The 53,129-nt window shown below is 37.2% G+C and overlaps 1 protein-coding gene across 5 annotated transcripts; it reads left to right on the top strand.

The window, feature by feature from the left end:
* The first annotated feature begins 14,826 nt into the window (after positions 1 to 14,826).
* On the top strand, positions 14,827 to 24,113 carry LOC133797552 (membrane-bound O-acyltransferase gup1). 5 transcript variants are annotated; one of them, XM_062235490.1, is made up of 21 exons: positions 14,827 to 14,944; positions 15,250 to 15,365; positions 15,510 to 15,611; positions 15,703 to 15,761; positions 15,859 to 16,040; positions 16,136 to 16,184; positions 16,462 to 16,565; positions 16,672 to 16,736; positions 17,501 to 17,571; positions 17,803 to 17,862; positions 17,999 to 18,112; positions 18,636 to 18,760; positions 18,859 to 18,910; positions 19,033 to 19,095; positions 19,261 to 19,370; positions 19,454 to 19,546; positions 19,659 to 19,740; positions 20,841 to 20,918; positions 23,337 to 23,412; positions 23,504 to 23,553; positions 23,690 to 24,113. In XM_062235490.1, the coding sequence occupies exons 2-21, from the start codon at positions 15,275 to 15,277 to the stop codon at positions 23,729 to 23,731; spliced, it is 1,668 nt and encodes a 555-aa protein (XP_062091474.1). In that variant the 5' UTR covers positions 14,827 to 14,944; positions 15,250 to 15,274; the 3' UTR covers positions 23,732 to 24,113. The 5 variants fall into 5 exon arrangements, with proteins under 5 accessions (XP_062091474.1, XP_062091476.1, XP_062091473.1 ...); XM_062235492.1 differs by having other exon boundaries at positions 14,924 to 14,944; positions 15,250 to 15,385; XM_062235489.1 differs by lacking the exon at positions 14,827 to 14,944 and having other exon boundaries at positions 14,969 to 15,365.
* Positions 24,114 to 53,129: the final 29,016 nt, after the last annotated feature.

Raw genomic sequence — 53,129 nt, 5'->3', positions numbered from 1 at the left:
TCGCACGAGGACATGGTAGGAATTAGCTCGAGTGTCATCATGCACACGCTCCATCTGGATAAAAGCGTTCCCGCCAAGTCTCAGAAGCAAAGGCATTTAGGGACAACCCGAGCTGAAGCCCTAGAAGAAGAGGTAGCCCGACTCAAAAAATGTGGCTTTATCCGGGAAGCCAAATTTCCAATTTGGGTCGCTAATCCCGTGCTAGTTCCGAAGCCCAATGGGAAATGGCGGACCTGCATTGACTTCTCTGATCTGAATAAGGTCTGCCCCAAGGATTGTTTTCCATTGCCAAGGATCGACCAGCTGGTGGACGCCACGGCGGGGCACGAGCTCATGTCCCTTATGGACGCGTACTCAGACTACAATCAGATCGCGATGAATCCGGCGGATCAGGAACACACCAGCTTCATGACCCCGACTAATGTCTATTGCTACAAGGTCACGCCGTTCGGTCTGAAGAACACCGGCGCTACTTACCAAAGGCTAGTAAACAGAATGTTCTCGGACCAGATCGAAAAAAACATGGAAGTGTATGTCGATGACATGCTCGTCAAGTCAAAGACTGCCGACAACCATGTTTCCGACCTGGAAGAATGTTTTAAAATACTACGGGATTACGGCATGAGGCTCAATCCCCAGAAATGCACTTTTGGGGTCGCATCCGGGAAGTTCCTGGGGTTCATAGTTAATACTCGAGGAATCGAGGCAAACCCCGACAAGATCAGGTCACTGCTCGAGCTTCCTTCCCCCAGGTCGTAGAAAGATGTCCAAGGCCTCACAGGAAGAGTGGCAGCACTCAACCGGTTCATTTCCAAGTCAACCGATAAGTGTTTGCCCTTCTACAGCCTGCTCCGGGGAAACAAGAAGTTTGAGTGGACAGTAGAATGCGAAAGCGCATTCCTCGACTTGAAGGCACATCTGTCTGAACCGCCCGTGCTATCCAAGCCCAAGGCGGGAGAGCCTCTTTTCCTCTACCTGGCCGTCACTGAGGATGCGGCTAGCGCCGTACTAGTACGAGAAGAGGACCAAGTTCAGAAGCCAGTCTATTACATCAGCAAGAGACTCCTCGGGGCAGAATCACGATACCCACTGATGGAAAAACTGGCATTCTGCCTAATCACGGCCTCGCGAAAGCTCAGGCCGTACTTCCAGTCCCACTCGGTACACGTCATGACCGATCAGCCTCTAAGGCAGGTTTTGCAAAAACCTGAAGCATCAGGACGTTTGTTAAAGTGGGCGGTCGAACTCAGTCAGTTCGAGATTTTCTATACTCCACGAACTTCTATAAAAAGTCAGGCCTTGGCCGACTTCGTGGCAGAGTGCACGGGATTCCAGGAGGATCCATCAGAAGGTTCATCTCAGCTCACCTCGCCCGAATCGTTGTGGAAGATCTTTGTAGATGGTTCATCCAATGAGAATGGCTCCGAGGCCGGAATCATTCTGATATCCCTCGTGGGACATAGGTTCCACTCGGCGCTAAGGTTCGGGTTCAAGGCCTCCAACAACGAGGCGGAATACGAAGCTTTGTTAGCCGGGTTGAGGATGGCCAATGAGTTAAAGGCGAGCTCCATCCAGTGCTTTAGTGACTCCCAGCTCGTGGTAAACCAGGTTCTGGGCGAATATCAGGTGCGAGGACCCAAGATGGCCGCCTATCTGGCAAAGGTAAAAGATGAGTTGCCCGCATTTGAGCGAGGATCAATCGAACAGATTCCTCGAGAACAGAATACCATTGCAGATGCTCTTGCCAAACTCGCCACCTCGGGAGAGACGGAGACCCTGGGGTTGGTACCAATAGAATTCTTGGAAAAGCCAAGTATAGAAGGATATCGGGCGGAGGTCGAGATGGTCGACGCCAGGCCGACCTGGATGACCCCCATTCTTGAGTACCTCGTCGAGGGCAAGCTGCCTGAAGGACGTAACGACGCGCGGCGAGTCCTATATCAAGTCCCTAGATATACAATAGTTGATGGGTTATTGTACCGACGTGGGCACTCCCTACCTCTCCTTCGGTGCGTTCTTCCAGGAGATGCGAAAGCCATCCTGCAGGAAATTCACGAAGGATTCTGCGGAGACCACACTGGGGGGCAAAGCCTGGCCTTAAAGGTTCTCAGGCAAGGTTATTACTGGCCAACTCTGTCCAAAGACGCGATCTCATACGTGAAGAAGTGCGACAAATGCCAGCGATTCGCTGCAGTTGCCCGAGCTCCTCCAGTCGAGCTAAGGATGATCTCGGCCCCTTGGCCGTTTGCTGTCTGGGGAATAGACCTGGTGGGTGCCCTGCCCACTGGAAAGGGCGGAGTCCGTTATGCTATAGTAGCCATCGACTACTTTACCAAGTGGGCCGAGGCAGAACCATTGGCAACAATCACATCGAAGAAGGTACTCGACTTCGTGGTTAAAAGCATCATCTGTCGATTCGGCCTGCCGAAGAAAATCGTCTCCGATAACGGCACTCAGTTCGATAGCGACCTGTTCACCGAATTTTGTGAAAGGCACGAAATTGTGAAAAGCTTCTCCTCCGTGACCTATCCTCAGGCAAATGGCCAGGTCGAGGCTGTCAACAAGACTCTAAAGGCGAGCCTCAAGAAAAGATTAGATGAAGCAAAGGGAGTCTGGCCGGAACAGCTCCCCCAGGTCTTGTGGGCATACCGGACCTCGCATCGGACTCCTACGGGTCATACTCCTTTCTCCCTAACCTTCGGGAGTGAAGCAGTCCTCCCCGTGGAAGTTAAGGTTCTGTCGCATAGAGTTCAGACCTACGACCAAGATCGGAACCACGAGCTCCTATGTCATTCCCTAGACCTCGTTGATGAAAGGCGAGAGGATTCGCAACTCCAGCTCGCCAATTATCAGCAGAAGATCACTCGCTACTTTAACACCAAGGTCAGAAAACGCGCCTTTAGCGTTGGCGACTTGGTCCTAAGGAGAGTTTTCCTGGCCGGGAAAAATCCCAAAGATGGAGTCTTGGGACCGAGCTGGGAAGGACCTTACCAGGTCATCGAAGTCATCAGGGAGGGAACTTATAAGTTAGCTCGACTTGATGGAGGGGCCTTCCCACGGACTTGGAACGCCATCCACTTAAAGAAATATTATCAATGATCCACTTGTAAGGCCTGGAAGGCCACTTTTTATGTATTAATAAAAATCAGCTTTTTTCGCATATTTGCAAGTGTAATCTTAAAGTAACCACGAAAGACCCTTTCCCAGTTACTTGGGGGGCATATGGTACCTGGATATAACCAGGTCTCCTTAACGACTTAGATGTTGATTTTTATCTATGGATCGTTGCTCTTCCTAAAGAGCTCGAGACACGGATAAGGGTTAACGCCAACTAAGTCCTATCCTGGTTTTAACTGGGTCATAAAACTTGGAAGTTAACTTAAATTTATTGATCGTGGTTCTTCTTAAAGAACTCGAGATATGGATAAAAGTTAACACGAACTAAGTTTTCAAAATAAGTTCCTGGTTTTAACTAGGTCATAAAACTTGGAAGTTACTTAAATTTATTGATCGTGGTTCTTCTTAAAGAACTCGAGATATGGATAAAAGTTAACACGAACTAAGTTTTCAAAATAAGTTCCTGGTTTTAACTAGGTCATAAAACTTGGAAGTTAACTTAAATTTATTGATCGTGGTTCTTCTTAAAGAACTCGAGATATGGATAAAAGTTAACACGAACTAAGTTTTCAAAATAAGTTCCTGGTTTTAACTAGGTCATAAAACTTGGAGGTTAACTTAAATTTATTGATCGTGGTTCTTCTTAAAGAACTCGAGATATGGATAAAAGTTAACACGAACTAAGTTTTCAAAATAAGTTCCTGGTTTTAACTAGGTCATAAAACTTGGAAGTTAACTTAAATTTATTGATCGTGGTTCTTCTTAAAGAACTCGAGATATGGATAAAAGTTAACACGAACTAAGTTTTCAAAATAAGTTCCTGGTTTTAACTAGGTCATAAAACTTGGAGGTTAACTTAAATTTATTGATCGTGGTTCTTCTTAAAGAACTCGAGATATGGATAAAAGTTAGCACGAACTAAGTTTTAAAAAAAATATATATATAATGTAGCCAAAAGCATGAAAAAATCCTAAGTTAAAAAGTATGGATTAAAGGAAAAGCGTCTCGAGGTGAAAACACCTCATGCAAAGGTTACACAAAATACTTCAAAATATGTAAAGAGAAAAAGAGAAGAGTGCCCTAAGCTCCGTCATTCGGCCCTTTGGAGGTCGCCATTTCACCTTGCTCCGCCGCACCAGAGGCTTCCCCAGTCTCCGAAGGTGGCGCCTCTTTGTCGAGGCGAGCTTGGAACTTCACCAGCAAGCGCGCCCAGAGGCTCGGTGGCATGAAAGAGAAGTCAACCTCCGGGTTGTGGGCCCAGCAATGGTAGAACAGATCCTGCATGGATTGCTCCGAGGTGGTCCGTTCTGCTTCCAGGGCGGCCTGGGCCTCAGTCTTAGCTGCCTCGAGGTTTGTCCGCGAGGTGGCAAGGGAGGTCTCGAGCTCTTGAACCTTCGAGCGTGTCCTCTCCAACTCAGCCTTCGAGGTCGCCAACGCATCCTTTGCCGCCTGAGCCTCCTGGAGAGCGGCCTGGTGCTCGGTCCTCATTTCCTCGAGCTGAGCTCTGGCCCTGGTGATGCTCCGATGGATTGCAGCGACGCCCTACGAGAAATGAAGGATAAATTGGCTAAGTGGAAAAATAAGGCAATATGCAAAGGTAAAAGCTTTAAAAGAATGGGGCAGCTTACCGTTAGGGTCATGCCCATTGAAGACTCTATTACGTCAACCGGGCTCATTGTCTCAATAGCCCAGAGCTCCTTCTCCTTGAACTTGTAAAAATGGCTGACGGCGTAGTTCGCCGTTTCGTACACCGTTCCCTGGAAGGCCTCTGGGATCTTCTCCAGGTCCTGGAGATCGACCGGGATGCGTACCTCGGGGGCCACCACGGTCGGAGTCCCGATCTCCATTCCCACGTCCTGGGTGGCTGATGGAGATCGCTGGTGCGGTGGGAGCATTTGTCCTGCTCCGGTAGCTGGAAGGATCGCGCCCACGACCTGGGCTGGCGGGATTTTCTCCTTCTCCTTCGCAGGAGATTTAGTGGGGACCCCGGCAGAGCTCTTGGAACCCCGGAGCCTTTTCGCTCTTGGCCCGGCTGGGGGGTTCCCCCCGAAGACTATGCCCCGCAAGCTATCCTCGGGCTGAGACATCTCTTCTGTCAAACAAAAAACATGGTTATTACAAGTTAGCAATCATACAAAGATAAGGACAAAAGTTTAAAGATAAAAAGCATGTGAATACTGAGGGAGCCCTACCCCGCGAGCTGGAAGAACTTAAGACGATTATTTCGCGAACTGGCGCAGGTTCTAGCTCCGGTTCTGACTCAGGGCTAGACTCTTCTACATACTGCCTAAGCCCCGGAGCATAGATACCCCTCTGGAGTGATGGCCATGTGCGTAGGTTGGTCCCATACTCCTCGAATAAGATCGACCTAAAAGCTAGGGTGTTATCTACTACTACGGTACCCCTAGGCCGGCTCTCTTGGTGATCCAGCACGAGCCGGTCAACACAATGGAGCAGGAGTGTGTTCAGGTCCGGGTCCCTTCGGTGACGGTGGACGAGCTGCCTAGGATTGAACCTAACCAGCCGGGGGTCTGCAGTGGCCCTATCTACATGCTTAAATAAGTAAGGGTTACCTTGGCCGGAAGGACCTGCGGCTGCTTTGGATTGGATCCTCTCCTCCAAGGCCCTCTTCCTATTCCTCACGAGCGGAACTTCGGCCGCCTCGTCCTCCTCGTCTTCTTCTACCGCGACCTCCTCCACGATGATAGGTCTGTTGTCACGGGCTGGAGGCGGCCCCCGGGACCTCTTCAGGTTCAGGGTCTGATTTGGGAAAATCAGTTTGCAGAACACCATCGTCTCGTCCGTCACGAGCATGCGATAGTCCTTCTCACTGGGGGGCAAGCCCGCCAGTGTTTCATATTGGCCCCCGAGGGTCACAGACTTTTCGGTCCTCGCGTAGATGGCTGCAAGATTGGCTCGAATCAGAGTGGGATCCGGGAGAAGCTAAGATAAAATAAAACTCAAAAGGCGAGCTAAGATCGGAGGGTACTTACGAGGACGATTGAAGTAGTGGTGGTCGAAGTTCCGGAACCCAGTTGACATGAATAACTGATCCTTGAAGTCATTTGGGTGGCTGGGCAGCTCGATGACCGCCGCCGTATTGGGAAAACGGGTTAAATAGTAAAACCCGTCACCTCGACCCCTCTGATCCTGGCTGGTTTTGAGGCAAAAGAAAACACTTTAGAAAAGGTGACCCAAACAGGAGAAAGAAGTAATTATTATTTGCACGAGCTGAGGTAAGCCCAGCCCGTGGAGAGTGGAGCCACGCGATTCAGTGAACACGCGCGTATACTCCCAACGGATCCCAGATTACTTGGAATTCGCGTGTCAAGGGGTTCAGAATAGAATTTTCCTTGGGGGGGAAGTTTCAACAGGCGGAAAATTACAAAACCGCTTAAAGGCGTGTTCCCTAAGCTACCTGGTTTTACACCCAAAAATTCCCAAAACTCCTGCCCATAAATTTTTCCAGAAAAAGCATCCTGAAACCCATACTCTAAAGTGATTTCCTACAACAAATGTGCCCTAACCTAAAAAGGGTTGTCACCCCCCATATTCACACAACCCAGAAAACCCTTGCATGCGGCTACAGTGAAATTTTTTACCTAAGCTACAGTAGCATGTTTTCAAAGTGAACAGGGTCAGGAAACTTACAGTGTGTGGCTGGGAGGTGGATGAGGGCGTTGCGTTGGTAGGAGCTTCGTCAGTGTAGTAGCTTCCAAAGCTTCGGAGAAATCCGTGCGCCTCAGCTTCGTGAACGATGAAAATGGCAGCAACAGGGTTGAGGGTTTTGTTCTTCTGAAATATGGAGAGGGAAAAAGAAAGGAGATTTGGAAAATTTCGAATGAAAGGGTGGCCCGTGCGTAGGGTGGCCACCCCCTTTTTATATACGTGAAGGATCACGTGTAGAAGACTCTTGGATGACCCTGGTGAGGGATCCGAGGCCTTCCACTCGAAATACGAAACGACGGCGGGGCATAGGCTAGGCCATTAAATGCGGTTCTCGTAAGACGTACCGCCACCACCCACGACGCTCCACGTGTCAGACGCCTGCGTAAGGGTGGAATGCGAGGAGTCTATGGGGAAGTCTAAAAGCCCCTACTGTGGTCTTATATACGACGTCATGTACCACAAGAAGGAGCTTGGGGGGCAGATGTACGCCCTGATTTTCCCACGGGCTGATTAGCAGGCAGAGTTACTGACTAATCGTGATTAGTCAGTGAACATCCCCAAGACCGGAGCTCCCGCTTCGAGGTCGTACCTTATTAGCTCGAGCAATCCCTAAGGACACGCCAAGGTTGCCCAAGATTAGGGGAAAGAACCTGAAGGCCGAAGGTCGGGTCAGGGGAGAAGCTCGTGGTACGAGCTATATACGGAGCTCTGACCCTCTCTAAAGTCAACACACGCAAGATAAACGTGCACATATCTGACATCACGTGTCTGATATCTCCCTGACTTCTCGGACACGCAGCAGGAACGTGCATGTTCTGAAACCCACGGCTGGGTTGGGTCGTGCGGCCCATTATCTTCTTACCTATCGATTTGACCATACTTATGTGTCAGGTTTAAGAATTAATCATGAATGTCACAGAGTTGATATGACAAATAATAAGATCACGGGATGACCTCCTTACCAACTTTCAGGTGCCTTCTCCTATAAATATGGAGAACCTGGGAGTTGATAAGGGTTGGGAAAAATAGTCTCTGGATAGATATATGCTTTGTAACCAGATACCCAGAGTATATCAGTAATATTGACTAGTGGAGTAGAATGATTTTAACCTTTGAACCACTTAAAAAACGTGCCTTGAGTCACCTAGTTCGTTCTCTAAGATTTTATATCAGTGACGGTTCTATATTCAGCACTAATCCCTTTCTCTTCTTCTCTTAATTATCTGTTGGCGAAGAACCGCGTCAACAGATACTTTCGTTCTAAATTGAAATCTATGTCTATTGTCTAGAGCTATTCCAATTCTCACTTTTCAGATTTTGAATTAAAACCAATAATCATGCAACAGATGGCCAATCAATTACAAGCATTAAACATAAGAACAATAGATAACCATAAATTCAAAGATTCATAGAAATTGCATTAAAGACGAATAGAATATCCAGTGACTACATTAAAATAATCTAAATAAAAATTTAGTTCATAATATTAAACTTCATCACACAATCTAAAATTCAAAAGCATAAATAAACACAAACAAAATAAACGTGGATTCTTCTCTGTTTCTTTTCCTCTGCCGTCAGAATGCTTCTCCCTTTTCTGTCCCTCTCGATCTTCTTTTTATTCTTTTTACAAAAATCCAAAAACCTACGAATTTCCATGAAAATTTCCAAAAAATGCCCTTGTGCCGATATATCGCCTATGATGCTGCGATATATCGTCTGCTGAATGTTCTCGATAAAAACGCGAGTTTCTGATGTCGTTCTGCTTAAACCGAAATTTGGAATTCTACAAGCGGCAATATATCGCCCAAGACAGGCGATATATCGCCTGTACCATATTTCCAAATATTAGCCAATTTTCGGCTACTAAAACAAACATTTATCCAAATTCTCGAACAAATCAGAATTATAACGACAAGCTGCACAAGTTCACCAAACAAATTAAATATAAACTTTCTCTTGAGAAAAACAACCAAATCAATCTGAAAATGTTATAAATAAGCGTATATTTTGTACGCTTATCAATATATATGATGCAATTGTTAGGACAATCATGTATTTTTTCATATTATATGCCTAACGAACACAATATCTTTTTTGCCTCATAAAAACTCGAGGGCATCTCATTATCTTCGGGTAATAATTCACTTAAGAAATAAAGTAATTCTGAGAAAACCTTATCAGAAATACCATGTTTGGTCTTCAAATTATGCAACCTAACAAGGGTTGATAATTTAGTGAACTTTTACAGTTAGGGTATATAGGTTTATCAACATCTTCTAAGATGTTTTGAAATTTTTCTGGATCCACATAAGATTCATATTGTGCATCATCAATCATTTCTGCAATGTGATCATTTTCACAATCTAAATCAACATCCTTATCATTCTTAGAGGTTCCTTCCTCCCTAAATTATTTCTCCATGAAAAAATCAAACCTTATAACTATTGTCTATCTGTTCCTAAATAAGTGTTCATTCACTGTAATAAGCTTAATCTTCACTATGTTACTGCACTTAAAGACACAGACAAGGAGCAAAATCTAGATTTTCTAAATTTCTTGCACAAAACTGCAAGAAATACTCAACAACTTTCCTATATTTCACTGATAGCCTATCTGAAGATAGCAAATCTCTATCCAATGTCAATTTTCTAATAAACAAAACAAACAAGCCAAAAATTTTAAATTTTGCCAAAGACTAGATTTACTATATTAAAAAAAAAATAATTAGGGAGCATTTCCTCTAATTTTATATCATATCCAAAATTCATATATTACATATAGACATCACATATTAATACAAAAAAATCAAACAACCAATAGCAACATGCATAAGTATCAGTCAATATTTAACATGCATAACTATCAATGTTATTATCTTAAAAAAAATTGGGCAGCATTTCCCCTATTTCTACAACATTTCCCAGTTTCAAAAAGTACCAATACACAACGTATAATACACAAATATCAAACAATCAATCAACATGCATACTTTCAACCTTATATCATCGCAGCACAGAGTCCCATAACCTATTTTCAGTAACTTTTAATCCTAAATTCCACTAAATTTAATATAACTATATCTTTCAATATATATATATATATATAAACTATTAAAGTTTCATTGAATTATCTCGTCCAAGATAAATGCTTTGACGTTAAATGGGATCACCGCCAAATCCAATCAACCGCAAAAAAAAAGCGAAACCTAACCACAATTATAAATAATACATATTTATTTAAAAAAAAAATCAAACAAACTATAAATTTATCAATTCTCATAAATTAACCTAACTTTATTAAACAAAAAAATTAAATTGGCAATACATAATTTCTAATTTCTAAATTCTCAAAATTCCTAATTAACCTAACAATCATTTTCTAAATTTCATAATTTCACATCCCAATTCTCAATTTAATTCCAATTCTAAAAATAAACCTAACTCTATTAAAAAGAAATTTAATTTTTAAATTCTAATAGCTATAATTTAACCTAATTATCAATTTTATCAATATCAATATTCTCCAATTTAATTCAAATTCAATTTCTAAATTCTAATAACTATAATTTAAATCTAATTATCGAATTTATCAATTTAACCTAATTATATTAAAAAAAATTGAAAAATACTTAACTTAAAAATTGAAAAATAATTCAAAAACTAACCTATCGGTGGAGGGGCAGACTGGAGCTGTGGAGGCCGCGAGGGGCGGAGCCTCTCGAAGTTGTGGAGCTTCGGAGGCCGCGAGGGGCGATGAAAGGGGCGGAGAGAGGCTCGGGTACCCTAGTAGGGTGGAAACAAAGCTCTAATCAACGGGAGATGGGCTAGGGACTGGGTTCGAGGGGGGCATCGTCGCTGAAATCGCCTTTTAGTTCAGAGAGAAAAGAGAGAATGAGGGGGAAGGACGGGGATGAGGGTTATATTTTTGGTTTAGCGTCGGTTCATAATCGACGCGTTTTCCACCTTAGCGTCGGTTATGAACTGACGCTATACCCAATACAATCAAAATGTGCATTTTAATTAAAACTAATTAGTATCGGTTTAAATGTAAATGACGATTTAGTAACCGTCATTTTTTATTAATAGTAGTGTCGGTTCAGAACTGACGCTCCTGTCCTTAATAAAACAATTGCGTCGGTCAATTGTGTGGACCGACGCAAAGAAGCGACGCTGGAGCCCTCTTTTGGCATAGTGCCCATAAACTCAAAACCCAGCAAATCCATCAAATGCTGAAAAATAAAAACAAAAAAATCTCAAAATCTTATATGTTTAGATTTCTACACAAATGAACACACACTACAAAAATCATATCTCAAATTGCACACGAAACCTATAAATCTACCGAGTTCATCCTTCTTTGTAGCACCTTCAAACCTCCCTACTCTAACAATGGCAGCAAGGTGCTGGCCCCCGCGTGCATCTTGCCCAACGTCAGTGAATGGACGTTTCCATCTTCGTCGAACAGACCAGCATGGAGGGGGCTGCGAATGAACCAACAAACCTAAATCTGCCACCTCCCTTCATCCTTGTTCGGGGTCTAGCGTGATGGAAAGGATTTGGGCATGGTTGAGAGAGATAAAGAAATAGGATAAGTTGGTGCGTAATGGTGGTCATGAGATTTTCAGATTGAAAAAAATGGTGGCCATGGGATTTGGACGGAGCTGATGAGAAAGATGAAGATATAGATCCGATTGAAGAAGATAAACCCATATTTGGGTGGTCATGAGTTTTGTTTAAGATTTTTTTAATTTGTTAAACTAAGTTTAATTAATATATTAAATTCAATATAATATATATTATTTATTTTAAATGAATTTTGTTATAAAATAAAAATATATATGTTATTAAATCTGGACACGTTAGCGACACATAGACAAATAGGATGATGCCACTTGAGTCCTCGCTTACACTTAATAGCCCGAACTAATGGGTAAGAATAAGGGGTTTTGCCATAAAATATCTCTTATTATTATGTATATTTTTGCAAAATAAAATATTTAAAAATTTTTAAGATTGAAATCTAATTTAAGTGAAATCAATATATATTATATTATATTCTATATTCTATTTCAATTGTGTATTATGAAATTAATAAAACATCACAACAGTATATAAATAAAAGAGTAAAAGGCAACTAAAATATTTAATATTTTAAAATTCTGCACTCTTACACCTAATTTTTTTTACATTAAATATTCATAAAGTTACTAAAATATAGCATTTAAATATTCAATTTTTTTTAATGAAAAAATACCCAAAATTTCTAAAATGTAACATTTAAATTCTCAAACATTTAAAAAATAATTTTGTTTAATCATTTTTTCTATTTTTATTTTTTTTATCTATATGATTTTAACCGGATATTTAAAAGCTATATTTTAACAACTTTAGTAATTTTTCTAGTAAAAAATATATGTAGGTATTTGAATTCTATATTTTAATAAATTTAAGTATTTTTAGTATAAAAGTACATTGAAAAATATTATGTAATTTAGCAGACATTATATCAACAAAAATATCCAATATTTTTTTAAAAGTAGGGAACGATTACAACGCATTTTTTTTTTTTTTTGCAATACAAGTTTTTTTTTCTATTTCGGCACCTAGATAGATATAATCAAAAAAATTTTATATAGCGGTGTACATTGTAGGTATTTAGAATATCCTGTAAATTTTCAAGAAATTTTGAATAGTTTATGATAACTCTAAAAATTAGAGTTATTTTACCACTTTTTATGTGTTAATTGTTGCTTAGTTCTTGAGTTCTTAATTGATTTATTAAGTTTTTGAAGTAATTTTGAATTTATTAGGTTTATTTTAATTTTATAGATTTTTGTGTATTTTTATAGTTATATTATTGTAAAATGTTATAGTTTAAATTATTTAAAATTAATATTGTTAAGTTAGGAGTAAAAAGATATAATGTTAAGCTTAAATGTTAAATATAAATTAAGTTATAATTAATATTTTCAAATAATTAAATTGATTTATTTTATAGTTGAAAATATTGTATTATGATTTATTTTATATTTATTTTGTAGGGAATTTATGCTTTTGAAAAGCAAGGAAAATGATGAAAAGAAAGTGACATTTTTGTGAAAAATAGTAAAGAAATTTTGACATTTGAGCAAGGGCCCAAGCATCCCCTTCAAGCCCAGTTGCCTTGCCACCTTCGGCCCAGTCCAGCAGGCCCAACACCAAGGCACGGTTGCCTCCCAACTCCACCAGCACCCATCCATTTCAGCTTGGTTTCTCCAACTTCCCAGCACATAACACCTCAGCAGCAACATATCTCCACCAATGCCACCTCACGCATCACACCTGAAGCCCCAACGCCTCGCTCTTCATGCACTTCCTTTCTTCAACATATATCATCATCTCCACACATGCCAACCCTCATCAACAAAGCAGCCCAAATTGCTCAAGGCCCAATCTCACCCCAAGCCCACGGTTCCTTCCCAGCACCAACCGAAATCACACCAAATCAACCCAGCTGTTCCACTCCTTTGGCCCAAGTCAACTCCACAAGCCCAAACCGCCCCAAGACAGCCTAGATCAAGCTGCCAATAGCCACCAAAAGGCCAAAAAAAACCACATTTTTATTCTCAATATTTTTCACTCAAATATCAATTCCCTTTTCCCTATTTACATTCCTAATTCATTTTTTTTTACCCTAGCTTTTCACTAACATTTTACCCAATCAAACATTTCATCTTTCCAATACTCTTACACTTACTCTATTTATCCTACCACTTCCCAACACAATTAAACTAATCAATTTATTTATTTTAATTTGATTAATTTAATCTCCATATTTTGGCTATAAATAGAGTCTTGTAAGACCATTTGGGGAGCTCTTCTTCTTCATTTTTTTTCAACATCTTCTACACATTTTTCTCTCTTCTTTTCACTAGTTTCTCTCTACCATTTTCATCTTTTGAAGAGCATGTCAAGTATGTTATTTTGTAATTTTTATCTAGTTATGAGCTTCTAATCTTTTTCAAAGGTTATTAAGATGATGATGAAGCAAAATGTAACTAGATAGTATTTTTTATTGTATGTTGATTTCCCATTTGTGTAACATTGTTTATGGATTTTTCTATCAAAGATATGCATTTTTCATCTATTATTGAGTGTTAAAGCATATTACACCTAGTTCTTCATTATGCAAAAATATGATATTATTTGATTAAATATTTTTTATTAAATTGTTCACATCTAATTCTTAGAGCATAAGTATCATATTTTGCCTAAACATAATCTCTTTGATTTTTTTGTAGTTTCATTAGATTGTAATACAACTAATGCTTAGAAATTATATCTTATATAAGTGAAGAAAAATCCTACATTTTTGAAAGAGTAACTTGTGCTTGAATAGAAAATATATTTTGAAAAAAAATATATAGTGTGATTTATTTAAACTATATCTAAACTTGTGAATCAATATATTTATAAATACTATTGAACTTACATTTTGTGGATTCTAATATCTTAATAATCTTATTTTATATATCTCATTTGAAAACCATTTTTCTACTTAATCTTAAATCTTTTTATTATTTGTCTTTTATTTTTCTAAAACAAAATCTCATCAAATATTTGGAACTAGGTTAGAATATTCTTGCTTTGTTTGAAATAGTTTCTTTTGATGTTAGTCAACTCCCATGAGTTCGACCTCGTACTTACATGAACATTATATTCCGAAACGATTCGTGCACTTGCGAGTTTAAATATTAAAACACCCTCTTTTGGGAACATCAGTTTACGAAATTGAAAATAGAGTTTAAACTGTCAAATTTTATTCGTGCAGATAAAAAAACAGACACGAGTGCAATAGATAGTTTAAACCCTATTTTGGTACCATAATTTATTCAAAATTTTTTGAATAAAAATTTATAAAATATTCTAGATAGCTATAATATATAATATTATATAAAAAAATTTACTACTATGATTATTCAGACGCCGAAATCGAAATAGAAAAATGATGCAAAACTATTAAAAAATGCTTTGTTCCCTTAAAAAGTATGTTCCTTATATTTTATTTTGTATCACTTAATATATATATATATATATATATTTTTTGATATAACCTTCTACCTCTCCGTCGCTCGCCATCGCCGTGCCTTCCTCCGTCGTCTCCCTCGCCGTGGAAGGTATGTTATTTAAGTCTCAATGTTTTTTGATAGCTTGGGATTCGATAGAGCCATTTGACTCTTGTCGGACTGGGTTCGAACCGTATTTTGAGCATGGGTCGGGCTGGGATTCTAACAATCGAATGGGAAATGTATAAGGATACGATTGCAATTGTTAGCTTTGGTTACATTTCATATCATTTTATTATTCATATAAGTTAATTACATTATTAATAGTCCATTGGTATTATTTCATCAAGGTTTTGTTTATTCTTACACTAAATTGTCTTGAATAATGTTAACATTACCTGCTATAACTGGTCAAGCTTCAAATGAACTTAATGTCATGGGATGGGACGAGGGATTTGGGGTTCAATTTTAGTTTGTGAATTGGTGCTGCCGTTCTCTTCTCTCTCCAACCACAATTACAGCACTAAAATCGGTGATTCAGCGACACCTTTGGTTCGTCTTTTTGTTTTTGGCAATTTTATTTGGGTGTTTGTTTAGTTTTCAGATGAACTTCCTTCTTTCTTAATTCAATAAATAGTTTTTACTTGATTCGTTACCATTATTATCAACTCAAAAGGTCGCCTTGAGGATATGAAGTCGACAGAGTTGGGCTTTCTCCTTGCTTATGCTGTTGCTTTCTATGCCTTCATCATTCGTAGATCTCTTCAACTTTCTCGCGGTAAAACCCCCAAACCATTTCTCTTTCTTACACACACATATATTTATATGTATGTATTCATGTGTTCTAATGGTTCATATAAGCAGTGCAGATCACCACACCAAACTCTTTGGTTTGCGTCCTGGGTGGTTCATATCTCAACGCCTCAATGTATACACACCTTCTCTTTCTCTTTCTCTGTCTCGGTCTTTATCTTCTTGCACAGGCTTAGATAGATGATAACATTTTTTATGTTTTTGTAACTTAGGATGTCTCGGATGCTCAATGGAGGAATTTTCGTGCAAATTTACCTATTCTCACCATCGTTTTCACCATTTTTGCTCTTCTGGCCAATGTTTCGAGGACCTTTCTTCATTTTAAAGCAAAAGGGATGTCTCTAATTTGGCTCGTAATATCTTTGGCATACCTCATATATCTTCACGGCGCTTGGTATGTGTGATTCTTTTCTTAACAATAATTTTTATATGTAATTAAACATCTGCTGAGCTGAAACTGATATTTTATCTCATCTTTCTTTTTGCAAGCATTGTATTCATCATCTTGATCGCTTCCCTGAATTTTTTAGTGGTGAAGGTGCGTTTTGATGATATTATATTAGATAGAGCATCTTAAAATTTTGGTTTTTTGTTTTTGTTACTATTTGTAGGGTTTATTGATTTTTTATCAAAAAAAAAGAAATTGTTATGTATATTCATCCAATACATGCGCCGTCCTTTCTGATGTTCTTTGTTGTTGCTGTTTTTTTTTCCAAGTCATTGTGTGATAAAATTGAACACTAATATGGATTATTTATTATTCCATTAATCTTTGTAGTTATCTAGATAATGTTTCTTATTGTTGTCATATGCAGATATTTGCACGAACCAAGTACTTCTCTTTTGTATTTTGGGTTTTCAACCTTTTTTTCCTTATATGCAACCGTGTTTATGAAGGATATTCATTCTCCATATTTGGGTGAGTGTCATGAACTGGGTAGTTATCCTATGCTGTAGGTAGTAGAATAATGATCCAAGAAGTTTTCTATAGCTGCTTACCACTCGTGCTTGTTTATTTGGCATAGTCAACATTGGGCATTTTTGGACAACTTTCGAGGAACCTTCCGATGGCACATATGCTTCAACTTTGGTATCTCATATTCCTTGTTCATTTCTTTTCTTCCGATTTTTGTTTTCATTATTTTGTCGGACCTTTAATGGTGTGTTTGTGGTTTCTAAACATCATGTTTTATTTTATTGGAAAACCTCAAGCAGCTCAATGTAGTTCAGTCTTAGGAGACGAAGTTTTAGTAACACAAAATTTAATATGTTGCTATATGAGCTCCAAGGATTTTGGTAATTTCAGTTAAGAGCTTTGGGAGGGAATAATGGTGTAGCCTTATCTGGAAAGAATATATACTTTATTTCGAAGTTTCAAATATGCCATCATCTTTGCATCTTTGCTTAAGATTTTAATGGGTAGAGAATCATTAAGAGGTTGCCTACAATGATTGGTATTGGACGTGCAACAATTAAGTGAGATAATCTTCTGTTCCTTCATCGGCTTATTCCCTGGAAACCAAGATAATTGCTGGAAGCTTGTGAGTTATGCCTTGGTTGGTTTAAGCATGCTAAATAGTAGATAGTGGTAGGCCTTAGAGGATTAACGGTGACTGGATCTTTAATCTGAGTATCCCCTTTGAACTGTGATGTCCAGCATACACTCAATGTGTATTTTTTTTTATATATATTTAAATTAGATAATTAATTAGTTTATTTTCTTTATATTTTTAAGTAGATTTCTCTTTGAGCATAAAATTTTTTGTAAGCCCTTTGTTTTCTTTAGACATAATCTCACATTGAATGTAGAGATTCGAGCAAATGTCATATTCTTACACTTGTTGTGTCTGGCAGTTGTTTTACGCATGATAAGCTTCGGTTATGATTACCATTGGGCACATCAAGATTCTCGACCTAATTATAAGGTACATTTTACGCAAACTTTATCATTGCTCTTAATTTTAAAAATTAAAGTCTATTTTCTCCCTATTTCATCAGTTTTTGTATAACCAAAAGCTTTCTACCAAAATTAGTTTGTACTTACTTTCACTTGAGTGCATGTTTACTTGGAATTATTGTAGGTTTTATGTGTCTTGACTGTCAACTTTTTTATAGGAATCGGTCCTCTAAGCTCCTGTATTTTCTGTTGATTGCAGAAACATATTCAACATTGTCATATCTGTAAATCAGGGAAAATTTGCTACCAAATTTTGCAGGTTAGTTTTGTGTTTGTTAAGCAGTACTCCTTTCAAATGTTTATTTATTTAGTTTCTAAGCATAATTCTTGATATTCTTATAGTTAGTGAGTTATTGATACAGCTTTAATCAGAATGAATTTTTCCTAATGTCCAGGAGAGAAGCGTTTCAGATGACAAATTTTCCTTCAATATATACCTGTCTTATTTGCTATATGCACCTCTTTATCTCACTGGGCCAATTATAAACTTCAAAGCGTTTGCCTCACAGGTTAGTAGTCATTTTTTGTGCTGTTTATTCTTGATCCTGTTTCTTTATTGTAAGGTTGTGAAACTATTCATATGATAGTGTTGGCAATTCCTTTTCAGGTAGAAATAGATTCTTTGTTTCCTCCCTATTAAAAGCAAACTTGAATTGTTATGTTTTAGGATATGAAATTTAATACTTTGGTTTCTACTGGACCTTTCTTCCACCAGAACATTTAAAATAATATTGTTGTGGATATCCTATATGAAAATTTAAAAATCTACTGCGTGACCGAGTGCTTCCACTTTAAGCAACTCAGATGCACTCAACTGTTTTTTTTTTTCTTTTTTCTGAAACAACACCTCAAACATATTTCAACAAAAGAGAATTAATACAAGGAAAAATGAGCAAAAGACACCCACTAAACAGCATATGCACTCAACGATTTTTGTATATAAGGACCATCAATTAGATTGGATAATCCTAATGCTAAGGTTGGTGTCTTTTCAAATCTTATCATTTATTCTTTTTTGCTATATTCTTTCAGATAGATGTGCCTCAAAATCATTTTTCAGTCAGAAATGTGGCTTGGTATGGTGTTCGTTGGGTCTTCAGTCTACTCCTGATGGAAGTAATGACCCATCTATTTTATTACAATGCCTTTGCAATCAGGTGAATCTCTTACAAGTTTAAAGGTGTACCATATTTTAAATTTGGTTGATTGTGCAAGGTTTGTTATCGTAAACATGTTACGTTTCTTTGCTTAATAGTGGTACATGGAGACATCTATCTCCTCTTGATGTGTTTATCGTTGGATATGGGGTAAGAGGTGATCACTAAGAATGTAATTATAGCCTAATTTAAAATATTTCAATTGTGTTTTTTAATAATTTTTGGTTGTACTTTTTAACATTGTTTAGATTATTTTATTCTATTGTGTACAGGTATTAAACTTCATGTGGCTAAAGTTCTTCCTGATTTGGCGCTACTTTCGATTTTGGTCACTGGTATGTTAGTTCAAAGTGCAATTTATATCCTTTCCTTAGTTGTGGCCTTCGTTTTTTTCTCTGTAAATTTCTTATGTTTTATTATTTGTTCATAGAAAGCTTTAGCATTTAATAATAATTTCTGTATACACCAAAGGCAATGGTGACGAGTTTCCCGTGTTGCAGATATGTGGAATTGAGGCCCCTGAGAACATGCCAAGGTGCATCAATAACTGCCATAATTTGGAAAGCTTTTGGAAAAACTGGCATGCTTCCTTCAACAAATGGCTTGTGAGGTGAAACTTTCAACTCTTGTCTTTCTTCAGGACAACTGTTTCTTTTCATGACTTCATTTTTTTAATAAATAAAATAATACTAGGTACATCTATATTCCTCTTGGGGGATCACAAAGGAAGCTACTCATTGTTTGGGTCATATTCACATTTGTCGCCGTATGGCATGATCTAGAGTGGTACTTATATTGTTCATAGTGTTTTTTCTTATTGATATTTTCTTGCAAACATAGAAGCAGAGAATCTGTCCAACTTACACCTTATTGAATTGCTCTTGTTGCCTGATATCAGGAAGCTTCTCTCATGGGCATGGTTGACATGTTTGTTCTTTATTCCAGAAATGTTATTTAAATCAGCAGCAAATGCATTTCAGGTAACCCGTATCTTTTTTTTTTCATTATATATATATATATATATATTTATATGCGTGTGTGTGTATATATATTATCTAATAAAAGAAGCAGAATTTACTGGAACAATTGAAAAAATACAAAACCAATAGAAGAGAACAATTTGTGCTCTGGTACCGAACTTCAAATGATAACCAAAACAATGTAAAAAGGCTCCCCACTCCTCAATCTACATAGCATCAGTCTTTATACTCTCTCCAACAATTTGTAGTCCATTATTGTTGCAATCATCATTTTAATTTCTTTTTAGCCAAGTCACCCAGCAGATGTCATTTTAATTATTACTGTTTTTTGTATGTTCATATGAAGATCCTGTAACTGAAAACATTTCTTTGGCAGTACTTGCTCATTATTATGTTCGTCTGTCAATTTAATAGAAAGCTGCAATGCCACTGTATGGTGCAAAAATAAAAAATAAAAACGGGGCTAAGTTCTCTCGGTTGTTCTCAAGATTTACCATTGTGGATTCAAAGATGAATGAAAATGCCATTTTGTATGTAAAACATCTTATGTTGAACTTTTCCTAGTACCAACAGCTACCTAAAAGCCCTAATTTTTTAAAGCTATATGGGAGGGTTTAAAGGAAGGGATTCCAGGGAATGAAATGAATTATCATTTTTTTCAATTTGGCTGTAACTAATTTTATGGACAACGACTATTGGTAACAATTTTTAATCAGTAATTTATAAAAGACTTTGGTGGTGTTGGCTGGAAGTTGCATATACAAAATGCTGACAATTTGTAAGCCCCACATAGTATAAATGAAATGTACATTGGGTAGGTTGGGCTGTTGATTTGTTACTGAAAACCAGAATTCAACTGTATAAATTTAATGGTATAACCTTGATATATGTAGTTTCTCTAATTTATTGAAAAATCATACAAACATTCTTGTTTTCTATTGTCAAAGATAGAACACGTCTTTAGATAGTAATTGGTGCTGATAAATTTATTTCATAATATAATGCAATTTTCTCTTCTTTGATACATTTCTTTCTTCCTGTTGTTTAATCTTTATATGTATATATAAATATTTGTTATTATTGTTTATCAATTCCTTCAGGCTACAAATGCTTTTAGGAAGTTTGTTCTCCGTGAACTTCGTGCAGTTGCTGGTGCCGTTACAATCACTTGCCTCATGGTTAGTTCATGATATTCTTAAGGCTTAAACATTTACTAGATTCCAGTACCATTATTCACCAATTCACTTTGCATTTCCATGCTATTTATCAGTATGGTAGTTTTGTATGAAGTAATTTTCTTTGCTTTCTTTCTTCTCTTATGAATACCACCTTCATTCATATGATTTTGGGGATATGTTGCTGCAAAACAAATCTTGTGCTTTGTAATTTTACTCCTAAACTCTCCTTCCCTTGTTGAGAAGTTTTGTGAATCATCAGTAATGAAATTTAAAGATTGTAATAGTGCTCTTGTTTGTCTTATACCTCCAACTCCAAGTAAGTTGGACTTTTCTGCATGGTCCTTGAATAGTAATTTTTTTTTTTTGAAAAAGAGAGAGTCCACATGTACATTAGTGGTCTACTCCCACAATTTATTAGAAACCTCACTTTTGGCGGATGAAAACCGTGGTAACAAACAAAACAAACGCAACAACAAAAAACAAACCTAGCTATAGACCCCCAAAACTACATAAACACAAAACTACTCCACTCTCTAGTGAGATCTTAAAAGGATAACCCCTCGAAACCTTTTCGTACAATGCACCCAAGTAGCAACACATAACTTTACCCTCTCCCAAATGTGATCACCCGAAGAAGACTTACCGTGAAAAATTCTACTATACCGCTCTAACCAAATCGCCCAAAAACAAGCCAAGATAGTAGAACTCCAGATCTCATTCAGATTCTTATCTCCCGATAATCTACAAGAAAAAAGTTGAGAACAAAAAGCAGACATACACCAACTCAATCTAAACTCCCCCACAACTCTAGACCATAACTCCTGAGCCAAGTCGCAATCCAAATAAAGGTGATTACATGATTTCGGCCCCCTCTTACAACAAACACAACAACTGGGGGACAAGCACTGGCAAGGACGACGACTTTGCAGAATAACATTAACATTCAACTTCTCAACAACCAACCAAAATCTTTTACTTTAGAAGGCAAATAACTCTTCCACAAAATCTTAGCCCACATCACATCATCCCGCGCATTGACTGATTTGAGCTTCTTGAAAGCTGATTTACAAGAGAACAACTCACTGGGATCAGACTCCCAAACCCTTCTGTCATCCAAAATTGTCGGCAGTTTAACAAACTCCAGGATTCTCAACAACTCCTTTAGAGAAGGCAACTCTCTATCAAAAAGAGATCTGCTAAAATGCAAATCCCAAACTACACCTTCACTATCTTCCCTGCCAACCCCCAAATCAACTATAGAATCATTCTTTGCATGAGAGACTAACGCTAAGTCAGGAAACCGCTACTTCAAAGCTTTCCCTTCAATCCAAACATCCTCCCAGAACCACACTAAATCACCTCGACCCACCTTGAAATGAACAAAACCAAAAAACTCATCATACAGACAAGAAATATCCTTCCAAGGCCCCTCGCAGAAAATCTGTCCACCATTTTTGTATCCCAGAAATTATCAGCTCTCCCATAACGGCTCAAAACCACCTTGTGCCAAAGCGAATCACACTCTAACGGTAATCTCCACTACCACTTCAACAGAAACGCTTTGTTTCTGTCTTCTAAATTACCAATCCCGAGACCTCCCTGTAGTAAAGGCTTACAAACCTCACTCCAAGCTACTAGTTGATCTGAACCCGAAAGATCAACTCCTTCCCACAAAAAATTGCGCATCAACTTCTCCAAATCCTTCAGGGGTTATCCTTTTTAGACCTCCACTAGGGAGTGGAGTAGTTTTTTGATTGTGTAGTTGGGTTGTGCTGTCTGTTTTTCTTTTTTCTCTGTTGTGTTTGTTTTCGTTTGTCACCACGGTTTTCCTTAGGGTTATTTATTTATGTGAGAAGAGGTCAGTCTAAGACATAGGCCTCAGCCTCTTTTTTTTTTAAAAAAAAAAATCCTTCAGAACCCCTTTGGGAGCTCGAAATAACGATAAATAATACACTGGAAGCGAAGAAAGCACTGATTGAATTAGCGTAAGCCGCCCCCCCTCTTGAAAGAAAAGCACACTTCCATTTACTTCGATATGATGACAGAAATGGGACTTTGTACAGCATTTACACAAGAACTTTGTACAGCATTTACATGCTTGTGCTTTTGTCTTGCTCTTTCATTTTTATATATATTTTGCTGAGTACTTTACCAGGCATATGCTTTTAATCAAGTTTATTCACAGAAGCATTCATATATCCTTTCTAGCTGCTTCCTAATCTTTGAGAAAGGACTTCTTCGGCAATAATGAATTGCTGCTGAAATTTGAATTGTTTATTCAATAGTTATGGTCTGGCATGATTTTACTTGTTTTGAGGAATAAGAAAATCTTCTGATAAAACAAATCTTTGTTTGAACTAGTACTTGTAAGTGTGCAAAATCTGCATATGATACTCTATCAATGCTGTTGTTATGCAGGTCGCAAACCTTGTTGGTTTTGTTATTGGGGCATCGGGGATTAACTGGTTGACTTCTCGATTTCTTGAGAAAGAGGGTATGCCACAACTTCATACATTTTTTTTTGGTGGCGAGTTCATCTAGGAAATGTAATCATTTTGAGCTGAAACCAATATTATTTTGTGCAGGGTTACCTGTTCTGGCTGGAATGTTGGTATCATTTTACGTGGGAACCAAGGTGATGGCATGAAACTATTAGTTTTTCATTTTTTTTCTCTTTCCAACCACCATTACGAGTTTTTCATTGAGGAGCTTTCTCCTGTTTTGTGGCTGTTATTATTTGCATCACTGTGCTGAAGTTTGGTATTTTGCAGCTTATGTTCCATGTCCAAGATTTCAAGGAAAGTAGGCACTGAATTAGCTGGTCTAATGAAGGTTCATTTCATTACATAAGTCTCTTTTACTTGATTGATGATTTGAGAGTCAGGTGTTTGCTAATGAATTTCTTCTTTCGAAGGAAAAGGCCTTGTGTTACTGGAAGATTTTCCTGAGAAATGCTTTTGTCCTAATTGGCATGAGGGAGCTATGCTTCTTCTTCATTATTCTCATATCTTAGTTCCATTCTAATGTTACCAGTAGTAATTTGTAATTGAATTGTTACACGAAAAATTAGATTTGTATCAGTGGTAATTCATTTACTACTTTCATTTGTGATAGATAAGTTAAATTTTTTAGAAATCAAAATTTAAAAAATAAGAATAAAAATAGGTTTCAGTTATTAGTTGCCATTATTCCTAATGCGTCATTTCTATCTTTCTTGCTTTATGCTGAACCAAAGTTGAAAATATGGGTGTTGATGAAAATTTCGGTTCTCTAATTTTATGGAAATATCTCAATAGAAGTTTTAAGAAAATTCATATCATAAAAAATTGTGTAAAAAAAAGGTAAAGACTCTAAATGAAACTTGAAGAAATACAAAAATATTTAACAATACATTTTTACTAAAGCAAAATCACCAAACATCTTAGTCATTATGATATTTGAATAGGAAATTTGAGTATTTATGCATTATGCGGGGGTTAAAATAAAAAAATGCATCACACTTTATACATCAAAAAAATAAGAGCCCAATTATACCCTTCAGTTACACTTTCTCTTGCTCAATCCCAAACACAGCTAAGATATAGTCCCCCATGACCCATCATTTTCCACACCACAACCCAGCCGAACTCTAAGCTTTTTCACCAATCTGGCATCGCGACCTACAGCCGTTCACAACAATGTCGTCGCCAGCCATAGTCGATTACCCCAGCGTCCTCCCCTGACCCATCATCTTCCACATCACAACCAAACCAATCTAAGCTTATTTTTTCTTGATTCTTTTTCTTGAATAAGATATCAGTTAAGCTTATTTTTTTATTTCAATTTTATCTTTTAGTTGCTAAGATGATGATGCATTAACGTTGGTATTTAGAAATTTTTTTGCTAATTCTATCTATTCATGTGTTTCCTTCCTCGCCTACTTGATACCGAGTTTTAAGGAATCCTTTCCTAGTTAAATTGAGAAGAAATGATTTAATTTTTTATTCCTTTTTCATCTTCTTGGAGTCCTTTTCAATTACATTCCTTTTTGTACATTATCATTAAATTATTTTATTAATGAATACTTCTGAGTTAGAGAAAATTATCTCACGGAAAGTGTATGAGTACATTTTACTCTACTTATCACCAATTAGTTTTAAGATGAAACTTCATGTTTCTTACTATGCACCTCATTCTACTTCTAGATCACTTTTTATATTCTAACATGGTATCAAGAGTTAAAGAAAACTCTAACGAGTATGTATCCGATTCAAATCCAAAATCGGTCAAAAAAAGATAGCCAAAAGAGTCGCTTGTGATTCAGGGATAGTGAGTCAAAAAGAGTGATATTAGAGAAAAATATCCCACATGGAAAGTGTGTGGTTACATTCAACAATACATAAGAGTACACGATACTCCACTCATCACCAATACATGTGAGGCATGTGTTTAATAATTTCAAGTCTAAACATCATGTTATTTAGCATTGAAGGAGATGGTTTGGGCTACAGCAAGATCAACAATTGTTATAAGATTTCAGCAACACACGACTGTCTTCACTCGAGTTAATCTAGTTGCCTTGTATATGGCTAAATGATAAACCAACCCATAACTACAGGTGGAGTAGTTCACACTTGAAATTTCGGATTTATCCAAATGTGATATTTAACAAGTCATACACTTCAGCCTAGCAATAGTTATTCTTGAGAGGATCAAAAGCTACTTGATGGATAAATTGGTAGATAACAAGATGAAGTCTATCATAAAACACAAGTATTCAACTTTCCCCAAAGCCAAAGAAATCTTAGAAAATATGGAGAATGGGTTGGGCATGCAAGATTAAATGGCTATGTTAGTCACAATTTCAATTTGGAGTGACATCAGAAGAGTGTGTGGTTGATTTGAATGCCAGAGTTTGTGCTTGCAAAGAGATGAAAATTAAATGGATTGCTTGCATACATGCACTGACTTGCATATTGGAAATGAATTCGAACCCAATCCAATTAGTAATTTTAATGCTTATTACTGTAAAGAAGCATGTGAAATGACTTGTTCTCCAAAGATCAAATGTACGACCCATAGTCATGGCCAAATTTGAAACCTTCCGTAGACAAAATCAAGACATTCTAAGAAAGTGGCCTGTTTGGTTTTGTTTTCTGTTTTCAAAATTGTGTTATCATAAATGAGAACAGAAAACAGTTTTTGTAGTTTTCAAAAAACAAAAGATGTCCGGTTAATGTTTTCTAAAGATAATTTTTTAGTTTTATTTATTTTTTAAATCTTAAATAAAAAATTAATATATTTACAAAGATAATTTTTTTTTAAAAGTTTGTAATAAATAATGAGATAAAATAATTTCAAAGAAAAAATGATAAAAAATAAGGAATGAGAAAGTAAAGAGAGAAAATTTGAAGAAATAGAAATTGAGAAGAGAGAAATTGATCGATGCAAGAAAAAAAATGAAAGAGAGTGTGATGAGAAAGAAAGTGAAGAGAGAGAGAAGTGAGTAGAAAGAGAGGAAATGGCGAGAGAGAAAAATGATGAGAGAGAAAATGAGGAAATATTAAGTGATGAGAGAGAAAGTGATGCGAGAGAAAGTGATGAGAGAGAAAATGATGTGATAATAAATGATGTTAGATAATAATAATTAAAAAAGTGATGTGAGAAAAAAAAAGATAGACAAATTTTTTTTTGAGAACAACAGAAAACAACTTTTTGTTGTTCCCAAATTTTTTTGTTTTTTGTAACTTTGCTTTTAAAAATTATTTTTTGAAAACAACTGTAATGCCCCAAATTTCCTAATAAGGGTTAGGACCTTAATTAGGAGGCTGAGAGGGCCATAATTGATTTATTATGCTAAATGATTATATGCATGTTGATGTGAATTATATTATTATATGATGGTAAATGCATGCATATGGGTGTATTTATAATTATAAGGGCATTTTGGTAATTTGGCTCGTTGAGGGAGTAGTTGTGTATTTTCGTGCATGTGGGTGAGATATGAATGGTACCACATTATAGGTGAATTTTTTCGAGCCTTTCGGCGTGAGACGATCATGAAATGCAAGTGTTTGGTCTAGTCATAACGCGTTTAAGTTCGGGGCTCGGGGTGAGTCTCGGGGTGGTTTTAATGATTAGAGCATTACCGGGAATTAAAGGGTAATTGGGATATGGATTATTGGTGTTTGAGAATATTGAGAATAGTGGAAATTGGAGGGTGTTAATTATGATTAACGAAATAGGTGCGAAAGGACGGTTTTGCCCTTGGTGGCTATTAAGGCTTTATTTTAGACTTGAGGGCATTTAGGACTTTTCACCCTTAGAGATTGATATAAGCCATTAAGGCTGTAGAAGAGTAACAAAAACAAAGTATCGTTTCTCCTTCTCTCCCGATAGGTTTTCTCCCTCATTTCTCTTTGGATTTTCAAGCTTTGTTTGAGGAATCAACCCAAGGAACCAAGCCGGGATAAGCTAGGGTTATGATCCACCATTGAAGAGGGTGTGTTGCTGAGATTGAGGTGAGTTTTTAGCCATTAGAACTATTGTTTTTGCTCTGTTTTCTGAGTTAAGTTCCAGCTGGTTTTTAGGTTGGAAAGTGGGGAATTGATTGGAGTTTTGGTTAGGGTTCTTGGGGTTGTGGTGCCTAGGACATGTGGAGGTGGTATTTGGGTTCATTTGGGATTTAATTTTATGTTTGGAAGCTTTTGGTTTGGGTTAGAAATGGTGGAATTGAAGGAAGAGATTTCTGGGCAGTTGCTAGCTGAAGGTAGCGCTACAACGCCCAGTGTAGGGCGCTACAACGCTACCTGCAGAGGAGGCTAGGGCGGTTTGGCTCTGTTTTGAGCGCTGAGGCGCTAGGAGGGCAGCGCTGTAGCGCTACCCTGTTTCTTCAGAACCCTGTTTTGAGTGTTTTAAAGGGTTTTTGGCTCGGGGGTTTCAATCCTTAAGGTCTGGGATCGAATCTACTCACCGTGTGGGCATATTTCGAGGTCTCGAGAGTGGGGTTTAGACCAAGACCCTATCATTGTTGATTTTCATTAATTGGAGATTATATTTGGTTATGACTAGGTGATCGCTAAAGGATTAAATGATCGATCGTTCTCAAGGGTCGTTCTTGTTCTAATTCTCGCTCGGACCAGAGGTAAGAAAATTGCATCCCATATGTGATATGCATGGCTATTCTTGATGCATGTTGGATGTTTAACTGGGATATATGCGATGCACGAGGAACATGTGTTTAGGGCATGCCATGAATATTGGGTATGAGACTGATCAGAGCTTGAGTCTCTGTATTTGTGCATGATCATAATTATGCTAGCAACTGTTAAGTAAGCATGCTGAATGCCCTACCCTTGGATAATTGACATATGATACATATTGATAGCATTGCTTACTTGTGCATGGCACTGACTAATTAGTCATAATTGGCAAATGTGTCAGTATCAACTGTGAAGCTGTGACTCATTAGTCAAGTTCGGCAGTGGTACTGGGCACTAGTCACACAGTGCTGACTCATAAGTCAGGACGGCCTTAGCGTGTTCAACGCAAGCCAATAAAGATTAGATCTAATCGATATCTGCATTGAATGACTCAAAGAGCATTAATGTCGGACCGACCTCAAGTTCGATGAATATTATAAGCACTTGTGTGACTTACCTATCAGTCACTCATCTGAAAGGCTAGTGGCTTACCTAGCAGCCACTCTTCTGTTGGCTAGTGGCTTACCTAGCAACCACTCTTTTGTTTAAAGTTAGAGACTTACCTATCAGTCTATTGTCTGTTTAAGGCTAGTGGCTTACCTAGCAGCCACTCTTCGGTTTAAATTAGTGACTTGCTTGTTAGTCACCCAGTATGGTTTCCTAGAACTTCAAAGTGATATTCACTCATTTGTTTAAGAGCTATAAGCTCTGTGTGATTATAATGATAATCATTTGATAATGTTTATATGCAATGCTGTGTTTTCTTGTTGGGTTTCGGCTCACGGGTGCTATGTGGTGCAGGTAAAGGCAAAAGGAAGTTGAACCATCTTTGAGTTGAGCTTAGGTGACGACGTGTACATATGCAGTTGCTCGACCGCCACGGCCGAGGTTTGAAGGAAAGGAACCAGGGCCAAACCCTGTCTTGCCACTTAGATCGGCTGGTTGTAAATATTTTTGTTGTAATAGACCTTTAAATTATATTTTTGGGATCCCAATGTATACAGTAAACGTTCTAGTGAAACGTTATATCTTAACCGAAATTTTTAATCCCTAAACTGCTAATCATACTTAGTTACATGTTTATGACCAAATGACTCGATTAGCGAGTTTAGCATTGTTTGCAATGTGCACCGTAATGGTCCCTGGAGTTGGGGCGTTACAACAATGCTAAACACCCCAACTTATTTTCAAAAAACAGTTTTTAGCTTTTAAAAATAAAAAACAATTTTTTTAGTTAAAAAGCCAAACACCTATGTTGGTGAGCTTCTTGCAAGTTACATAGTGAGAAATATTGGTTTGGTAATGAACTGTAAAAAAAATGAAAAGTCTAGCCATAATAGCAAAATATGTAGGAAACCAAAAGTGATGCATTGGTAAAACCTCAACTTCGTAATGGTTTATTTTTCTCTTACTAATTGTATTAAGGGTTTATACCTTTTTGGACCCTGTATTTTTTCTCATTACTTGTTTGGACCCTGCGTTTTGACAAATTACTTTTTGGACCCTATGTTTTGTAAAATAGAACCATAAACTCAATTTTGATGAAGAAAAAATTGAATATAACAACACAGATTTTAAGCAGAATGATTTTATTTTTGTTCTGGATTGTTAGTTTGGTAAATTATTTGTGATTTTAGTTGAAAAAACATTGACCAAAATTGGGTTTAGGGTTCTATTTTAACCATTTTACAAAATATAGGGTCCAAAAAGTAATTTGTCAAAACACAAGGTCCAAATAAGTAATAAGAAAAAATACAGGGTCCAAAAAAATATAAACCCTTGTATTAAATATCTATGTATTAACAATTTCTTTCATTTGTTCCTCTGCTTGAGAAGAAAAGAAGATAAGTAGGAGAGTCTAACAAACAAACCAAGAAGACAAGAAAAAAGGGATTGATATTTTCTGTAGTTTGATTTTTCTTTTCAAGTATAAAGAGAGAATTGTTTTAAGGATTTATACTTTTTTGTACTCTATATTTTTTCTGATTACATGTTTGGATCTTGTATTTTAAAAAAAATTAATTTTGGACCCTATATTTTGTAAAATGATTCAAATAGACTCCTAAACTCAATTTTGATAAAGAAAAAATTAAATATAACAATACAATTCTTAAGTAAAATGATTTTATTTTTCATCTGAATGTTAGTTTAGTGAATTATTTGTGATTTCAGTTGAGAAAACTTTGATCAAAATCGGGTTTAAGATTCTATTTTAAATATTTTACAAAATATAGGGTCCAAAAAGTAATTTATCAAAACAAAGGGTCTAAAAAATAATTTGTCAAAACAAATGGTACAAACAGAGACAAAACACATAGTACAGAAATGTATAAACCCTTATTTTAATCTTTACTGTAAAAGGTGATAAATTCTGTGTGGCTTACAACATCTCTGTATTGTTTGGCTCAGCATGTTTACTTCCTTGTTCATGTGTTTTGATGCTTGGAGTGTTATGCTCTCTACCAATAATCATTGTTATTTTCTGCTATGATTTGAATCGAAGGTTGTGAATTTTTCAGTTTTCAGTGAGGCAGGTAATTGTCTACTATTTGCAAAATAAAGCTTACTAATATCCAGGGAGGTTCAGAGAGTATTTTACAAATAATAAAGTTTGAACTATGGGAACTTTATTGGTTGTAGGAATCAAGATATATTTATTGCACCAACAACTGATTCGAAGGATGTGTGGCAAGCATCGATGACCCACATTGCAGTTGAAGGTGGCCTTCAGTAAAGTAAAGTTGTCCTCTTGTTCTTCAGCTTCATTTTCTTCTTCTCCTTATGCCTTTGCTGCGTCTTTTTACAACCATGAAAGAGACCAAAAAAAGTTACGACTCGTGAGATGAAAATGGAGCACAAGTATTTACAGGGGTCAATATTTTGTATATACCTAATTTATTGTTGAAACAATGTTGTATAAATGAATATTTTGTGAGATGTGGGATTAGTCTCCTGTTGAAACAATGTTTTATATATATATATAAATATATATATATATATATATTTATAGTCTCAAGTTTAACTAATACTTATATAATTGCTTGGTTAAAAAAAGTTCTAAAAGTTATAATACTTGATAGGTTTCTACAAAACAAAGTTATAAAAATTTTGGTTTAGATTTTAAACGTTATATGCTTTATAGTTTAAAGATACGTGGTTAAAATTTGAAGTCTTGTGGTTTGAATTATAAAGATTTTTTGTTTTCATTTTAAACTTTATGTTTAATAGTTTGAATTTATAGTTTAAAGAGACATGATTTAAATTTTAAAGAGTTTTAGTTTAGATTTTAAATATTATGCTTATAGTTTAAATAGACGTGATTTAGAATTTTAGCTTAATGGTTTGAATTTTAAGGATTTAAATTTTAAAGAGTTGTGATTTGGATTTTAAATGTTATACTTTATAGTATATACTACAAGAAAAAACAATTTTTATAACACTTGAAAACTACTAACCGGAAGTATTTATAACACTTTTCAAAACGCTAACATAGCCCCTGTTATTAAAAGTGTAGACTTTTCGATAACAGTTTTCAGATGATATGTTTACTGCTATCTTAACTGTTCAATAACACATATTATTTGCTATAATATTAAATAATAACATTCTTTTAGAGTAATTTCTTACAAACTTGTAGTTTATTCTTAAAATTTTTGGATAACACTTTCCAAATGTTATAATAGATTATTTTATAGCATTTTTAGTTAATTATATTTTGTAAAGTATAACATTTTGTCACACTTATAATATATATGCAAAACAAGTATAAATATTATAAAGGCTCCACATTATTTTAATTTGTAGTCTACACATATAATAGATTTGTAATTGTCTTGTAAAACGTTATTTATGAGTTTTTTTTTTTTTTGCAATTAAAAAACTTTTATTATATTTTGATTAAATATATATCATAATTGATCAAAAAATCTAATATTAAATTGACATGATAAAACATGAGAATTATAACATTAACCAATTCAAATCCTTTACAATATTCAATTCAAACCATAGTTATCACCACTTCATAAAATTCTTAGTTGAAGTTTTGAAGTATACTCAAGACATAACAAACTACTAGTCCTCCACATGTTTACTTAAAAAGTGAAGTAAACATAATCAAATATTTGAAGATAATTCTGCCATCCAATCAATGATTCATTATGATCTTGTTTTAGTTGTGAGTCTGTGACGCCTGTTCACTTAACTACATAAGAAATTAAATGATTAATACTCAAACTCATACTTAATAGTAAACTACAAGAGCACAAATAAAAGTACTAAAAAAATGCAAGACAAGAGGAAACTTATAAAATAAAACTCATTTAGACAAAGAAAATATTCAGTCATACTAAGAAAATGAAAACACTAATGTTTAATACAATGTCAGGTAGTAATACAAACTCAATCACTTTCATTATCTTCTACTAATCCTGTCATAATATGTGATAATTTCTAAATATGTATGTGCCTTTTATACCCTAGGCAAATCTGAGTGAAAGTATACCTTAGGCTTTTATTGAAAACTCAAATTCCTAAAATCAGCAAGCAAAACAATGAGTGAAAGTATACCTTAGGCTTTTATTGAAGACTTAAATTCCTAAAGGGAAATTTGACTTTTAATGCATTAAGTCACACTGCATTTAAAAAATACCCTATCACTATATGACTCTCATTTTGGTCCTACTAATTACCTTACTACCCAAAATACCCCTGACATTTTTTCCCACGGACTCTCCGTATTCTCTCGGTCTCTCCCAAAATACCTTAGTCCCGAAGGAAAAAAACACTCAAACCCAATTGAATTCGTCAGAACCCAAGCATTGTCTTCCACGGCCATGAACAAGGGCTCATATATTGTCGGAGTTTTTGATCGGAGAAGGCGAAGGAGAAAACGTCGAGCAAATAGACCAAACTTTGAGGAAACAACCCCAAAGAAAGCGAAGGTGAGGGATTTCGTTTTTAATCTGCAATATGTGTATGTGTCTGAGTTTTTTGTTGATTTTTGTTCATAGGATAGATCGGGGCTGAGGAATGAAGAAATCTGAGTTTTTTTCGAGATTTTTTATGCACCTCGATAGAAATCGATAGGACTCGATAATGTATGTTAGGGTCTGGATTTGACTGTGCCTCGATAGGACTCGATGATATTTTAGGCATATAGAAAATTTTAGTATATACCTCGATAGGACTCGATGCTATTGGCCAAATGGCTGATTTAGTCTTTGCCTCGATAGGAATCGATAGGACTCGATGCTATTGGCCAAATGGCTGATTTAGTCTTTGCCTCGATCAGAATCGATAGACCTCGATAGGACTCGATGATATGGGTACATGGCTAATTGGAGCACTTGCCTCGATAGGACTTGATGCTATTGGCCATATGGCTTATGTAGCCTTTGCCTCGATAGGAATCGATATGCCTCGATAGGACTCGATAATATGGGTTACATGGTTGATTTAGCACCTGACTCGATAGGCCTCAATAGGACTCGATAGTAACTAGATGATATCATGCTTTGGGATTGTTTAGCACCTACCTCGATAGGCCTCGATAGTAACTGCCTCGATAATTACTAGATTGTTTTACATTTTTAACATTTTTTTTTCAGATGCCTGACCTTATTGTGTCGTTGGAGAAGCATTTTCCTAGCCGTGTCACTTAATGGGGGTAATGCCTACTTGGAAACCCTTATTGAGCAGTTTCAGAGGCATGGTCTTATTGAAAGGGCACAAGCGTGCTCGTTGGGACAGTTCTTTAAGGCGAAGCCGTTTAGTTTTTCTGGGGTTTTGCTGTATCAGCTAATGTTGTGTAAGGTAGAAAGCAAGAAGCCTGAAGAGGGTTAGTTCTACATGGGCAACACTCTGTGTAAATTTGGTATTGCAGAGTTTGCCCTAGTAACCGGACTAAATTTTGGGAAATCACCGTCCCCAGATGAGTTGAAAGAGCATCTTTCAAGTGATCAGATCATCCAGGAATATTTTAATGGTGATTCGAAGGTTAGTTTTGGTCAGTTGGAAGATGCTTTGAAGGCCTCGACAAACCCAGAAGATGCATTTAAGTTGGGTTTGTGTTATTTGATAGAGGGGGTACTGAATGCCCCAGAGAAGACAGCGACGATATGGGGTGATTCCCCGAGGATGGTTGAGGATCTTGATTACTTTTTCAAGTATCCATTGGGGAAGTTGTCATTTAAGAAGGTTAGCAAATGAGTTCAGAAGGACATAAAGAAGCAATTGAAACACTACGAGGAGAAGAAGAAAGAGGGTTCAAGCAAAAAACAGAAGGAGGCCAAGTATAGTTTCTATGGCTATGCACCCGCGCTTCTTTACTGGGCTTTTGAAGCCATGCCATCTCTCGGGAGTAAGTTTGGTGAGAACAGTGGGAACCAGATACCGAGGATGCTTAGCTGGCCTACGAAGACTGGTATCACTATTTCGACAGCTCAGTTGGTTCCTATATTCGCCAACCGTCGAGTAAGTTCCATTTTATCTTGTTAAATGTCACAAATTAATTGATTAACGATTTATTTTATTAAATTTTTCCTGACACATGTTATTCAACCATGCAGTTAGTGGTATTTTCCATGCTGAAGCCACGTCCTGGTGAGGTAGTCTACTACAATAGCCTCCCAGAAGTTGATTCCAGGTTATTCCCTGAGTTGGAATCAACTGTGGGGGAGGCTGGGACTGCAGCGGAGGAAGTAGTAGTACCTGAGAAGGAGGCAGAGAAGCTGGAAAAAGTTGCAAAGGAAGCCTCCATTTTTTACGAGGATGTCTCGAGGGTTGAGGAGGGCACTTCACAGGCCTAAGCAGCTTCCTCTAGTCAGGTTGCCCAGCCTGATTATGAGCAATTGATGCAGAGGCTCAAGAGGGTTCAGGAGGGCCAGGCAACCTTACTTCAGAATCAGACTACGATCATGGCTTGGTTGGCGCAGCTGCTTTCAATGGTCTCAGGTCGATCCATCGACGTAAAATCAGATACATAGTCTGATATCTTGCCTGCAGACTACGAGCCCGGTGATCAACCCTCCACTCCACAGGCCCAGACATCTGTAGTTGCCAGTGATGCTGACAGTCCCAGTGTACGAGTACTACAGCTTGAGGAGGCAGCTGGCCTTGAAGTTGTCAGGAAGAAACGCAGGCCCAAACGTTTTGATGACTTCACCGACCCAACGAATAGGATGAGACAAGATAAACAGGGGCTAGTTGCAGAACCGTTGAGGAAGTGCGACCCACATCAGGAGAAGAGCTTCCATAAGTGGATCATCGGGAAGATCGACAACAAGAGAGATCGGAACGTCCATACTGGGACGCACGGTGTGGCATGGTTCTTGTAGTTGCACACAATCCAGACTTGGCTTTGGGATTCAGTATGTTAATTACATTTATGTTTTCAATTCAATCTTAAAATATATTGATGGTACTAAGGAATTTTCATGTTTTTTCAGCATATTGATGCTGCTTTGCACATGCTACACCGCCGACGCCACTTTTATCATGCTGCATTTCGACAGGATGCTGCGATCATGAACACCACATTCCCCCAAGTGTGCCTAGGTCGTTGGAATCATTTCAGAGAGACCAGCACTAAGTATACATGGGACGACGATGTGTTGAAAATGTTGAAGGGCGATGATAATCAATTCCTCGTATCATGGCAAAATATGAGTGAAGTATATTTTGCCTTGCACGTCGAGAAAGCCGCACATTGGATCGCCATTGAAGTCTCCATTCCAATGTGGTGCATCAACATTTATGATTCCAACCATAGCATGCTTAGTCCGACTCTGTTGGAGGAAGTGATCAAGCCTTGGTGCTTATTGTTGCCTTCGTTGTTATGGTGTTCTGGCATGTTTGACGACCATAGCATGCTTAGTCCGACTCTGTTGGAGGAAGTGATCAAGCCTTGGTGCTTATTGTTGCCTTCGTTGTTATGGTGTTCTGGCATGTTTGACGACCATGAGGACCTCCAGGTATCTCCTGAGCAGAACGCAAGGCCTTTTTCATATTGTCGTATTCCTCCAGAGGAGTGTCCTCAGACTAGGACAAGGTATTCCCCTATTTAATTAGTGTATTTTGAAAACTGAATATCAAAGTTATTTTTATCTTGTATTGACACAAAATCGATTATATGCAATGGGGATTGTGGTATGTTTGCCATCAAACATATCGAGCATTAGGTTGCCAGGCTACCACTCGATACCGTTATCGATGAGAACATCCAGCATTTCAGAACCAAGTGGTGTGTGGACCTATTCTATCAGAATTTGTCCCCGTGATGCTCATTACATTTTCTTGATACGCATCTTGTATAGTTGACGATTTGAAATAGACGAGATCAGATCGTAGAATATCAAAGTCTGTTCCCGCGTCCCTGGTTCTATCAAACCAGACTATTTCATTCCAGGGAGCGCTAAGAAGCAAGGCCGGAGTGAGATGAGCGTAGGTTAGGTCAGCTACCAACTAAGCTAGGAAGCTGGGAAGAGCCGGTACGACTAACTTTCCTATAACATATAGTTCGTTTTGTATATTATGTTTTATGAAACAATATTTTTTGAAAAAGTTATTAAATAAAAAACTACTAAATTCACATAATGTGTCTGCCTCGACAAAACGCAATGGGTCAAACCAAATCTGCCTCGATAGCTAAATAATAATAAATGCATATATTTAGATCAAAACCAACAAAGTATTAGAAGAAGTACTCCATATAATAAATGCAGCAAAATCAATTGAATAAATAATTAACACAAATTTTTAAATCCTAGCCTTACATGACTTCCTATTGTGCCCTCTACCACCACATCTGCTACACTTACGTGGCTTGACAATCTTTTCCCCGCGTGAAGCATAGCGATTTGTCTATCGCCTACCCACTTTCTGCTTCCTGGGCCTTCCTACAGGGGTTTTCTCAATGGGGACGCCGACAACCGTATCTCTGATGTGATCAGGGATTACCCATTCATCCTCGTTCCCAACAAGGTAAATAGTATCTTTATAAGTGTCCCTCAATGCCTCAATTCTATAGTAAGGGGAACACAATGAGTAAATGTTTATGCTTCTTTTTCTGGCTGCAGCAAAATCATGTACACAAGTTATCCCAATGGTTAGGAACATGCTACAAGAGCATGATTTTGTGGCCAAGTTCACCTCGCCATCACCATTACCATCGACCACAAGAAATTCGTGATGACCAAGGACTTAGACATCCAGGAAAATTGCTTTATCACCTATTTGCTTCAAATCCTTTTTCATCTCAGGTGATAACACAGTTGTTGCTTTTGTAGCTCTTTCACGTCTATCTGCAAACCAAGACTGAAGAGTGAATCTTATGAATTCAAGAAAAGTGGCGACTGGAAAGCTCCTTGCCTCCTTGGTTGTATTGTTAAAGCTTTATGCGTAGTTACTCGTCATGATATTGTATCGGTTACCAGGAAAATAAGCGCTACTCCACCTTTTAAAGCCAATTCCCTCTAGATATTGAGCAATAGGCAGATCAATTACCTTAATCTTGTCAAAGAACTTGTGAAATTCCGTTCTTCGAAATGCGTACGCTGCACAATCCATGATGTCTTACACTTGGTCAGTTTTGAATTTTGCCACCACATTCATACAGATGTGATGGTAACATGCACCGTGATAGGCATCTGGGAACACAAGCTCCAAAGCATGATTAATGCTTTTATGCCTGTCCGATACAAAAGCAAGGTTCTCAACGTCCCCTATGGCTTCCTTCAATTTTCTCATGAAATAAGTTCAAGAGTTATGGTTCTCACTGTCCACCAATGCAAACACAATTGGAAACAGGTAGTTGTTTGCATCCAACGCAACAACACAGAGCATGTGGCCACCATAATTATTCTTCAAGAATGTGCCATCCACACAAATTACAGGATGACAATACTGGAAACCACACCTAGAAACATCGAGGGAAAATAAGCAATATAAGAAACGACCATCTTCTGCTACAAAATCAGTAATTGTACCTGGGTTCTTATGCTCCAACTGACGCAGGTATCCAGGTAACTTGGAGTATGATTCCTCAGGTGACCCTTTGACATACATAAGAGCCTTTTCTCTGCATTTCCACGCCTTCTCATAGCTCATTTTGACCCCAAAATGGTGCTTCATGTCCTCCCTTATGTTGTTTTCCATGTATCGAGTACCATCGGTAGCAAATTTCCTCTTGATTAGGTGCCCAACAACCCACAGTGATGTTTGACGGTGGTCCTTATCTCAAATTTCTTGTGAGTAGGTGTGTACTTCGTTGTATACAGTAATCTCAAACATTTCAGATTGCATTTTTTTCTTACCCCTCAATCTCCAACCACAATTAGGATCCTTGCAAGTAATGTACCACACATCAGTCCCATATTTCTTCACCATAAACTCAAAATTATTCTTCATCGCAAATATGGATGCTTTGGTTTTCAATTCAAACTTGTTTTGAAAGAACTTCCCAAGGTGCAATTCTCCTGAAGCTTTGCTGGTTGAGGAATGATGTTGATGTGAGGCCTCTATATCCTCTTTGGTGAACATTGTTGGTTTTTATTGATCAAATCAGAGATTATACGTAGCGAAACAACAATCAAATTGTTAGTTTAATCCCATAAGATTTCTAGATCTACTTCTTCACATGCATATATATATATATATTGAATCAAAGACAATAATAGAAAAATTACCTCAAGTCCTTCCTTGCTGCTATCTATTTGTATGGCTAAATCCTTGAGATCTCACACCAAGATCTTCCAAAATGTTCTTAGCACACAAAGAACGAGTGTGGGCTCGCTATACAAACAATAGGCAAAAAACTATATATTATATGTTCTCAACACATGAGATTTGATAAAGTTTGGACCTAGGTTTTGTGAAGAACAGTGACTTTTGTTTGTGTCACTGTTCTCTTTCTCTAAGAGAGATTTCTAGATATTTTTCTATCCCTGAAAAGTTACGTTCTGTAAAACTGATTTCCTATATTTAATATATCTTATATATTAAAATAAAATCTTAGTTATTTTAAACAATTTGAAAATAACTAATCAGTTATCAGATTTTTGTTTAAATAATAATATTTTAATCAAATTACAATATCTCATTATTTATTTAATATTTAAATAACTAAAATTGTGGAACCTAGAAACTGATTACAGTCTCTTATGCGTGTAGCACAGTGATTGTGCACTGTGCACACGTGTACCACATGCCAATGATGACATGTGATTTTTCCCAATTTTTATTATTATTTAAATACCAAAAATCCCAAAAATAAATTAATTATATTTTTGTTAAATCAAATAATTAATTAATTAATTACACATAATTAAACAATAATTATGTTTGATACATAGAAAAATATTTTACTTATCACATAAGTCTTGTTATCCTTGTTTTCCCCCGGGACGCGTGGCGTGACACGATGGGTGCATGGGCTCCCTCAAAGAGATCCAGGCCCACCCTGAGCCCAATGAACAGGGGAGAAAGTCCTGATAGACCTTGTCCATAATGGTTCGGGCCATTAGTAAATGAACCCGGACAAGGTGTCCCCATCCATATGGTCCGGGCCATCAGTGAATGAACCCGGACAAGGTGTCCCCGTCCAGAATGGTCCGGGCCATTAGTAAATGAACCCGGACAAGATGTCCGGATAGGGAAAGTTTGGTCTTCCCTGAATCTGACAGGTCCCTGAGAAACACAGAAGTTGGTCTCCTCAACTATGAACAAGAAGTTACGCATGGAGCGTACATTGTTCCTGGGAAACAGTGCTGCCACTACAATGACAGATCTTGTCCCCCGAATCTTCCTTGTAGACTGTAACACCCAGACTAAAGCAACTGTTTGTCGCGAGTCTTATAATGTGATCATGTTTGGGCTGGCCCAATGGGCCTTGGTTAATATATGTTGTATATTTCAAATCATTTGTATTATGGCTCCATTAGCGAGCAAACTATGATTACATCTCTATTGGGCTAGGATTAGTCCAGCCCAAGCCCATTGCACAAGACTGCCTATAAATAGTGCCAGTTGTGCACAGTAAGGGGGATCCCAGGTTTTGCTTGTAAGCGATCACTCTGCTCAAACTTGCAGAAAACTCCATTGTAAAAAAGCTCTCTAAGCTCTAATACAACTGACTCATGGACTAAGGCTCATTAACGCCCCAACCACATAAAAATCCTGTTTGCATTTTCGAAATCCTTTCTTTTTGAGCTCTCTTATCTTTCATAATTATAGTTGCCGAAAAACTCGGTAAACAAGTCCTTTTTGCCCATTTTTGTATTTACCTTTGTCAGTGTTTATTTGAGCCATTTCGGGGACCATGGACCTATAACATTAAGCTCTAATAAATAAACTAAATAATTAAACTCTTTAATTATAATAGTTAATTTATTAATTCTGATATTACTCCACTATAAATTCATAATTGCACTCTTTATGTTATAGATATACTTTTACAGAAATCTTATCGTAAGTCATCCATTGATATAACCATCTTTCAATAGTTCAACCCTCTAATTAATTAGTTCATAAATTAGAATGGAAGAATTACCATTTTACCTTTCTAATTTACTTCTTATTCCTTAAGTACCATTAATTCACTAGTGAATAATTAATCTATAATCTAATTATAGATTTGAGCTCAAAATCATTCAGTTCCAGAATTAACCCTTAAGGGAACTAATATACGATCCGTTAGGAAAGATTAGATTTCGTATTGTTGATACATGTTCCCAGCCATCCATGATATTAAATCTCCAAAACAAAAGTCATTAGACTCATTCTTTGAAGAGACCTTAACGAATGAATCAAAAGATTTAATAAACATGAACAAGAGTTCATGAACACTCAGGATTTAGGTTGATCAATAACTGATCATCAGTTATGATATGAATTACAAGTCTTTATTGTTAAATGGTTTTTGGATAAAGACTTTAATTCATATCAGTCCATGTCATATATAATCATATTATATAAAGCACCTTTACCGAGATGTCTTTCTACATCAATAATCCGAATCTAGATTATCTGTATCATTATGATACTCAGTAAACCGTACTTACAACTCCAATTAAAGAATTCCATAACTTTAATTTGTTGTTGTTGACTATTTTTATTCATTCATGTGATCTTAATTCTCTCGTACTAATACAAGATCACATCCTCAATAATGAATATGGAATTTTTCTGATATTTACAAAATTATTCAAACAATAATCTAACAATCTAAATATAACAACAATAATAAACTATTGTATTTATTTATTCACAGAAAAACAAATGTCTTTACATGCTTTTAGGACACACTCCTAACAATCTCCCACTTGTACTTAAAGCAAGTGAGGCATTTCTCTCAATCCCATATTATGTACATGACCCTCGAATTGCTTTGCTGGAAGCGTCTTCGTGAATGGGTCCGCCAGATTGTGTTCTGATGCAATTTTCAGAATGGTCACATCTCCTCTATGTACGATTTCTCTGACTAAGTGGTATTTGCGCTCTATATGCTTTCCCCTCTTGTGGCTTCTTGGTTCTTTAGAATTGGCCACTGCTCCACTGTTGTCACAGTAAAGAACAAGTGGTTTCTCCACTTCTGGAACTATTTCCAAATCTGAGTAGAACTTTTTCAGCCAAACTGCTTCCTTTGCTGCTTCACAAGCTGCTATGTATTCAGCTTCCATGGTTGAATCAGCTATACTGGATTGCTTAATGCTTCTCCAGACAACTACTCCACCACCGAGAGTGAATATTGACCCAGAAGTAGACTTTCTAATATCCTTGTCAGATTGAAAATCTGAGTCAGTGTATCCAGTAGGTTCGAGTTCACTACCCGAATATACTAGCATATAGTCTCTCGTTCTCCTGAGATACTTGAGAATATGTTTCATCGCAATCCAGTGTTCCAAACCTGGATTTGATTGATAACGACTGACAATCCCTACTTCATAACATATGTCAGGTCTAGTACATAACATTGCATACATTAGGCTCCCTACTGCTGATGCATATGGATACTTTCTCATGTCCTCTTACTCTTGCGGTGTCTTTGGACACCGATCTTTGCAAAGAGTAATTCCATGTCTGGTCGGCAATTGACCCTTTTGGAATTCTCCATAGAGAATATTTCAAGCACTTTATCAATATAATTTGCTTGTGAAAGTGCTAGGAGCTTGTTATTTCTATCTCTTAGAATTTTAATACCTAAAACATAGCTCGCTTCTCCCAAATCTTTCATTTGGAATTTGTCAGCCAACCATTTCTTTACATTTGATAATGTCTCTACATCATTCCCAATGAGTAGGATATCATCAACATAAAGAACTAAGAAAACCACAATCTTTCCTTTGATGTATTTATAAACACATGCTTCGTCAACATTTTGTTCGAAACCACATGTTTTAATAGTTTCATCAAATGTTAAGTTCCAAGATCTTGATGCTTGTTTCAATCCATATATGGATTTCAACAACTTGCATACCTTTTGATCTTGATCCTTCTTTATAAACCCTTCTGGTTGTTCCATATAAATGGTTTCATCAAGGTGGCCATTCAGAAAAGCTATCTTGACATCCATTTGCCATATCTTATAATTATAGATGGCGGCTATGGATAAGAGTATGCGAATGGACTTAAGCATGGCCACAGGAGAAAATGTTTCTTCATAGTCCGCACGCTCTCTGTGTGTGTAGCCTTTGGCCACAAGCCTTGCTTTATATGTCTCTACCTTTCCATCTGCACCCCTTTTCTTCTTGTAGATCCATTTGCATCCAATGGCATTAACATTGTCAGGCAGATCTACAAGTTCCCAGACTGAATTGGAATACATTGATTCCATTTCTTGATTCATGGCATCTTGCCACTTATCAATATCAAGGTCTTCCATTGCTTCTTTAAAAGTCAATGGATCATCCTTTTCAGTATCTAATACAAGAACGTGTGCCTCATGTTCTTAGCGAATAGGTTGTCTCACAATCCTCCCACTATGACGTTGCACTGGTTTTTCCTTTTCAGGAATTGTGGTTTCTTCGGTTGTTTTATCATTAATTGCTGCTGGTGACTTTGTGACTTTATTTGAGACCATCTCCTCCAGTACAACCTTACTGTGAGGTTTGTCGTTATTAACATAGTCATTTTCAAGAAAAGTTGCATTTGTCAATAAAAATGTTTTATTTTCTTTTGGACTATAGAAAATTCCACCTCTAGTCTCTTTGGAATATCCCACAAACATACACACTTCAGAGCGCGTTCCCAACTTTCCGGTCTTCCTTTTGAGCACGTATGCATGACACCCCCAAATTCTAAAATGGTGTAAACTAAGTTTACAACCATTCCATAATTCTATGGATGTCTTTTGGATAGACTTAGGTGGAACATCATTCAATGTGTATAGAATACATTGAATCGTATAGCCCCTGAATGACAGTGGTAATGATGAGAAACTCATCATTCATCTAACCATATCTAATAACGTTCTATTCCGACTTTCTGAAACATCATTTTACTGTGTTGTTTCAGGTGTAGTGAGTTGGAATTGAATGTCATGCTCACGTTGATGGTTCTTGAATTCACAGTCCAAGTACTCTCTTCCTCGATCAGATCAAAGTGCTTTTTAGTGATTTACCTAATTACTTTTTAGCCTCTGCTTGAAATTCTTTGAACTTTCCAAAAGTCTCAGATTTTCTCTGCATTAAGTATAGGTAACCATATCTCGAATAATCGTAAATGAAAGTGACGAAATATTCACAACCTCCTCTTTCTTGTACATTAAGTGGATTGCAACATCCATATGTACTAGCTGAAGTTGTTCTGTGGCTCTTGAACCTTTAGCAGAGAAAGGTCTCTTGGTCATTTTGCCTTCTAGACAGGATTTTTTAAACAGTGAGAGATCTAATTAGATGGTTCTCTTAAAAGGACTATCCTTTACAAGCATATTTATTCTGTCTAGACCAATATGGTCCAATCTCAAGTGCCACAGATATGTCTCACTATTGGAATCAGTTAAATAGATCTAGGATTAGTTGTGTTAAATAATTCAGAATTATAAAAAAAATTGTCATTCATTGTAAGTATGTAAACTTTGTTTATCCCAAAGCATTTGCATAACAAGTAAATAGATAATTTCTTTAAATAATAACTACTTTATTAATAAAAAAATAAATGTTATGCAAAATAGAATTATGTTTCCAAACATTAATAATCAAGAAAACTAACAATAAACTAAATTTCTAGACTATAGTTTTCTATGTTCAAAAAATCTAAAATTTCTAAAACAAAATAAAGAAAATTAAATTGTTCAACTAACAAAAAAATTACTAAATAAAAACTACTGCTCTCCAACTTCTCCAGCTCCTTACTTGCTACCAAAATCCTCATCAGTCTCTTCCTCCTTTTCAGGGTTCTGATTCTGCAAAAGGAAAGACAAAAGAAAAATAGTTTAGTGGCATATATTTTTTAATCTACTATCCAAAAATTTGAATCTGATATTCATTGTATTTGAATCTATTATTCAAAGTTGAAAAATATATGTAAATCTTATTTACCTTTTTCATTTGATATAAACGATGACACTCAGCATAGACTTCCTCTGTCATTGCTCGCCACATCTCATGTGCTGAGTCATAGTGTATATATTTTTCCTTTGTTTCGTCAGGCATGGTTAAAAGCATGCAATAACGTGCCAACCGATCGGATTTCATCCAATTTGCATATTTTTCTTCTGCTCCATAGCTAGTAGCCAGAGGTGGTTCTGTTGGAGGTTTTTCACAGACAGTTGACATCATCTTCTTAGGTCTAATCAACACTGATATCGATTAGATCTAATCTTCATTCGGCCCTGCATTCAGGACGCTATTGCCGTTTTTGACTCTTAGGTCAGTATCCCTGACTAGTCAGTGCCATATACAAGTAAGCAATGCCACCAAATATATATCACATATCCAATATTCGAATACAAGACATTCAGCATGCTTACTTAACAAATACTAGCACAATTAGGATCATGCATAAACACAGAGGCTCAAGCTCTGAACAATATCATACTCAGTATACAAAGCATGTCCTAATCACATGTTTCTCGTGCATCATATGCATCATATTTAACCACTTGACATGCCTCAACAATAATCATGCATGCCACATTTAACAATCCAACATGCATCAATAATAACCATGCATGTCACATATACACAGGGTGCAGTTTTCTTACCTCAGATTTGTAGAGTCCAAGAACTTTACTTAGCTAATTGTTTAGTAGTATTATAGTATGTTTAGTGTTATCTTTGTTACTATGGATTTTTGGTTCAGACCGGGAATTATTTGGACATTCATAGTAGTACTTATAGATTTTCTAAGTTTAACCTATAGTTTAAGAATATTAAGTATAACCTAAGGTTTGACTATATGACTGATATTAAGGATAGTATTTGTTATATTATAAGGTTTAGATATCAACCAATAGGATTTTAAGCACATGTTATGAATGGTAATTAAGGATTAAGTATTTTTGAGGATTAAATTAAATAAGGGTAAAGTTTGAATGTTATAGGGTCAGTCAGCAGCTTTGAGTACGTTAAAGACTTAGTCAAGGTTGTTTACTCCATTCAAACTTAGCTAAAAATGTGTAAATTCGTGTTTAAATATTCAGCGTGTGCCGATATATCGCAGCTATAGGGGGCGATATATCGCAGCACGTAGATACGGAAAACACGAATCGATGCACGGTCGCCTCGGGAACAATGGTCCAGGCGATATATCGCCTATAGGGGGCGATATATCGCCTCCTCCAACATGTTTTCAAATACTTTTGAATTCTTTTCCTTTCAGCCATTCAAACTCCTCCATAAGTCCAGCATCTTCTGAACGAGTCTTCAGCCTCTGCTGAACGATTATTCAAATGATTTTCACCTAAAAAGCCATTATTTTTATTCAAGTAAAATCAAGATACTTTCATTCCCAAACTCTATAAATAGGACCTAGTACCCAGCCATTATTCACCATTTGCTCTAAGTTCAGAAGCTGCTAGTGTTAAGTGAGTGTGAGAGTGTAAACACTTAGTTTGGGGAAAAACTATAAGCTTAAACATCATAAGCTTATCAAACACTTTGGGAAGTGAGTTCTATAGTATTTCAGTAGAGGTTAGATTGATCTTGCAAATCTTTGAGGTAAACCCGAAACTCTATTTCATGTTATTTCCTTTCTCAAAACCTTATACTCAGTCCCCTAACCTCATTCTTATTTTGGTTAGGGAATCCAAGTTCTTAAGCACATAAGTTGTGGTAAGCATAATTCTCAATGGTTTAGTCTTCCTATTCATTTTCATCTCTTTCCTTCTTTCAACTCACTCTTGTTCATTATGGTTTTAGGAGTGTTCCAAAAGTCCCAACTAAGTCCATTATATCCCGGTAACTTTGGTAAGGAAAATAGGCTAGAATCTATATGTTTATGTTTATGTTATCTTATGTGTTGTGTTTTCATATGTTATGAATATGTTATTGATGTGTATGTTGTAGGCTTGGGCATATGCCCTATTTGACTAACAAGACCCCAAAAAGATTGTGGGCATAAGCCTATTTAGCTGGTAGGACCCCACTAATCTCATGGGCATAAGCTTGTTTAGTCGATGGGACCCCAAGTAATAATGGCCATTATAATAAGTGTATTATGTGTTATGATATGTCTGTAGGATCTTAAAATTTAAATCTAGATGCATGCTTCCTATTATTTTTCCAAACACATAATAGAAACATAGAATAACATGACATACATATGAACATTATATTCGTAAATTAACATAAACACAATGATGTAGAAACTTACGAATACGCAGCGGAACTGGAACAACTCCTTCCTTCAATCTATCTAACTCTTGATTCCTTTCTGTAGCAGAGTATTATCAAGAGATTGAACTAGATTAGCAACACAGTCTTCCTCACCAAGCCTTTGATCAATCTAGAACTAGTGTGGGCTGGTTCTCAACACATGAGAAAGAGATCTAGAAAAGAAGAAGAGAAAGTGGCTAAGAAAGGATTAGAGTGTCTAGGTTTTCACTTACCCAATGAATTAACTGATACTGACTTATAAAAACCCTAGATATCATATTCCTTATATAGACAACTTAATGGGCTTTATTTAAATTTAAATTTTGAATTAATTAAACTAATAAACAAAAAGATAAAAGCCTTGGGCTCCCACAAATGGACTTGGGCCCAATACTTTTATTTTGAATTTAAATCACAATTGGGCCTAAATTCAAAACCTTTTATTTATTTATTTATTTTAATTAATTAACTAAATCCTTATTCAAATTAACTAATTATAATTTGAAACTTGATTTAATTTTTATTTATTTATATTGACACCAATTTATCAATATTAATAAATTTACCCAAAGATTCTCTTTTATTCTCTAAATCTCATATCTCTATAAATTTTCCAAAATTGACCTAGTCAACTTTAAAAAAATCCTAATTGATAATTAAATTAATTAATTGAGACATTCTAGATGATTTACTCAAAGGTGATGCGGGGACCATGGATCCATGAAATCAAGCTCCAATAAGTTACCGTGAATTTATTTACGAATAATTTCACTACCTTATTAATTCCTCGTGACTCCACTATAGACTTGGAATTGAACTCTTGAATTCATAGAACGTATTTTCCAAAGCATAAATACGTTATCCATTGTTATAACCATTACAGTTAGTCAATCCTCTATCAATGACTTACTAACAAGCTGGGTGAAAATTACCGTTTTACCCCTCATCAGTATTTTATCCTTAACTCCCACTAAGTTCCTTATAAATGATATTTCCGTGAACTTAATCACAGAAATGAGATCTCAATCATTTAACCTTTTGAACAAAGCAATTAAGGAAATCATCTTTTCACTTCTCATACAGAAGTTATAGATTTCATATCTATGAATAATACTCCCACTCAATTTCATTACTAAATCTCCAAGATGTAAGTATGGGCTAGACCGTAGGGTAAGCTGGTAACGAACAAGTCAAAAGATTTAAATAATATAATTAGCAGAATATTATCACTCAGAATTAAGATCGACTTAACCTATGGTCAACGTTGTGATATTGATTAGATTCGATAACAACGATACTTATTTATCAATCAATAATCAATATCGGTCCTAGTCCGATGTAACCAAATACATCCGATCATATCTACTTGGTCAATGCCTTGGACAAGACATCACACTCCTAATGTGTAAGTAGATCATATCGTAGATTTCCTAATCAGTGAAAATCCAATGCACTGATCTAATCTAGGACTTGTTCTTTTGAACATATAATTACAACTATAATCCACTGTGACCTAGTCACCATAATTGTAACTATCCATATGTTCAGGATTTTATGAATGTTTGTATTAATTGAATAAACATGTAATAAAACAAGCGAACAATGCAATTGAATAAACAAAATGATTTCTACTTCTTTTATTGATAATAATAACGTGTTACATAAGAAAAATGGTTTTATTAAGGGCATAAAACCCAACAATGTCTTTACGTTATTATGAAATTGATGTGTATGACTATGTGTTAGATTTTTCCTTGCTGGGCATTAGGCTCACTCCTTTCTGTTTATGTGCAGGAAAATAAGCTTAGAGGCGGTAAGATTCGTGATGCTTGGAGGATGTGTATCGATGATGAATGGAGTCAAGGGTCCGAGCGTTATTCGATTCGAGGATGTAGTCTCATTTTATGATTTTATGGTTTTTATGTGTATTTTCCGCACCAATTATGTAATGTCTTTTATTTTAAATCATCTTTTGTTTTTTAAAGACAATGGGATCCCATAATCCTTCTTAGTATTTTGTTTATTTGTAAATAACTCTTATTTTGCAAGTTTTTCAATAAATTATGGTATTTTCATAAAAATGTAAGTTTTATGTATAGTTTCGTTAATGGTCCAAATAGTCTAGATTAGTGGGTCATTACAAGATTCGAGTTAGAATGAATTAAAGAACGACCCTTGAGAACGATCAACTTCTAGTCCTTTAGCGGCCACCTAGTCATAACCAAATACGGGACACCATCAATAAAATGATAAACAAGGGTTCCCAAACCAAGATCTAGCCTCCGGGACATCAATCCCCATTAATCCGAATAGTAGGATACGATCCCGAGGCCTAAAACCATGTTCCTGGGGCCAAAATGCACAAACAGGCTCAACCCTGCTCAAGGCTGCGGCCCTAGCACCTTGGACCGCAGCCCCTAGCCACCTCTAAAACAAGGGCTGCGGCGCCTCTACATAGGGCCGCGGCACCCAGCAGGCACAAACTCAGCCACCTGCTTCTTCGAGCTAGGGTCGCGGCGCCCAAGAACAGGGCCACGGCCCCCAACCCAGAGCCATCCCCAAACACGATTTTCAACATCCCAAAGCCTCCAAAATCATGCCTAAACATTACCAAATCATCAAATCAAAGTTCCCAAGCTTCCCAATGGTCCAAAACCATCAAAACCCAAGGCTCAATCGAACCATAAACTCAACAATTCACAAAACCCAATTCTAAGCTTAGAAACCCTAAAAACTCAAAACTTAAACTTAGATTACCTCGATTGGGTTGCTTTCCGTCAAATCCTTCGGTTAAGAAGCTTCTGATCTTTCCTAGGATCGCTATGCCTCGATCCTCGCTTGATTCCGACTCCTAGAACTCGAGATTTTTTCAAAAAGGCTTCGAACGGTAAAATGAGCTAACAAAGGAGAGAGGAAATGTTTTCTAACATACGTTTTATCTGACAAGCTACTTCAAGCTTAAGTAACCTCAAATAAAACCTAGTGCTCGGGGTCCCGAAAACACCCCCGAGGACATTATAGTCAAAACTTCCAGAATTTCCTCCTGACCTCAAATACTCCCAATTTATCATCAAATAAACATTCTAATTACCCAATAATCGACCCCGTTATGACAAAACTGCTAACTCATAATATAAGATCGTCTCATGTCGAATAACTCGAATATATCTCCATAACAATGAAATCTCATTCACAAATTACAATATGCACCCGAATATGCAAATTGCCATCAACAGACCAAATTACCAGAATGCCCTTATAATTATAAATACACTCATATGAAGGCATTCATCATTATATAATAATATAATTCACATAAACATGCATATAATCACTTAATATCATAATAAATCAATTATGGCCCTCCCGGCCTCCTAATCAAAGTCCTAACCCTTATTAGAAAATTCGGGGCATTACACATAATAAGCCGACCTAGGCTGAAAAAGTTGGGTTTAACCCTAGTTTCCCTGAGCATCTCGGCCGTGGTGGTCGAGCGAACTGCATATGTACATGTCACTGCTATCGCCCTCCGACTCATGGCTGGTTGAGCTTCTCTTTACCTTTACCTGCATCACAAAGCACCTGTGAGCCAAAAGACTCAGCAAGAAAACATATTAAACAATTCACAATGTAATATATCTATCGAATAGTAATAGCTGAATCTGGTGTATTCATTATACAAATCAGCAACCATAGGGTCACACAAGTGCGTGTCACACTTCCTTTCAATTTGTTGGCATCCGAGCCAGTCAAGTGTGTGTTGCACTCCCAGGGTGGCCCAGCCATGGTAACATGCACTCCACGTGCACAATGCCAATCTCAATTGATAAACTGAGTACTTCAAATCTTTGGCTTATTAGTCAAGCTTCACATGCCCCCGACTTGTAAGTCGAAGCTTTATGACCCTCGACTAATAATTCGATCCCCAATTAACATCCTAACAATCCTCTGGTTTATAAATCGGGCTTTCTAGTCACAACCGACAATCACGTATCTCATATCACATACGTGCTTACAGTCACAATACATTATAATACACTCAAACAACAATCATAGGCATAACCATAATTATGCGCATTCCAATGTACTTAACTAGATATTCACAATCATAATTATAATTGTAACACCTCGGATTCTCTGTTATGGTTAATGGCTGGATTAGTAGGCCGGGAGGGCCATAATTGTTTAATTATGCCATTAAATGTGTTTATGCATGTATATGTGAATTATACTATGGTACGATGTTATATGCGTGCATGAGGGTCCACATTTAAATAATTATGCTATTCTGATAACTTGGCCCATTGAGGGTGAATTTGTGTATTTGGGTGCATAACTTGATTTGTGAATGAGATCCCATTATTATGGAGATATATTCGAGCTATTCGGCATGAGACGGTCATATATAATGGATTAGCGGTTTTGTCATAACGGGGTCAATTTTGGGGTAATAGAAATGCTTATTTGATGAAAAATTGGGAATATTTGAGATCAGGGTGAAATTTCGGAGGTTTTGACTATAATGTCCCCGGGGGTGTTTTTGGGACCCCGAGCACTAGGTTTTATTTTAGGTTACTTAAGCTTGAAGTAGCTGTCAGATAGATCGTACGATAAGAAAAACCTCTCGTTCTTCCTTTTAATAGCCCGTTTTACCGTTTGAGCATATTCGAAGATATCTCGAGTTCTAGGAGTCAGAATCAAGCAAGGATTGAGGCGTAGTGATCCTAGGAGAGATTAGAAGCTTCTTAACCGAAGGATTTGACGGAAAACAACCCAATTGAAGGTAATCGAAGTTTAAGTTTTGAGTTTTTCCGAGTTTCTAAGCTCTGAATTGATTTTGTGAATTGTTGAGTTTTCGGTTCGTTCAAGCCGTGGGTTTTGAGGGTTTTGATGTATGGGGAAACTTGGGAAATTTGCTTTGATGATTGGGGAATGTTTAGGGATGATTTTGGAGGCTTTGAAGTGTTAGAAATGTGGTTGGGAATGGCCCAGGGTGGAGCGCCGTGGCCCTGTTCTTGAGGCGCCGCGGCCCTTCTTTGAAGAAGCAGGTGGGGTGCTTGTGCTCGCTGGGCACTGCGGCCCTAGCCTCTGGGAACCCTGGGGGCCGCGGCCCAAGGCGCTAGGGCCGCAGCCCTTGCCCTGTTTTCGCCTCGTTTGCTCGTTTTGACCCCGGGAACTTAGTTTTAGGCCTCGGGAGTGTTCCTACCACTTGGATTAGTTGGGATTGATCTTCTGGAGGCTAGTTATTGGTGTGAGAACCTATGTTGATCATTATTATTAATGATGTCTCATGTTTGGTTTTAATTAGGTGACCGCTAAGGGACTAAAGGCTGATCGCTCTCACGGGCCGTTCTTTTAATCTTTCTAGCTCGAATCTGAGGTAAGAAAACAGTGTATGAATACAGTTGCACCCTATATAGGTATATGACATGCATGGTTTGATATAGAGGCATGTTGGTTGATTTATGTGGACATGGATTGCATGTTAAATGCAGTGAACGCTGATTACCTGTTTGAGACACTGACTAGTCAGGGACCGACTCTAAAGTCGATGATCACGCATTGAATGGCTCTATGGCATTAATGCGGGACCGACCCTAAGGTCGAAGAACTTATAAGCGCTTGCCTGGTATACGACCAGATGACTATAGCCAAGGTGTATGACCCCGGTGACTGTTTGTCACGTGGCTAAGGGACGTTGTCCATAGCTTCGACCCTAGAGTCGTGTGGAAGGTTATGTTGGTGACCAATCACCATGCACCTGTCCTGAACAAGCTTATGAAAGAAATCACCTATCAGTTAAGCCCTGGTGACCCTATCGTCACATGGCTAGAGGGAGCGATGCTCACTATTGTGACTTTTGGCTATTGTCACCTATTTGTTGGACTGATAGTCCTGAATGGTTATTATGATCGTTGTTGATATTACATCATGTTTTATTATGTTTTCTTGCTGGGCCTTGGCTCATGGGTGCTATGTGGTGCAGGTAAAGGAAAGGAAAAGCTTGGCCAGCCTTGAGTGGAGAGCTTGGGCGATGTGATGTACATACAGGGCCGCTTGACTGCCACGGTCAAGGAGTTCTCAGAGGAACTAGGGGTTTACCCTACTTTTGCCGCTTAGGCCGGCGGGGATTGTAAATCAGAAACTGTAGCAACTCTTTTGTATTATAGACATCTTGTAAACGTTTTAAAAGGCTCATGAGCAGTTTATTTACTTAA

Source organism: Humulus lupulus, chromosome 8, assembly GCF_963169125.1.
Source record: "Humulus lupulus chromosome 8, drHumLupu1.1, whole genome shotgun sequence".
Taxonomy (NCBI): domain Eukaryota; kingdom Viridiplantae; phylum Streptophyta; class Magnoliopsida; order Rosales; family Cannabaceae; genus Humulus; species Humulus lupulus.
This window is presented reverse-complemented; position numbering and strand designations above follow the sequence as displayed.

Excerpts from the sequence above, each read along its gene's own strand:
- LOC133797552 (XM_062235490.1), top strand. The coding sequence starts at position 15,275 with ATGGGACGAGGGATTTGGGGTTCAATTTTAGTTTGTGAATTGGTGCTG. Across the intron at positions 15,366-15,509 it reads CAATTACAGCACTAAAATCG|GTCGCCTTGAGGATATGAAG; the intron begins GTGATTCAGCGA and ends TCAACTCAAAAG. Across the intron at positions 20,919-23,336 it reads TTACAATCACTTGCCTCATG|GTCGCAAACCTTGTTGGTTT; the intron begins GTTAGTTCATGA and ends GTTGTTATGCAG.